At 48.1% G+C, this 72,089-nt stretch overlaps 2 protein-coding genes across 3 annotated transcripts; one reads left to right on the top strand and one right to left on the bottom strand.

Annotated features, from left to right (window-relative positions):
* Positions 1-18,231: 18,231 nt before the first annotated feature.
* LOC141153131 (lysozyme C-1-like) lies at positions 18,232-31,189 on the bottom strand. Its single transcript, XM_073637821.1, has 4 exons — positions 31,057-31,189; positions 19,133-19,291; positions 18,781-18,859; positions 18,232-18,400 (listed from the first exon to the last, which is right to left on the bottom strand). Exons 1-4 carry the CDS (start codon positions 31,187-31,189, stop codon positions 18,334-18,336), a joined length of 438 nt encoding a protein of 145 aa, XP_073493922.1. The 3' UTR covers positions 18,232-18,333.
* On the top strand, positions 30,750-60,652 carry LOC141153130 (immunoglobulin lambda-1 light chain-like). 2 transcript variants are annotated; one of them, XM_073637820.1, is made up of 5 exons: positions 30,750-30,877; positions 36,632-36,788; positions 57,363-57,491; positions 58,522-58,875; positions 59,576-60,652. In XM_073637820.1, exons 3-5 carry the CDS (start codon positions 57,443-57,445, stop codon positions 59,902-59,904), a joined length of 732 nt encoding a protein of 243 aa, XP_073493921.1. In that variant the 5' UTR covers positions 30,750-30,877; positions 36,632-36,788; positions 57,363-57,442; the 3' UTR covers positions 59,905-60,652. The 2 variants fall into 2 exon arrangements, with proteins under 2 accessions (XP_073493921.1, XP_073493920.1); XM_073637819.1 differs by having other exon boundaries at positions 57,394-57,491; positions 59,576-60,650.
* Positions 60,653-72,089: the final 11,437 nt, after the last annotated feature.

Here is a 72,089-nt window from a genome sequence, read left to right on the forward strand (position 1 = left end):
GAAAAATCTTTAAATCATAGAATCATAGAATCATAGAATGGTAGAGTTGGAAGGGACCTCCTGGGTCATCTGGTCCAACCCCCTGCTCAAAGCAGGATTCACTAGATCATCTCAGACAGATGTCTGTCCAGCCTCTGTTTGAAGGCGTCCATTGAAGGGGAACTCACCACCTCTCGTGGCAGCCTGTTGCACTCATTAATCACCCTAACTGTCAAAAAGTTTTTTCTAATATCTAATCTGTGTCTCCTCCCATTTAGTTTCATCCCATTGCTTCTAGTCTTTCCTTGTGCAAATGAGAATAAAGATGATCCTTCTACAATGTGACAGCCCTTGACATATTTGTAGACAGCTATTAAGTCTCCTCTCAGTCTTCTTTTTTGCAAGCTAAACATTCCCAAATCCTGCAACCGTTCCTCATAGGACATGGTTTGCAGACCAGTCACCATTCTGGTCGCTCTTCTCTGAACTTGCTCCAGTTTGTCTATGTATTTTTTAAAATGTGGTGCCCAAAACTGTACACAGTATTCCAGGTGAGGTCTGACCAAAGAGGAGTAAAGACCGATAATGACTTCACGTGATCTAGACTGTATGCTTCTGCTAATACATCCCAGAATTGTATTTGCCTTTTTTGCTGCTGCATCACACTGTTGACTCATGTTCAGTCTATGATCTATTAGTATACCTAAGTCTTTTTCACATGTACTGTTGCTTAGCTCTATTCCTCCCATTTTGTATATGCTTTTTTCATTTTTATTGCCCAGATGTAGTACTTTGCATTTTTCCCTGTTAAAAACCATTCTGTTGGTTGCTGCCCACTGCTCCAGTTTATTTAGGTCTTTTTGAATCCTCTCTCTCTCTTCTCTAGTATTAGCTATCCCTCCTAGCTTTGTGTCATCAGCAAATTTAATCAGCTTACCCTCAATTCCTTCATCTAAATCATTGATAAAGATGTTGAACAACACAGGTCCCAGGACGGAGCCCTGTGGTACCCCACTTGAGACATTCATCCAGCTGGATGTGAAGCCATTTACAACCACCCTTTGAGTCCGATCACTAAGCCAGTTATGAATCCACCTAACAGTTGCCTGGTCCATTGCATACTTGGTCATTTTTTCAATAAGGATGGTGTGAGATACTTTGTCAAATGCTTTGCTGAAGTCAAGATATACTATATCTACAGCATTTCCCTGATCCACCCAGTCAGTGATTCTGTCATAGAAGGAAATTAAGTTAGTCTGACATGACTTGTTAGTTACAAACCCATGCTGACTCTGGTTAATCACTTCATTCTTATCCATGTTCTTACATACATGTTGTTTAATAATTTGTTCAAAGATCTTTCCTGGTATAGAAGTCAGACTCACCGGCCTATAGTTCCCTGGGTCCACCTTCTTCCCCTTTTTGAAGATAGGAACAACATTTGCTCTTCTCCAGTCTTCTGGGACTTCTCCTGTTCTCCAAGAATTTTCAAAGATTATGGAGAGTGGTTCTAAAATTTCTTCTACGATCTCCTTCAGTACTCTGGGGTGTAATTCATCTGGACCTGGAGACTTGAACTCATTTATGTTAGCTAAATATTCCCTCACAATCTTTCTGTTTACAGATAACTTGGATTCCTCTATTCCTTTAAAAGGACAGTGAAGATCAGTTGATGTTACATTTTCTTTCTGAGAGAAAACAGATGCAAAATAGGAATTAAAAAGTTTGGCCTTCTCAACATCCTCTCTTACCATTTCTCCATTTTCATCCTGTAAAAATCCTATAGCATCTTTGACTTTTCTTTTACTTTTGACATACCCCCAAAATCCTTTTTTATTGCTTTTGACATCTCTTGCAAGCCTTAATTCATTGTCAGCTTTAGCTAACCTGATACGTGCCCTGCAGGATCTGCAGACTGCATTATAATCTTCTTTAGATATGCCTCCCTCTTTCCATTTAATAAACATTTCTTTCTTTCTTTTTAGCATGTGTTTAAGTTCTGTGTTCATCCATCCTGGTTTCCTTAAAAGCTTCCCATTCTTCCTACTTTTCGGGATTGTTAACGATTGTGCTTTGAGAATCTCATTTTTAAAATTTTGCCATCCTTCCTGGACATTTTTGTCCTTAAGGACATCCAGCCATTGGATCCCTCCTATTCTCTTTCTGAGTCTCTTAAAATCTGCCTTTCTGAAATCTAACCTTGAAGTTTGAGTCTTCACATGTCTTCCTCCTCTAGTTATCCAAAATTCTATAATAGCATGATCGCTGCCTCCTAGGGTCCCAGCCACCTTTACCTCCTCAACCATTTCCTCCCTGTTTATAAGGATTAGATCCAAAGTAGCAGATCCCCTTGTTTTCTCCCCTACCTTTTGGAAGATAAAGTTGTCAGCAAGAGAGGATAAGAATTTGCTTGACCTGTTAGTTTTACTTGAGAGAGATTCCCAACAAATGTCTGGATAGTTGAAATCTCCCATGACCACTACGTCATATTTTTTGGAGAACTTGGTCATTTGATACATAAAGAGTTCATCCATATCTTCAGCTTGCCCAGGTGGCCTGTAGTAAATGCCTACAATGGTGTCCTTTCCGTTGTTCTCTCTTTGTATTCTTACCCAAACAGTTTCCACAGAACTCCCAGTCTCTGAAGCTTCAATCTCTGTGCAGATATACGCTTTTCTAACATACAATGCAACACCTCCTCCTCGTTTATCAAGTCTGTTTCTTGCAAATAAGTTGTATCCTTTTAGCCTTTTATTCCAATCATTTGTATCGTCCCACCAAGTTTCAGTGATTCCAATGACATCATATTCCTTTTCCTGCATTAGTAGTTCCAATTCTCCTTGTTTGTTGCCCATGCTTTGTGCATTTGTATAAAAACATTTTAGTTTGTGATTGGTTTCTCTTCCTCCCATATTTTTATTATTTAAATTGTTTTGTCTTTGTTCTTCTTTTCCACTTCCAGTAGCAGAGATCTCAATAGTATTTGTCAGCTGTATGGCTTTTTCTGGCCTTTTGCTTCCCTTCCCACATTGTTCTAGTTTAAAGCTCTTCTTATGAGTGTAGCAAGGCGACTTCCAAATACATGTTTTCCAGTCTTCGTAAGGTGCACCCCTTGAGAATGAGAAGGTGTGTCCAAACTATTGGTCTGTACTGTATGTAATCTCTTTATCAGGAACAGGCAGGAGCCTCTCTGCTCCCTCAGACACACACGAGGTCCCTCCGCTTCCTGGTTCATTTCCCTCTCCCAGCACAGACCAAGAAGCAGGGGGGGCGACTAGTCCACAAGCAGAAAACCCAGAGGGGAGCATGGTTTCTTAAAGCCACAGTGTATTCAATGTCCGGAAAGGGCTGATCCTTTACATGCCTCCCCACTTAAAGATGGCCGTCCTTGGCCTTGCTGTATAGCTCTGAAAGGAATAAAGGCTTTATGCAGCGGTGTACATCACAAGACCACTGTCATTACAATTCATATGAGTGGACCAAATAAACTGATTAGCATTGTACTTGTCTGGTAGAACCCCCGCATTAGGCCTACTGGATCTCTGGAGCTCCTGACTGTCCTCCATTGGCATAGCGGCCGTAGGACTGTGCTCTTCAGCTGAAGGTTCGCCTGGAGCCTTGGATTCCTCCCCTCTGTGAGCTGGCAACAGATCCATGTCGGGAATGTCAACTCCCTCGGACTGGGGACCTTCCGCAGACTCAGGAACGGTCCATCAGTCTTCAACACAGTCACTGTCCGGGAAAACTGGTCCTGATGAAGGAACAGGAGGAGCAACTCTTGGGACAGAAGTAGGATCTTCAGAATGGCATGGTCTTAACATATTCCTATGTAGAGTTCTCCGACCAGACTCCTCATTTTCAGCTTGCACTTCGTACACTGGACTGTTGGGATACACTCTCTTGATCACTTTGTATGGTTGTACCTCCCAACCTCCGCTCAGCTTCCCTTTGAGGCATTTTCCCCGTACCAGAACTTGGTCTCCAGCCTGGAGCAGAGCTTCCTGAATTAGTTGTTGTGCGTCTTCTCTTGCAATCGCTGGCCTGGTAGCCGGCGGATAGTCTGAAGTTGTCGCCAATGCTCTTTCACCTAGGAAGTGGTAGGTTGTTTGAATAGATCCTCTGGTTGTTACAGATTTAGCTCAATGATTTCTCGGCCGTCTCTACCAAACAGTAACGTGAATGGGGTATACCCCGTGGTGGTGTGGAGCCGATTGTTATAGGTCCAGACTAGTTTGGGTACATAGTCAGGCCAATGCATCTTCTTATCTTCTTCTAATGTCCTCAACATTTGAAGCAGAGTCCAGTTGAAGCTCTCACAGGTCCCATTCCCTTGGGGGTGACATGGTGTTGTTCGGGACCTTTCGATGCCGTACAGTCGGTACAATTCCTCCATCACTTTGCCCTGAAAACACGTTCTTTGGACTGAATGAATCTGCTTCGGACAACCATAAACCCGGATGAAATCCTGACAGACATCTTGCGCAGCCGACTCAGCCGTCTGGTCCCGAGTCGGGGTGACCACCGCAAACTTGGAGAAGTGGTCGGTCATGACCAAGCAGTACTGTGGGCCTCTAGCCGACTGTCCCACGAGAAGGTAATCTATCATCAACTCTTCAAGTGGTTCTTTGGTCCGTATGGTCAGTATGGGTGCCCTCTGTTCTGTGCTTTTGGTTAGGTCACACATTCGGCACTGTCTGCATGCTTCTTCAACCGTCTCCTCCAGTCGAGGGCAATATACGTAACGTGCAGACACTTGTAAGTCTTCCCTGGGCCGAAGGGAGCCCCAAACTCATGAGCTTCCCTGGCAATTTCTCTTGCCACTCTTACAGGGACTACTACTTGCCATCTCGCCTCTAAGTCAGCAAGCTGTTGCCACTTGCGATATAGAACGGCTTCTCGAACTTTCAATCTATCCTATTGGGGTATCATGGACTTCGTTTCGAAATCTAGGGAAACTCTTTATTCACTGTCAGGCCATTTTTCTTGGGCTACCCAGCATTTCATTTGCTGCAACCCTGCATCCTCATCTTGGACCTGACTCCATTCTTCGTTAGTCCTTCCCAGTGACTTGGGTAGAGGCCGAGCCAGCCCACTTGACTGTGCCGCTACTGCGATGGGTGTGAATTTGTGGAAATCTGGGATCGCCTCTTCTTCTAGGAGCTCATCACGGTCTTCACCCAGAGTCTCGAAGGTCACTCTTGATAATCCATCAGCGTTGGTATTCTCCGTGGCAGAACGGTAGCAAAGCAAGGAGTCAACCCAGCGCTGCTCCAGGGACCCCAGCTTGGCAGTGTCCAGATGGGCCAACAGGTTGTTATCCGTTCACACTTGGATCTTGGCTCACGTCAGGTACTCTGCGAATGTCTCCATCATAGCCCATACTAGGGCGAGGAGCTCCAGCTGGAAGGAGCTACAGTTGTGGGGGTTCCACTCCTTATCCCTCAAGGCCCTCCTGGCATAGGCGATGACTCTTTCATGCCCGCCTTGAATTTGGAGAGGACTGCTCCTAGTCCATGAAGACTGCCATCCGTGTATAAGAGGAACGGCTGGTTGAAATCTGTGTAGGCTAAGATGGGGGCTGACGCTAGGACGTCTTTCAGTGTCTGGAAGGCCTCCTCCTGTCTCTGCTCCCAGTGTATGCCCTTGTTCCTTGGTCCCCCAACAGTCCCCCTCAGCAGTTCGTGCAGAGGGCCCGCTATTTTTGCATAGTCTTTGATGAACCGCCGGTAGTACCCGGTCAATCTGAGGAAGGCCTTTAACTCCCGTAGGGTTCTAGGTGCTGGCCATTGTTGTATCGCAGCTACTTTAGCTTGGGACAACAAGACTCCATCCTGAGACATGTTGTGGCCAAGGTACTCGATCTCTTTCTTGAAAAGATGACACTTTGGCTTTATCTTCAGGCGATAGGCCTGTAATAGTCCGAGCACCTGCCCAGGTCTGTCCAGATGTTCCTGAAAAGTTGATGAAAAGTGGATAATGTCATCCAGGTAGATCAGAGTAGCTTCAAAGTTTAGGTCACCCAAACACTTCTCAATCAACCGCTGGAACATCCCCGGTGCATTGGATAATCCGAACAGTATCCTATTAAATTCAGATAGACCCATTGGGAATATGAACGCTGTCTTCGCCTTGTCCTTTTCTGCCACTGGCACTTGCCAGTACCCGCTAGCTAAATCAAGAGTAGAGAAGTATTTCACTTTTCCCAGGGCCGTTAAGGACTCTTCAATACGAGGAAAGGGGTATGAGCCTCGCACGGTGCACACAGAAACTAAGGGTTTCGTCCTTCTTCTTGACAAGCACCACTGGGGCTGCCCATGGGCTCAGACTACTATGCACCACTCCCGAATCCAACATCTATTTCAGGAGGGACTTCACCTTTTGGTACAGCTTAGGGGGTATCTGTCAATATATTTCTCGAATCGGAGGAGTGTTCCCCGTCGGTATCTCATGGGTGATAGCGTCCGTGCAGCCAAAGTCATCGGCGTGACGGGCAGTCCCCCGGCCTGAGCTATTCACAGTGTATTCTATGTCCGGTAAGGGCTAATCCCCTACACAGACACTGTATGTTACACACAGTATATTACAAACACACTCCATGCTACACTCCCCATATGTTACATGCACATATACTCCATGCTACATAAACACACACATTATTTTACACACACATACACACAAACACAATGTTACACATACTATACATACTATATGTTACACACTCACAATATGTTATACATACACACCATGCTATGCATACAGATATATGTTACACATACACACAATGTATTTTACACACACCATATGTTACACACACTCTGTATACTGCAATCCTCACAAATACATAGACACTGTATGTTAGAGTACACACATCATAGGTTACACAAACAGAATATGCTTCTAACACACAAACCATGTTAGACAAATAATAAGGAAACAAGGAAATTGTACTATTGCATCAATCCTTACCGACTTACCATTGGAGCTGCTGGGGTTTCAGGGATCAGTCCATCAATTCCATAAAATACACAAGTGAAATAGCAAATAACCACAGGGTTACTGTAACATACCTGGCGGCGTCCTTGCATGGTGGTCCATCTCCCACTGTGCAAGAGGGCGCACTTGATCTCTTGTCCAGAATGTCTCTCTGGCTTCCCTCCATGCTGTCTGTTTGTGTCTGTTTCTGCTGCTTAAGGGCGGCGCCCGATCACTTCCTGCCTTTTGTACCTGCTGTGGGTCACACCCCTTGTGCGTCCTCAGCCTATTGCTGTCTGACACTTGGTATATAGCTCAGCAGCTCCCTTCTATCCCTGCCTGAGCATAAGTGTTTCTTTCAGTGTGTGCTTGCACTCTGAAGGTGCCAGGTCCCGTTCTGTGTTCTCTTGTCTGCCTATCCTGGAGGCTGTATTTCCAGGCCTGTCTGAACACGCTCCTAGCCTGTTCCTCCTGCCTTCTAGGGGCCGATTACCTAGACCTGTTCCTGTATCTTGTCTGACCTGTCTGAACACGCTCCTAGCCTGTTCCTCCTGCCTTCTAGGGGCCGATTACCTAGACCTGTTCCTGTATCTTGTCTTACCTGTCTGAACACGCTCCTAGCCTGTTCCTCCTGCCTTCTAGGGGCCGGTTCCCTTGACCCGCTCCTGTATCTTGTCTGTCCTGTCTGAACACGCTCCTTGCCTGTTCTTCCTGCCTCTCTGGGGGCCGTATTCCCAGACCCGCTCCTGTATCCCGCTGCAGTGTCGGTCTCCTCCGTACACTCAGTTCCAGTCTGAACTCTCTCCTATCCTTTACCTGTTTTTCCTCTATGTCCGTTCCCTTCCTTTTTCTGCAGAGTCTGTACTCGTACCTAACTCCTGCTTGTTGTCTCTGTTCTCCCGTTTGTGAGTTTGTGGTCCACTCGCTACTTCACTGCAAGTACCCTGTGGGTGTCTGGCTCTGCCTTTCCCTTCCTGTCTGTTCCGTGTGAACAGAGCCCTGTCCCCCCTACTCAGCCTAGCCTGCTCTGACTCCTCTGCCCGCTGCTCCGGCAGTCCTGTCCTGCCCTACTCCTCTGCCCGCTGCTCCGGCAGTCCTGTCCTGCCCTGCTTCTGCCCGCTGCTCCGGCAGTCCTGTCCTGCCCTGCTTCTGCCCGCTGCTCCGGCAGTCCTGTCCTGCCCTGCTTCTGCCCGCTGCTCCGGCAGTCCTGTCCTGCCCTGCTTCTGCCCGCTGCTCCGGCAGTCCTGTCCTGCCCTGCTTGTGCTCGCTGCTCCTGCAGCCCCGTCCTGCTCTGTTCTTGCCCACCGCTTCGGGCGTTCCCTCTCTGCTGTGGTTGTCTACCGCATCTGCGGTTCTGTGACCCAGTCTGTACTGGGTCTTAACCTTTCTGTGCTCCAGCCCGTCCTTTCGGCCAGTACCTCCCTGCCTGCATACTCGCCTGTATCCACCCATCTGCATACCAGCCGTGTTTGCTTATATCCACCAGTCTGTGCCAGCCTAACCTGCCTGTTCCTGAGTCCCAGTGTGTACTGGGTCCTATCCCGCCTGTGTTCCTACCTGCTAGTGCCTCCCTGTCTGCACTCTAGCTGCGCTTGCCTTTACCCGCCTGCCTGCATACCAGTCGTGCCTGCCTATACCCTCCAGTCTGTGTGCCAGCCTACCAGCCTGTTCCTGTATTCCCCTGTGTGGGTCAACAGCCGTGTCCGGGGTCTGTCCTGGAGTAGCACCTGGTCCCTCTGCTCGGTTCCTCCTTGGTGCACTGGCGTCGTATGCCGTCGTGCGACCCTGGTCGGATCGGGTGAATACTTAGTCACGCCCCTCCAGGCATTCACTCTCCGGCACGGTCCAGTGGAATCACTACTATCACACGCACACGCCGCTCAGCCCGGGCGTGTGCATAACAGCATGCTCAGGCCATGGTTCCCGTTGAGCCCCACGGCCTTCGCCCTCTGAGAAGTTTTCCAGCGAATATACGCATTAAAATAAATAAATAAATTTTTTTTTCTCTTAGCTGAGTTCCAGGCGAAATTACGCACCGTCCAGATGGATCTATCAGCTCTCGTTCCTGCGGATCTGCCACGTTACTATGGGGATCCAAGACAGTGTCGTGCATTTGTGGAGCAATGCATGCTACACTTTAAGGCCTACCCTCTCTACTTTCCTTCCGATTGGGCTAAAGTGGCCTTTATGATGTCTTACCTGGCGGGTGATGCCTTGGAATGGATCAACCCCCTATATGAAACACAGGATCCGATCCTCCGGGACCTAATGGCCTTCCTGGTGGCCTTTCTAATGGTCTTCGATGATCCTAACCCGGAGGCTCCTGCTGAAGCTTCACCTCCCAATATCCCGGAGCAGCCCCGATGGGTAATGTGTGTGGGTAGCGCAATAGTCCTCCAGCCCAATGAGACTACTGCCCACCCAGAATCCTCACAGGGTGACTACGCTTTCCGGAATACTTCTCTCAACCTCAAGAGGCAGTCCAGACGTGCTAGACGTAGAGGCAAGCCGTCACGCCAGGGTCTGTCCTCCCTGAGACCTCCTGACCCCAACCTAGAAGTCCCTACTGAAGCTTCATCTCCCTGTATCCCGGAGAAACCCCAATGGGTAATGTGCGTGGGTAGTGCACCAGTTCTCCTGCCCGAAGAGACTTCTGCCCATCCAGACTCCACACAGGAGAACTTCCTGCACCCGGCATCAGATGCTTCTCTCTCTTTAACCGGTGTGCATGTCCAAGGATGCTCCAAAGCTGTGGTTACCTCTGAGTCTGTGCACCTCTACTACCTGGCGGAGGATCCCCTGTTGCCTCCTGAATCCTCCGGGATACCACTCGATGACAAATGGAGAGAGACTTCTCTACACCCGGTACTCAATACTTTGTCCGCTTCGTCCTGTGAGCCTGACAATGGGTACCCCAAAGTGGTAGTTACCTCCGAGTCTCTACACCCCTCCGACCAGGCGGAGGATCTCCAGTTGTCTCCTGAACCCTTCGGGGTGCTACCTGGTAACGAAAGGACAGAGACTCTCCTATACTCTGTACCTGATACCTCGCTCGCTTCGTCCAGTGAGTCCAACCTAGTGTACTCCGAAGCAGAAGTTACTCCCGAGTCTCTACACCCCTCCGACCAGGCGGAGGACCTCCAGTTGTGTTCAGAACCCTTCGGGGTGCCACCTGGTGGTGAATGGACAGAGACTTTCCTATACTCGGTACCCGATACCTCGCCTGCTTCCTCCAGTGAGTCCAACCTAGTGTACTCCGAAGCAGAGGTTACTCCCGAGTCTCTACACCCCTCCGACCAGGCGGAGGACCTCCAGTTGTGTTTAGAACCCTTTGGGGTGCCACCTGGTGGTGAAAGGACAGAGACTCTCCTATACTCTGTACCTGATACCTCGCTCGCTTCGTCCAGTGAGTCCAACCTAGTGTACTCCGAAGCAGAGGTTACTCCCGAGTCTCTACACCCCTCCGACCAGGCGGAGGACCTCCAGTTGTGTTCAGAACCCTTCGGGGTGCCACCTGGTGGTGAATGGACAGAGACTTTCCTATACTCGGTACCCGATACCTCGCCTGCTTCCTCCAGTGAGTCCGACCTAGTGTACTCTGAAGCAGTTGTTTTCTCTGAGCCTCTGCACTCTTCTGACCCGGCGGAGGACCTCCAGTTGTTTCCTGAATCCTCCGGGGTACCACCAGATAACAAAGAGACAGTGACTTTTCCTCATTATGTACCTGATAACCCGTCTATTTTTTCCTGTGAGCTTGACAAGATGTACCTCGAAGCAGAGATTACCCTTAAGTCTCTGTCCCCCTCCAACCCAGTGAACGACTGGCCCTCGAATTCCCTGCGGAAGATTCTGGCAGGCCTGAAGAAGAGGGGGCGTAAGGGGGGAGGTACTGTAACATACCTGGCGGCGTCCTTGCATGGTGGTCCATCTCCCACTGTGCAAGAGGGCGCACTTGATCTCTTGTCCAGAATGTCTCTCTGGCTTCCCTCCATGCTGTCTGTTTGTGTCTGTTTCTGCTGCTTAAGGGCGGCGCCCGATCACTTCCTGCCTTTTGTACCTGCTGTGGGTCACACCCCTTGTGCGTCCTCAGCCTATTGCTGTCTGACACTTGGTATATAGCTCAGCAGCTCCCTTCTATCCCTGCCTGAGCATAAGTGTTTCTTTCAGTGTGTGCTTGCACTCTGAAGGTGCCAGGTCCCGTTCTGTGTTCTCTTGTCTGCCTATCCTGGAGGCTGTATTTCCAGGCCTGTCTGAACACGCTCCTAGCCTGTTCCTCCTGCCTTCTAGGGGCCGATTACCTAGACCTGTTCCTGTATCTTGTCTGACCTGTCTGAACACGCTCCTAGCCTGTTCCTCCTGCCTTCTAGGGGCCGATTACCTAGACCTGTTCCTGTATCTTGTCTTACCTGTCTGAACACGCTCCTAGCCTGTTCCTCCTGCCTTCTAGGGGCCGGTTCCCTTGACCCGCTCCTGTATCTTGTCTGTCCTGTCTGAACACGCTCCTTGCCTGTTCTTCCTGCCTCTCTGGGGGCCGTATTCCCAGACCCGCTCCTGTATCCCGCTGCAGTGTCGGTCTCCTCCGTACACTCAGTTCCAGTCTGAACTCTCTCCTATCCTTTACCTGTTTTTCCTCTATGTCCGTTCCCTTCCTTTTTCTGCAGAGTCTGTACTCGTACCTAACTCCTGCTTGTTGTCTCTGTTCTCCCGTTTGTGAGTTTGTGGTCCACTCGCTACTTCACTGCAAGTACCCTGTGGGTGTCTGGCTCTGCCTTTCCCTTCCTGTCTGTTCCGTGTGAACAGAGCCCTGTCCCCCCTACTCAGCCTAGCCTGCTCTGACTCCTCTGGCCGCTGCTCCGGCAGTCCTGTCCTGCCCTGCTTCTGCCCGCTGCTCCGGCAGTCCTGTCCTGCCCTGCTTCTGCCCGCTGCTCCGGCAGTCCTGTCCTGCCCTGCTTCTGCCCGCTGCTCCGGCAGTCCTGTCCTGCCCTGCTTCTGCCCGCTGCTCTGGCAGTCCTGTCCTGCCCTGCTTCTGCCCGCTGCTCCGGCAGTCCTGTCCTGCCCTGCTTCTGCCCGCTGCTCCGGCAGTCCTGTCCTGCCCTGCTTGTGCTCGCTGCTCCTGCAGCCCCGTCCTGCTCTGTTCTTGCCCACCGCTTCGGGCGTTCCCTCTCTGCTGTGGTTGTCTACCGCATCTGCGGTTCTGTGACCCAGTCTGTACTGGGTCTTAACCTTTCTGTGCTCCAGCCCGTCCTTTCGGCCAGTACCTCCCTGCCTGCATACTCGCCTGTATCCACCCATCTGCATACCAGCCGTGTTTGCTTATATCCACCAGTCTGTGCCAGCCTAACCTGCCTGTTCCTGAGTCCCAGTGTGTACTGGGTCCTATCCCGCCTGTGTTCCTACCTGCTAGTGCCTCCCTGTCTGCACTCTAGCTGCGCTTGCCTTTACCCGCCTGCCTGCATACCAGTCGTGCCTGCCTATACCCTCCAGTCTGTGTGCCAGCCTACCAGCCTGTTCCTGTATTCCCCTGTGTGGGTCAACAGCCGTGTCCGGGGTCTGTCCTGGAGTAGCACCTGGTCCCTCTGCTCGGTTCCTCCTTGGTGCACTGGCGTCGTATGCCGTCGTGCGACCCTGGTCGGATCGGGTGAATACTTAGTCACGCCCCTCCAGGCATTCACTCTCCGGCACGGTCCAGTGGAATCACTACTATCACACGCACACGCCGCTCAGCCCGGGCGTGTGCATAACAGTTACTATATTGGGTAGAGATGAAATGAAGGCTCACCACCTAATTCAAATAATAGGTAATGTGACCAGGGTCCTTAGCATTTTAATCATCATTCCAATAGACAATCTGTAACAGAGCAGCCAGTATCCGGTAACATAAAGTACCTGAATGGTAGCAGAAATACCAAAAAGACGCGCCCACCTCGACGCGCGTTTCGGCATAGCCTTTGTCAAGGGGTGGCGTCATCTATGAGAGGGGGTTGTACATATCATATACATATATACCATAAATTTAGGTATTTTGGGTCTTTTCCTTTTCATCGTGTGGCAGTTTCCCCTTGTCTTTCATCACTGTTTTACATTGTAATTATACATTACCTTTTTCTTGTATACATTATATGTGTCCTCTTTCTTGCTCTATATTCACCTCATTCCTTAAATCCTTGATTAATAAAGGTTACTTGTTTAACAATATTTGTCTACCTCGACCTTTTTTTTGTTCTTTTTCATTATTGGGTCTTTGATTATTTGCCGATAGGTCTTTCTGCGTCACAATCTGGTGAATACATGTACACTCAATACTTACGTACCTATTTATCCATCTATTCATGTATTTTACATTAGCGTGTGTTATTTTACCTTGTACGTTGACCCCCCTTTTCTTCATATCTGTAGTATGTTACATACACACACTTCATTCTACACACCCTGTATGTTACAGTACACACATACACAACACGCACACATGCACTGTATGTTACAGTACAACCACTGTGTATTACTGTACACACACCCAATAGTTCACACAAGCATGTGTGACACCCATGTCTTTAGCGCCACAAAATGCCTGCATGTGTGATATAATTTCATATGTATTGCCATCTATGTTGAAGGCTGAAATCTCTGCAGTTATAATTACATCCACACATTGTACCCGATCCCTTACTGAAGGACTGTGCACTTTTGCATAAACCAGGAAGTTGTACACGATACCTCAGAAGGGAGGAGGTGCTTCTGAATTGTAATGTGCTTCAGTGGAGCAGTGAAGATGTGAGGAGATGTAGCATCATGTAGGTCCATGTGTAGAGAAGAGCAGCATGCTGTCTGCAGAGGACAAGCTGCATGAGGCAGGGTATCAGTCCCTAGGGCTACAGAGACTTCCAGGGTCTGTGGTGAAACTGAGAGACTGCTCAGTTTTCCTATAACGAGCAGTGAACTGTTTTGCCCAGTAGCTCAGCAGCGCATAGAATCAGGGACATGCTGCAAGGGAAAGTAAGTGTTTTCCACAGGATTCGAGCTGCCTGCTCACTGGAAGGGATCACGGATCCAGTACATGTCTATCCTGGATCCCTTGGGTCTCAGGAGTCTTTTACCAGAGATATGATTAGCAGCAGGAAGACTACACTACATCACAGCAGAGAAACTGAGCTCTCTCCGTGCAGGTCTGACCAAAACCCTGCATGTGAATTGTATGGAATCTTGTGTAACTGTTTGCAGAACTTCAGTAAAAGGTACAAACTGGTTATTACTCTGTCTAATGCTGATTATTCTCTACTGCACTATTCCTACTCCAACTCCCCTGGGAGCCAGCCCTGGTTGGGTAGGGTTAATCATCTGGAACTGCTCATCACCTAACTACCAGGGGCCCTCATCAGTGCCTGGCCATACCAGGCCAAACATCCCAACTGGCGTCACAAACCTTTTTATTAACCCCACAATTGACAAAGACTGTCGGGTGCCCCCGGTCGGACCCGACCAGCACTTGGTCCGCCGCGCACCAGTACTGTGACCACAGCGGCCGACCAGGGCAGCACACAGGCACACACTATATGTTACTTATAGGACATACCAGGCTCACTCCTACTGTTTAGTTCCTTTAGACTTTATAGTGTCTAGAATGGATTGGCTCCTGTTCTGCAGGATGGCTCGGTGTATAGAGGGGCTGAGAGGAGTGATGTACATCTAGATGGGGCTGTATATTGAGTGGTTGAGATGAGTGACACATTGCAGAATGGTCAATAGCGAATGAATAGCTAGATCCTTTAACAAAAAATAATACAGACTCTTTTGTGTTTCAAACCTTCTATTCATATAGTGTGTATGTAACAAACACTTTTTTTCTACACTGCTCAGTGACATATAAATACTCCAAAAATATGTTCATAGCAAATAAAGTGCTTAAAATCTTTGTAAATCCACATGCAAAATATAACACAAACAATTATTAGCATCACGGTGGCTCAGTGGTTAGCACTGTTATCCTGCAGCGCTGGGGTCCTGGGTCCAGATCCCACCAAGGACAACATCTGTTTGTATGTTCTCCTTGTGTTTGTGTAATGCAGGTGCCGGAATGCAACGCACAGAGACACAAGGCGAGAACAGTAAGAGTTGAATATAAACAGTTTATATATATATATATATATATATATATATATATATATATATATATAACAGGTATGCTGAACAAGGGATTGCAACAAGGGTAATAAACAGTAATTTGAAGCATTATCAAAATGCGAAGTCTCTCAAGGTAATGTGGTGCCCTCGATAATGGGAGACACCACGTGAGTTCCTTAACTGTGAATATGGCCCTAGCGGGGGTCACCGGTTATTCCCGCTAGGCCGAAAGTCTTTTCCGGACAAATTCAATTAGATCACGTTGAAGTTCTTTAACCCCAACCGTTCCCCTCCCAACCTGAGTACCTAAACCCAATTGGCCCCGGTACCGTGAGTGAACAGTAGAAGTGACGGCCCTGTTCATGTATGCAGCTCCTCTGCTTTCGCTGGCGTGACTTTCCTGGGGCAGCCGTCTCTCAAGTCCTCTCTGCTTGGCCGTTGGAGGCAATCTCTCGAGCCTTGGGTAGGGGGGTCCAGACCTCGTCTGTCGGTGGGCTACGTCGGGTTCCGCGAACTCACTCAGCACCGCAAGCAGGCTCCGAGTCTCCTCAGCAGGCACAGCACTCGGGTCACATCTGTGAGGGATCCGGAGCTCTTCTACCGGTGCCCGGCTGTGGCACCTTACAGACCTCTGGCTTAGGCCTGTCACGCGGGGCTTCTCAGCACGCAGGGAACATGTCTGCTCCTTTCTGCTGCTTGGCGCCAAAGACTCCTCAGGTTTGGTGCGCTGGCCTCTTATCTCCCAGAACTCCTTCCTGGAAGTCACCTGATCGGGTCCAGCGTCTAAATCTGCTCTCCCTTCAACTTCCCTTGCATATCTTTGTTCCGCTTGACTGTGTTTGCCCAGCAGATGGCAGTCTCTCTCCATCTTTGAGACATCATGTAAGAGTTCCCTTACAAGCTCTCTCGTCTCTGCTACATTTGTGTGGGTTCCCTCTGGATTACACTCACACTCCAAAGAATGAAATGTAGATTGTGAGCCCCAACGGGGACAGTGATGCTGCTGTCTGTAAAGTGCTGCGGGATAACAGTGCTAACCACTAGTGCTAATAAAGTAAGTAAAATACATTTGTATTCGCCAATTTTGCTGAATTTTCTCCAACAATTAAATGAATCATGAGTTAGAAGCACTGCAAAAGATCTAATTGCTGTGAAAAGAATATGTATAATAATATACAATTATTATACAATAATTTTTAAAAAGTTAAAAAAAAAACTCACTTGGAGATGACAATTTCCCTTTATGAGTTTTATCTTTTTCTAATTATTTTTTATTTAAAAAAATTGCCAGATTTTAGGAAAATTAATAGTTGTGTGGATCGATTTGCAGGACACTGGTCCATTTCCCCAATAATTAATATTCAAATCCTAATAAATCCTTGTTAGTTTTTATTTTTTCTACTGGACTTTTCCTAATTTTTAGAGTTGAATGACTCGATTTGTTGCACTCCGATCTATCGGCCAGGCCAATATTCTATTAGTCTCTGAACGCTCGCGAATCTCATACCTTCCGGGATTCCCACGGTGTCTTTTGATTAGCGAGGACTGGTGCGACGTCATCATTTAGGCATGAAGGTAAGACATTCACAAGCCTCCTGTCCAGCAGCCAGAGACTACTGACCTGGCCAATGGATCAGAGTCCAGAGAATTGATCTAGCCAAGTGTAAAAATTAGGAAAAGTCCAGTGGAAAAAGCTAATGAGCTAATGAGGAATTCATAGGATCCAAATATAAATTTTTGGGAAAAATTTATCTAGAATGATTTAAAAAAAAGTAAGTAAAGAATTGCATAAATGAGCTTGCTTTCCTGAAAAATTAAAGAAGTAGCCCTGAGAGGGGACGTTCCCTGACTAGAGTGGTACATGGGACTTTAGCAGTAGGGAGACTCAGTAGGGAGTGCAATTCCGGATTTCCAAATAACAGCCATCGTTCTCTTCCACTATGTAACTAATTGTAACCATTATCATTTCTGACCAGTAATTATTTCTTCCTGATAATATAACCACATATAACTCCACCGTATAATTATATTTCTCAGGGGCCATTTACCCAGCAGACCTCAACTTCATCCCAAAGGCCGGCACCAGGTGCACTGAAAATGTTCAGCGACGAAACATTTATAAGAAATGTGCAACTCCAATATCAATATTTAGGTCACAGCTGCGCGTTATACTCTGGATATTACCCCAGGGACCCCCCCTTGCTAGTGACCTCATGTCATGGACATGGTTTACCCAAGTAAAATAAATGCGTAAAATCAATACGTAGTCTGTGTAGGCCACCAAAAACCTAAAATTGGTCATATGTTGGAGGTTGCACATGAGACTGATATGGATCCCTGTAATGGTTGATCCCCTCCACTCTACTAATAAGTGGCCACACTTTCTGCAGGACTCACCGCTACAGATAAACCACAGTGCTAGCTCACTACTAGGTAAGGAACTGGTCCAAGGGTCATAGTAGTGGCTTAGAAGGGAAAATATATACCAGTCCGATCTGTTTTTGGTCAGTATAATGGAGCATCCATTTTAATATTTTCTTTTACATGATATTGAACATGAAAGTTCCGTCATGAGAAGCTTATTACTGGTTGTCCTGGTGCGTGAATCTCTAGTTATAATCGTTGGGACGAACCCAGAAGCAAGTGTTCAATTTTCCTGCAGCGCCAACACAGGGAAAGTGAGGCATTACAAGGTTCTTACTACAATCAACATGTATAATTTACTGATTTGGGACCTTCAGCAGAAAGAAGAAAAACTCTGTGTAGCTGCTCTCTATCCTGACTAGCAGATAAGGGACAATAGCCCCTGAGATCCTCCTCATACCTGCCAGCATTCCCGGTGGTCTTTCTGATTAGTAGGCCCATCGTCATGTCATAGATATAAAAATATGTGTTGAGTTATGTGTTACACTGTATTGTCTTATCTTGTTTGTACAAGTACTGTCTGAATTGTAAAGTGCTGTGAAATATGTTGACGCTATAGAAATAAAAATTATCCTTAATTATTAGTATACAAAAGGTTGGTCAGACTGTAGCCATAGTTTCCATCAAGACCAGCATTTGCAGTACTTTGGCCATCCTATATATGGTAAGGACCTTGGTATTGTTGGCCAAGAAGATAGTGATAAAAATAAGAGAGAAGAAAAAGCATATACTCCCTTCAAAATCTTTATTCCCACAATTACTTTTAAATGCAATTTCACCATCATTTGAAAGAACCTGTGGATTTTTTTAAAGCACCGCCATGGGGTCTTCATCTTCCCCTTACAAAACACATCCACTGACAAAGCTGCTCACATCCTTGTTTTTGCAGTAGCTGTTCCAGGCCACCCTGTAAAGAATTAAGAACAAATATTATGCTGCCTTTGGCCATGTGGAGGTCTTATATTAACCCTTTATTGACTTCAATATTCTTCTATGGGCCATTCAATTATTTTTTCAAATAACATGAAAATTTGACTGAACGTGAAAGAGATATTCATAGAATAATTGTTTCCTATTAAGTAGCAAAAAACTCTGAAACATTTTTCTAGAAATAGTATCTAAGGGTTGTGTCTAGTTTTTCTGCTTACCCTCATTTGAGTGAATGAGCTAAGCTGCAAAACCATATGCATTCCCTAGATAAAAGTAGAGCGGTTTCTTTAAAAGAGGCAGACCCTTTTTAATTCTGGACAACTCCTTTAAGGTTAATTTCATGAAAAAGTTACTTACCAGGCTCCCATGCCGTTGGGATCTCTGACAACTCTCTTGGCACATGTAATGTCATCACTAATGTCATCATTCATCAAACCTTTAAGAAAATCACATTTTAAGTTATTATTTTAAACGGTGAAGTATACCCTGCATGTCATTTAGCTCTTGTTTCACGTATTATTGTAAGAAAAATCCTCTTTAAGGGTGACTCTATTGTTAGTTGTTTATTGATATTTTTTTTGTAATTCTTTTCTTTAATCAGAAAATGAAAGAAATTGTATATATATTTTTAGGAATGTTGCCCTTTAAGATATTCAGCATCCTAGAAACAACCATGGAAATCTTTTTAGTAGTTTCAGTTTTTACTCACTGCTACAGCTGATGCTACATGCAGACACAGCTCCGGATGTCTTTCCATCATTACACCACCAGTAGCTATTGATCTGGAAGACGCCATAGTCCCGGCTCCAGCCATTGTCATACATTGCGTTGGTGGTATAGCGGCTTTCATAGTAAGCCATGCACATCCCTTTAAAAAGAAAATTAATTCATAATACCACATAAAAAGAGCCAACAATAATTAATACAGGTACATAAAAGTTCTGCCAAAATTTGGTTATCATCAACAGGTGTAGGCTTCCTTTTGTGGACCTGTTGTGGTCAAATACATGATAGTCAAGTTGAAGACCACAGGGTCTTTCCCATCAAAAGGAGCCATCCTTTTTATACTGGTTCATGTCACAATATGGCCTCCCTACCATCTTTTGAAGGAGATAAGGGTGGTGAGACCCATAACCTGGTTCCTCATCCAGAATTATATTTGCAGTTATCTATCCGTAGGTTTATATCAAGGTATGTGTTATGTTCTGCTACCAGAGCTAAGGAAAGAGAGGAGATCTGTCCCTACGATAGAACTCAGCTGAATCCCTACGATGTAACAGGGAACCTGATCCTGCGATCAGACCTGCTAAAGTCCTAAGCTAGTCTGTACGGAGACCTATAGATGTGGGGAAGGAATCCCTACAAGTACTAAGGACAGGGAGGAATATGGGACACCTCCTAACAGAAATAGTAGCAGACAGACGAACAAACAAAATATATAGAACATAGAGGTCCGTAGACCAAGCAAACTAACAGAGTTAGATACAGAGCACAGGCTAGCTAGAAAGTAGTTATACAATGAAGTCCAGCAAAGCCAGAAGGGCGGAGCAGGATTAAATAGGCCAACAAGGTCATGTGACCAGCAAAGGAAAAAAAAACCTAAGAGCAAGGTTCTAACAGTACCCCCCCTTCTAAGAGGATCCTCCGGATCCCCTAGGACCAGGCTTATCAGGAAATCTCCTGTGAAACGCTCTGATAAGTCTGGACGCGGAAACATCATCCGACCTCACCCAAGAGTTATCCTCGGGTCCGAAACCTTTCCAGGCCACAAGATACTGCAAACTACCTCTATACCGTCTAGAGTTAAGGATGCGAGAAATTTCATATTCCCCGTCCTCCACCACCGGAGGAACAGAGGCAGAGGCGTCACAATCCGATACAACAGCTTTTTTCAACAGAGAGACATGAAATACCGGATTAATTCTCCAGGAGGTAGGAACCTCCAACCTAACAGCAGATTGGTTGACAACCTGAAGCACCTTAAAGGGCCCTACAAACTTGGGACCCAATTTCTTAGAAGGAATCTTCAACCGCAGATTCCTAGAGGACAACCAAACCATGTCACCAACAGCGAACAAAACCTCCTGTCGTTTCCTATCAAAGTAGTCTTTAGATTTTCTGTTGGCCTCCTGAAGATTACCACGCACATCCGTCCAAACTCTCTCCAAATCACCGGAAAAATTCTCCTCCTCAGGCACGGCAGATCCCAACTTGGAGAACGACCCAAACGACGGATGTCTCCCAGAACAACAAAAAAAAGGCGAACAACCAGCAGAAGAAGATGTATGATTGTTCAGAGCAAATTCATCAAGTGGCAGAAACTCAGACCACCCCTCTTGATTGTCTGCCACAAAACAACGCAAGAACTGCTCAACATCCTGGTTTTTCCTTTCTGTCTGGCCATTAGATTCAGGATGATATCCGGACGAGAACGACAAATGAACTCCCAACCTGTCACAAAAGCACGCCAAAAACTAGCCACGAACTGAGGACCCCTATCAGAAACAATGTCAGTAGGAACGCCATGAAGTCTGACAATTTCCTTGACAAAGGCCTTAGCGAGAGTTTTAGCGCAGGGCAGTTTGATGAAGGGAACCAAGTGACACATCTTGCTAATACGGTCCACGACCACCCAGATGACAGTAAAACCCTCAGAGGGGGGAAGGTCAGTTATAAAGTCCATAGCCAAATGTGTCCAAGGAGCACTGGGAACCTCCAAAGGACAAAGCAACCCCGCAGCAGGAGTATGTGAGGACTTAGATCTAGCACATATAGTACATTGACGCACCCACTTAATGACTTCCTTCTGCCATCCAGGCCACCAAAAACTGCGACCCACCAGTCTCTTGGTCTCAGAGATTCCGGGATGACCTGCCAACCGAGATTCGTGACACTCAACAAACAAATCTCTCCTAAAGGTCCCAGGCACAAACAACCTCCCATGAGGAGTGTTAGATGGGGCATTCTCCTGTGCTTTAAGAATCTCCTCTTCCAAAACGGAGTCCAAAGCAGCTATCACAACACCTTCTTGTAAAATGTTCTCCTCTTTCTCAGCACCGACTATGGGAGAAAAACTGCGAGACAAGGCATCCGCCTTAACATTCTTAGTACCAGGGATGTAAGTAACGGAGAAATTAAACCGCGAGAAAAACAGTGCCCACCTAGCCTGACGGGCATTCAGGCGCTTGGCAGCATCAAGATATATCAGATTTTTATGATCCGTAAGAACCTGAACGGGAAATTCCGCACCTTCCAAGAAGTGGCGCCAGTGTTCAAATGGGAGTTTAATAGCCAATAATTCCCGATTACCAATATCGTAATTCAGTTCAGTCTCCGAAAAATTTTTTGAAAAAAAGGCACAGGGATGTAATCCATCCCCGTTATCCTGAGACAATACTGCGCCAACCCCCACAGAGGAAGCATCAACCTCAACCAAAAACGGCTTAGTCACATCAGGCTGCATAAGGATGGGAGCAGAGGTGAACCTCTCCTTGAGATACACAAAAGCTTCAATGGCCTCAGAAGACCACTGAACCGCATCAGCACCTTTCCTGGTGAGATCGGTCAGAGGTTTGACAATACTAGAAAAAATTTTTATGAATTTTCTGTAATAATTGGCGAAACCTAAAAACCTCTGTATCGATTTCAAACCAATAGGCCTAGGCCATTCCTGTACAGCTTGAACTTTAACCGGGTCCATCTCAAAACCTTCGCTGGAGATAATGTAACCCAAAAAACTAATTCTCTGTACAGCGAACTCACATTTCTCCAGCTTAGCAAAAAGCGAAATGTCCATTAATAACTGTAATACCTCACGTACGCTCCGCCAATGAGACTCCAGATCCGGCGAATAAATCAAAATGTCATCCAAATACACAACCACATTTTTGCCGATCAAAGGTCTAAGGATGTCATTAATAAGATTCTGAAAAAATGCAGGAGCATTAGTAAGACCAAAAGGCATAACCAGATTCTCAAAATGACCCACAGGAGTGTTAAAAGCAGTCTTCCATTCGTCACCCTCCTTCATGCGCAACAGATTGTATGCCCCCTTAAGGTCAATTTTAGAGAACCACTTGGCCCCCATTAACTGGCTAAACAGATCAGGAATCAATGGCAGTGGGTAAGGATTGCATACAGTAATTTTGTTAATCTCACGAAAATCCAGACAAGGACGTAAACCGCCGTCCTTTTTTTTTACAAAAAAAAAATCCAACCGCCACAGGAGACTTAGAGGGCCTAATGTGACCGGCGGCCAAACTTGTCTGTATGTATTCCTCCAAAGCCTTTCTCTCAGGAATAGTAAGGTTAAATAAACGACTTTTAGGAAGAGTCGCTCCAGGGACAAATTCAATAGAACAATCATAGTCTCTATGGGGAGGCAAAACCTGCGATTCCTTCTCAGAAAAAACTCTCCAAAAATCCTGAATAGGAACAGGCAATTCTCCCCTATCCAAAGCTGCAATACGCCCGTTACAACACTTGTCATAACATTTATGGCTCCAGGATTTAATTTCACTGGTAGACCAATCCAGTACAGGATTGTGAAATTTTAACCAGGGCAATCCCAATATTACTGGAGAAGGCAAGTTATTCAAAACTACCAAATCCAATTTCTCATGGTGAACACCATTAATAGTGAGAGGAAATTCACAGACCTTGAGAGTAATATTCTTCAAAGGGGAACCATCCACAGAAACCACAGCAATGGGGGATGATAAAGGTTCGGGTTTTAAATTGAGTCTTTCCGAGAATCCCCCATCAATAACATTCAGAGTAGACCCACAATCAACAAACACCCGAAATTCCATTAATTTTTCCTGAGCAATCGTGGAAGCAGCTAAAAATACACCCTTGGAATTTAAACAGGCAATACGGACATGACTGACCATTTTTTTTTCTTTCTTCATACGAAGCTCACAGCCTTTAATCAAATGACCAGATTTTCCGCAATAGAAACACAAGCCTTCAGAAAATCTACGGTCTTTTTCTTGAGAGCGAGGTGCCACCGATCCAATCTCCATCGGTTCACCACTGTTAGTACACACATTCTCATAACCAGAAACTGACATAGCAGAGGATTTGCTCTCATTAACCCTTGCACGCAGTCTCCTATCCACCCGTATAGCTAATTGCATAGCCTGTTGCAAATCTTCAGGTGTAGGATAAGCAATTAGCAGGTCTTTAACCCTTTCATTGAGCCCAGCAAGAAATAGACTTTTCAGAGCAGAATCGTTCCACCCTGTTTGAGTAGACCAACGACGGAAATGAGTACAATATTTTTCCACATTACCTGATCCCTGTTTCAAACGTCTCAACTCAGTCTCAGCTGATGCGACACGGTCAGGATCATCATATAATAGCCCCAAAGCAGAAAAAAAACTATCCACTGATCTGAAGCATGTATCACTAGGTTGCAAAGAAAAGGCCCACTCCTGAGGCTCTTTGCGCAAAAGTGACATTATGAACCCTATGCGCTGGGATTCATCCCCAGAGGACTTGGGTCTCAAACGAAAATACAATAAGCAAGCATTTTTAAATGAAAAAAATTCTCGGTGTTCACCAAAAAATAAATCCGGCAAACATACCTTAGGCTCCAAGAAATGTGCTCCAGGACAGTTACTCACGTGCTGACGGAGCTCGGCCACTTCCAGAGAGAGTCCCTGCAGGTGTTTAGCCAAATCCTGAACCGACACCATGATGGAACAGAAAAAATCTTTCCTTAGAGAATTTGCGGGCTGGACTTACTGTTATGTTCTGCTACCAGAGCTAAGGAAAGAGAGGAGATCTGTCCCTACGATAGAACTCAGCTGAATCCCTACGATGTAACAGGGAACCTGATCCTGCGATCAGACCTGCTAAAGTCCTAAGCTAGTCTGTACGGAGACCTATAGATGTGGGGAAGGAATCCCTACAAGTACTAAGGACTGGGAGGAATATGGGACACCTCCTAACAGAAATAGTAGCAGACAGACGAACAAACAAAATATATAGAACATAGAGGTCCGTAGACCAAGCAAACTAACAGAGTTAGATACAGAGCACAGGCTAGCTAGAAAGTAGTTAAACAATGAAGTCCAGCAAAGCCAGAAGGGCGGAGCAGGATTAAATAGGCCAACAAGGTCATGTGACCAGCAAAGGAAAAAAAAACCTAAGAGCAAGGTTCTAACAGTATGTGTCATGGGAAAAATCTAAATGTGGGTCCTCTCCTATTACTGCTGGAGCCTCTATCTGGTCCCACTCCCAGTGCCACTGGGTACTCAAGGACTTTATGCTGGTTTGCCCCTTCTCCTATTTATTGATAGCTACCAAAATAGGACATAGACAGATTCTGACCACCTATTAAAAAAGGCATTAACCCAACATGGTTGGGCCATTTCTTCCAAGAGCCACATAACAGGGCCTGGCAATTTTTAGCCCTCTCCTTCCAACCCCTTGTAGGAAAGAAGAGCGACATGACCCTTAGGTTGGTTCCCCTTCTTTGATAGTATTGCGATCTGAAAAGCCACAATATCTACAGTGGCAAAAATAAATGTTTCAATCTGAGCTTCAGCTGTCTAAATAGTGTCAACCTGAGCTTCAGCTGTCTAAATAGTGTCAACCTGAGTTTCAGCATTCTCTGTAGTGCTACCCTTAGCTTTTAGATGTCTCTTTAATGTTAAGTATAGCTTTGACCGACATTAGGCATTACATTTGGGCTGTCTCTGTTGCGCCAACCTGATCTATAGGCTGGCTTGATAGTGCTAACCTAAATTTCACCTATCTCCATGGAGCCAACTTGATGTTTGGATGCTGTCCATGGTGCCATGCTGACCTTAGGTGGGCTCAATATTGCCAACGTGAGATTACGCTGCTTCTATAGTGTCCACTGACACTTCAGCTGTTTCTATAGTGCAACCATGTTTTTTTGAGAGGTAGCTATGATGCCAACCTAAGCTTCAGCTGTCTCTATAGTGCCAACTTCAGCTTTGAGCAGTCTCTTTGATGCCAATGAAAGCTTTGGCTGATAACATAATATTTGGGTTGTCTCTATACTGTTAAGTTTAAATACATCAGTCTCTAAGTTTTAGCTGTCTCCATGTGCCAATCATATTTTCAGCTGTTTCTGTGGTTCCAGCCTGAACTTTAGACTGCCTCTGTGGTGCCAACCTAAGCTATGGGCTACCTCTATTGTGCCAACCTGATCTTTAGCTGTCTTAATGACGCCAACCTGATCTTTGGCTGTCTTAATTGTTATGCACACGCCCGGGCTGAGCGGCGTGTGCGTGTGATTGTAGTGATTCCACTGGACCATGAACCGGAGAGTGCCTGGAGGGGCGTGACTAAGTATCTGGCCGATCCGACCAAGATGGCACGACGGCATACGACGCCAGTGCACCAGGGAGAAACCGGGCAGAGGGACCAGGTGCTACTCCAGGTCAAACTCCGGACACGGGGGTTGACCCACACAGGGATTACTGGATCAGGCTGGTTAGGCTGGCGCACAGACTGGAGGGTATAGGCAGGCACGACTGGTATGCAGGCAGGCGGGTAAAGGCAAGCGCAGCTAGAGTGCAGACAGGGAGGCACTAGCAGGTAGGAACACAGGCGGGATAGGACCCAGTACACACTGGGACTCAGGAACAATACAGGTAGAGGGGTACAGGCAAGCACAGCTAGAGTGCAGACAGGGAGGCACTAGCAGGTAGGAACACAGGCGGGATAGGACCCAGTACACACTGGGACTCAGGAACAGGCAGGTTAGGCTGGCACAGACTGGTGGATATAAGCAAACACGGCAGGTATGCAGATGGGTGGATACAGGCGAGTATGCAGGCAGGGAGGTACTGGCCGAAAGGACGGGCTGGAGCACAGAAAGGTTAAGACCCAGTACAGACTGGGTCACAGAACCGCAGATGCGGTAGACAACCACAGCAGAGAGGGAACGCCCGAAGCGGTGGGCAAGAACAGAGCAGGACGGGGCTGCAGGAGCAGCGAGCACAAGCAGGGCAGGACAGGACTGCCGGAGCAGCGGGCAGAAGCAGGGCAGGACAGGACTGCCGGAGCAGCGGGCAGAAGCAGGGCAGGACAGGACTGCCGGAGCAGCGGGCAGAAGCAGGGCAGGACAGGACTGCCGGAGCAGCGGGCAGAAGCAGGGCAGGACAGGACTGCCGGAGCAGCGGGCAGAAGCAGGGCAGGACAGGACTGCCGGAGCAGCGGGCAGAAGCAGGGCAGGACAGGACTGCCGGAGCAGCGGGCAGAAGCAGGGCAGGACAGAACTGCCGGAGCAGCGGGCAGAAGCAGGGCAGGACAGGACTGCCGGAGCAGCGGGCAGAAGCAGGGCAGGACAGGACTGCCGGAGCAGCGGGCAGAAGCAGGGCAGGACAGGACTGCCGGAGCAGCGGGCAGAAGCAGGGCAGGACAGACAAGATACAGGAGCGGGTCTAGGTAATCGGCCCCTAGAAGGCGGGAGGAACAGGCTAGGAGCGTGTTCAGACAGGTCAGACAAGATACAGGAACGGGTCTAGGAAATCGGCCCCTAGAAGGCAGGAGGAACAGGCTAGGAGCGTGTTCAGACAGGCCTGGAAATACAGCCTCCAGGATAGGCAGACAAGAGAACACAGAACGGGACCTGGCACCTTCAGAGTGCAAGCACACACTGAATGAAACACTATGCTCAGGCAGGAATAGATGGGAGCAGCTGAGCTATATACCAGGTGACAGACAGCAATAGGCTGAGGACGCACAAGGGGTGTGACCCACAGCAGGTACAAAAAGCAGGAAGTGATCGGGCGCCGCCCTTAAGCAGCAGAAACAGACACAAACAGACAGCATGGAGGGAAGCCAGAGAGACATTCTGGACAGGAGATCAAGTGCGCGCTCTTGCACAGTGGGAGATGGACCACTATGCAAGGACGCCGCCAGGTATGTTACAGTACCCCCCCCCTTACGCCCCCTCTTCTTCAGGCCTGCCAGAATCTTCCGCAGGGAATTCGAGGGCCAATTCTTCACTTCGAAGAGATCACTTCCCCTGTCCACCGGAAAAACTGGTCTCCTCTGGGTAGCTAGGATGCTACCTCCCATCCAGCCACCCTTAGCAACAGACGAAACGGGTGGAGTACCAGGAACAGCACACAAGGAAGTCTCTCTCCACATATTTTCAGGTGGCACCCCAGAGGGTACAGGAGACAACTGGAAGTCCTCCACCGGGTTGGAGGGGGACAGAGACTTGGGGGTAATCTCTGCTTCGAGGTACATCTTGTCAAGCTCACAGGAAGAAATAGACGGGTTATCAGGTACATAATGAGGAAAAGTCACTGTCTCTTTGTTTTCTGGTGGTACCCCGGAGGATTCAGGAAACAACTGGAGGTCCTCTGCCGGGTCAGAAGAGTGCAGAGGCTCAGAGAAAACATCTGCTTCAGAGTACACTAGGTCGGACTCACTGGACGAAGCAGGCGAGGTATCGGGTACCGAGTATAGGAAAGTCTCTGTCCATTCTCCACCAGGTGGCACCCCGAAGGGTTCTGGAGACAACTGGCGGTCCTCCGCCTGGTCGGAGGGGTGTAGAGACTCGGGGGTAACTACCACTTTGGGGTACCCATTGTCAGGCTCACAGGACGAAGCGGACAAAGTATCGAGTACCGGGTGTAGAGAATTCTCTCTCCATTTGTCATCGAGTGGTATCCCGGAGGATTCAGGAGGCAACAGGGGGTCCTCCGCCAGGTAGTAGAGGTGCACAGACTCTGAGGTAACCACAGCTTTGGAGCATCCTTGGACATGCACACCGGTTAAAGTGGGTGAAGCATCTGATGCCGGGTGCAGGAAGTTCTCCTGTGTGGAGTCTGGATGGGCAGAAGTCTCTTCGGGCAGGAGAACTGGTGCACTACCCACGCACATTACCCGTTGGGGCTTCTCCGGGATACAGGGAGATGAAGCTTCAGTAGGGACTTCAAGGTTGGGGTCAGGAGGTCTCAGGGAGGACAGACCCTGGCGTGACGGCTTGCCTCTACGTCTAGCACGTCTGGACTGCCTCTTGAGGTTGGGAGAAGTATTCCGGAAAGCGTAGTCACCCTGTGAGGATTCTGGGTGGGCAGTAGTCTCATTGGGCTGGAGGACTATTGCGCTACCCACACACATTACCCATTGGGGCTGCTCCGGGATATTGGGAAGTGAAGCTTCAGCAGGAGCCTCCGGGTTAGGATCATCGAAGACCATTAGAAAGGCCACCAGGAAGGCCATTAGGTCCAGGAGGATCGGATCCTGTGTTTCATATAGGGGGTTGATCCATTCCAAGGCATCACCCGCCAGGTAAGACATAATGAATGCCACCTTAACCCGATCGGTGGGAAAACATAGAGGGTAGAACTTGAAGTGTAGCATGCATTGCTCCACAAATGCACGACTTTGTCTAGGATCCCCATAATAACGTAGCGGATCCGCGGGAACGAGAGCAGATAGATCCATCTGGACGGGTGCGTAATTCGCCTGGAACTCAGCTAAAGGAAAAAAAAAAATATTTATTTATTTATTTTAATGCATGTATTCGCTGGAAAACTTCTCAGAGAGCGAAGGCCGTGGGGCTCAACGGGAACCATGGCCTGAGCATGCTGTTATGCACACGCCCGGGCTGAGCGGCGTGTGCGTGTGATTGTAGTGATTCCACTGGACCATGAACCGGAGAGTGCCTGGAGGGGCGTGACTAAGTATCTGGCCGATCCGACCAAGATGGCACGACGGCATACGACGCCAGTGCACCAGGGAGAAACCGGGCAGAGGGACCAGGTGCTACTCCAGGTCAAACTCCGGACACGGGGGTTGACCCACACAGGGATTACTGGATCAGGCTGGTTAGGCTGGCGCACAGACTGGAGGGTATAGGCAGGCACGACTGGTATGCAGGCAGGCGGGTAAAGGCAAGCGCAGCTAGAGTGCAGACAGGGAGGCACTAGCAGGTAGGAACACAGGCGGGATAGGACCCAGTACACACTGGGACTCAGGAACAATACAGGTAGAGGGGTACAGGCAAGCACAGCTAGAGTGCAGACAGGGAGGCACTAGCAGGTAGGAACACAGGCGGGATAGGACCCAGTACACACTGGGACTCAGGAACAGGCAGGTTAGGCTGGCACAGACTGGTGGATATAAGCAAACACGGCAGGTATGCAGATGGGTGGATACAGGCGAGTATGCAGGCAGGGAGGTACTGGCCGAAAGGACGGGCTGGAGCACAGAAAGGTTAAGACCCAGTACAGACTGGGTCACAGAACCGCAGATGCGGTAGACAACCACAGCAGAGAGGGAACGCCCGAAGCGGTGGGCAAGAACAGAGCAGGACGGGGCTGCAGGAGCAGCGAGCACAAGCAGGGCAGGACAGGACTGCCGGAGCAGCGGGCAGAAGCAGGGCAGGACAGGACTGCCGGAGCAGTGAGCAAAGGAGTCAGAGCAGGCTAGAACCGCCGGAGCGGTGAGCAAAGGAGTCAGAGCAGGCTAGAACCGCCGGAGCGGTGAGCAAAGGAGTCAGAGCAGGACGGGGCTGCAGGAGCAGCGAGCACAAGCAGGGCAGGACAGGACTGCCGGAGCAGCGGGCAGAAGCAGGGCAGGACAGGACTGCCGGAGCAGCGGGCAGAAGCAGGGCAGGACAGGACTGCCGGAGCAGCGGGCAGAAGCAGGGCAGGACAGGACTGCCGGAGCAGCGGGCAGAAGCAGGGCAGGACAGGACTGCCGGAGCAGCGGGCAGAAGCAGGGCAGGACAGGACTGCCGGAGCAGCGGGCAGAAGCAGGGCAGGACAGGACTGCTGGAGCAGCGGGCAGAAGCAGGGCAGGACAGGACTGCCGGAGCAGCGGGCAGAAGCAGGGCAGGACAGGACTGCCGGAGCAGCGGGCAGAAGCAGGGCAGGACAGGACTGCCGGAGCAGCGGGCAGAAGCAGGGCAGGACAGGACTGCCGGAGCAGCGGGCAGAAGCAGGGCAGGACAGACAAGATACAGGAGCGGGTCTAGGTAATCGGCCCCTAGAAGGCGGGAGGAACAGGCTAGGAGCGTGTTCAGACAGGTCAGACAAGATACAGGAACGGGTCTAGGAAATCGGCCCCTAGAAGGCAGGAGGAACAGGCTAGGAGCGTGTTCAGACAGGCCTGGAAATACAGCCTCCAGGATAGGCAGACAAGAGAACACAGAACGGGACCTGGCACCTTCAGAGTGCAAGCACACACTGAATGAAACACTATGCTCAGGCAGGAATAGATGGGAGCAGCTGAGCTATATACCAGGTGACAGACAGCAATAGGCTGAGGACGCACAAGGGGTGTGACCCACAGCAGGTACAAAAAGCAGGAAGTGATCGGGCGCCGCCCTTAAGCAGCAGAAACAGACACAAACAGACAGCATGGAGGGAAGCCAGAGAGACATTCTGGACAGGAGATCAAGTGCGCGCTCTTGCACAGTGGGAGATGGACCACTATGCAAGGACGCCGCCAGGTATGTTACATTAATGATGCCAACCTGATCTTTGGCTGTCTCTATAGTGCCAACCTGTTCTTTGGCTGTCTCTGTGGCATATACTACCTTGATGCTTTCTAAAAAGGTTATCATAGAGACCTACGATTGACATCACTACATTGACAGAGGTAGGAAAGATGAATTGGGTATATACATACAGTTGGCCAGACTGTAGCCATAGTATCCATCGAGACCGCCATTCTTCAAAACCTTGGCCAGATCACATTTGGTGAAGACCTTGGCATCACTGGCCACAAAGACAGTGAGGAAGATGAGACAGAAGACCTTCATTGTGTTGAGTATTGGTTTAGTTAAAGGCTTGATGAGGAGCAGCGGTGACCGAGCCGGGTAGGATTTATATATGAAGGGCTTGCTTGCACTTTTAAGAAACCATTAACCAGAATTTCGTAAATGTATAGATAATAGATGTTATTTACTATGGAAATACATCATGGGAAATCTGCCAGCTGCTTTATGAGTAGTGACACCTTTTATCGGATCGGTAGCGGCCTCAGCTGGAAATAATGGCAAATCTACACCTCTATATACTATGACTAATATCTCAACCACCATGGCCACCGATGCAGCCGAATATCACCCAAATATCTCTAGGCTTCCAAATTCTAAGTCTTATTTGTATTGTTATCTTTTTCTTATATATTGTATATTATTATTATTATATTATTAGTTTTTAGAGCACCATTGATTCCTTGATGTTGTACATGAGAAGGGGTTACATACAAGATATCAATATAAAATACAGTGAACAAACTAACAATGACAGACAGCTACAGAAAGGAGAGGGCCCTGCCCTTGCGGGCTTACAGTCTACATACTGTATATATGTGTCTACATGTCATTATGTTACAGAATCATATATATTTGACTCCTATATTCCATATTTATTATGTATTATATTATGTTACATTCTAATTAATATTACATTTATTATACAATGCCCCATTTAGCATATGACAGAGGACACCACATATTTTACATTACGTTATATATTACATTTTATAATACATATATTCTGCTACATTGAATATTACACAATATATTTTATGGTTACAGGATATATTTTATAACATTACATTTTGTGATATTAAATTACATTTTACATTATATTATTCTACACCTCCAATTTCTAGAAAAGTTTGCCCGCTGTGCAAAATATAAAGAAACAAGAATGTAATGATGTGGGAATCTCATATCTCCATATTTTATTCCCACAGAACATAGAAAACAGATCAGAAGTTCGTTGGACATTTTTCCATTTCATTTGAAAAAAATTAACTCATGTAGAAATTGATGGCAGCAACATCTCAGAATAGATGTGCCTGGGACGTGGCCACCATTGTCCACAATCTCTAATCCATGGGGAAGTGCGGAGACCAATAGCTGGAGTTTGGGGAAAGGAACGTTGTCTCGTTCTTATCTGATGTTCGATTTTCGCTTCTCCTCAATTCAGGGTCTTTGTTCGATTTTTCATTTCATAATGCACCAAATGTTTTCTGTTGGTGAGGGGTCTGGACTGCAGGTGGTTGATTCATCCCCCAAACTCTTCTTCACGCTGCTGTGATGGATGTGACGCGCCCCCTGGGCCATGTTGTTAGGGATACCCGGAGCCGGATCAGATGGGGGTTGTAGTCTCCGAGTGGCGGTGACCCGGTCCGTGCCCAGGGTGTCAAACTCAGTGTGTGGCAGTCCTTATAGATGTTACTAGATGTTCTTTTGTGTCGACTACGCCATCCGTTGAATTGCGGTCAATACGGCCGCCGCTGCAGCAGGGTCCGCTGAGGCTGGTGGTGTGTGTGCAGCTTCTGGTAGTATAACCCCCAACGGGAGGGGTATAGCCTCAGGGGGTCAGCCGTGGAGGATGGTGGTTGTGAAGGTGCAGCAAAGAGACTCAGAGGCATAAAATGCAGTTCCAGGGTTTTACTTACTGGTGTTGCTCGGGTCACTGTGTACAGCAGTGACCACCCAAGCCGTGCTGCGTCCACCAGGTCCTGGACTCGGTCAACTCCCAGGCAACTCCGGAGTGTGGTCCTGAGCTCCCTTTCTGACTTGTCCTCCTCTCCGGCCTTCCCCACCAGGGATCCACCTAAGTCCGGCTCCCTCGGGCCTCCTGTTGGTAAACCCTTGTCTCTGGGTTCCCTGACCCTATTCTTGGTTTGCCTTCCGGGTGGATTTAGTGGGTGGTCGTGGCAGATCCTGCCCACGACCTCCGGTTCCTGGCTAAGGTGTGCTGTAGCCTCTGCCAGCTTGGGATCCGGTACCCCTTTTGCCGACCCTTCACCCTATTAGCTCTCTTATGGGCTCTTGGGGTCCCCTCTTCCTGCGCCTCTGGGTCCCTCTTCCTTCTCCTCTGCTCTGCTTCTCAGGCTCTCAGACAGACTGTCTGACTGGCTGACTGACAACTGACTGACTGACCCTGATCTAAGATGGTGCCCACCTTATATACTCCCTCTATGTGTGAGCTCAGGTGACCAGCACCCAATGAGCTCCTAGCTTTACCCAGGCTGCTCCCCCTATCTGCCCCTACACTACTGGGATGTTCCACCCCCCTCCCACTCCAGCCAGGAACAGACACTGTTGTACCTGCACATTTCTCTAGTGGGAGTACCATCGGTCTGTTCCTCGGAAATGGGATGTGTGTAGTGCATGCAGCCTACTAGCTCAGTTCCACACTCCATCCTTACCCGGGAGTGGAATATCACACCTCTGGCTGAGGTGCAATACCCCTGTAGCAGCCGAATCCTCAGGGTGCTACAGATGCAGTCTGTGGTTTACCATTGTCTTGCTGAAATATACAACAGCTTCCCTGAAACAGACGCCGCCTGGATGGAGCATATGTTGACCTATCTCTTCTATATAACACTCAGCACTGATAGCGCCTTTCATGTGACAGCGGCCCCAGCCATAGCCACTAATGCAGCCCCGACCATCACAGAAGCAGAACTGTGTGCTGATAACAAGCTGGATGGTCCTTCTCCACCTGAGTCCGCAGGACACGGCATCTGTGGTTTCCTTCAAGAATTTCACATTTCATTTCCTCCAACCAAAGAACAGTTTTCCACTTTCCTCAGTCCGTCATTAAAGAGCTTTGGTGTAGAGAAGACGGCAATGTTTCTGGATTGTGCTGATATCCCGCTTCTTCTTTGCATGATGGAGCTTTAAAGGGAACCTGACAGCATGTATGAGACACCGGCTGTATGATTTCCGCCAAGTAGTGACTCTGTAATGCTGCAACGTTTCAGAGAAAAAGATACTAAAAAGCTTCCGGGGACTGAGCCGCACAGGAGACTAGTCAAAAAGGTGGGTCCCCAACAACTCCTCCCCATCCGCTCCTCTTGAGTGACAGGTCTCTCCTAGTGTGTGTATAGGAAGAGACCTGCCAGTCACTGGCAGCAGGCAGGGAGGAGCCGCGGGGACTTTCCATTTCAACTATCCACCAGTGTGGTTTGGTCCCCAGCTGCATTTAAAGTATGTTTTTTTTTCCTGAAACGCACTGGTGTTTCATAGTGAAGCATACTGGGCCGATATCATGCAGTCAACGTCTGATACATGTTACCCGTGGATCGGGCAGTATGTATCAGCTGTCAGGTTCCCTTTAACTTGCATTTGAGGATTGCACGGCCAACTGTGTGCACAGACAATGATTTCTGCAAATATTCCTGAGCCCGTGCAGTGATTTTTATGACCAAATCCTGTCTGTTATCAATGCAGCGCAGCCTGATGGCCCGGAGATCACGAGCATCCAATATTGACCGTCGGCTGTGTGCACAAGGATTTCCCAGAATCTCTGAATCTTGTGATGATATCATGTCCTGTAGATCGAGGATATTCAAAGTCTTTGCAGTTTTACATTGAGGAATATTTTTCTGAAATAAATGTGACGCACCCCCTGGGCCGTGGGGTACCCGGAGCCGGGCCTTGTAGATGCTGGGGGTTGTAGTCACCGTGGCGGCGACCCGGTCCGTGATCCAAGGCGGTCAAACCAGGGTAGTCTATGTGTATAGGTTATATATATAGTCCGACTACGCCACCTGTGGAATGCGGTTATTGGTAACCGCCGCTGCGGAGCAGTCCGCTGAAGCTGGTGGTATATGCAGCAAGGTGATGTAACTCCCCACAGGAAGAGTGTAGCTTCAGGGCAGTGTGTATGGATGATGGTGGTGATGGTGCAAGGTGTCGCGGTGCAAGAATAATCACAGTGTCCAAACGATGCAGTCCCAGATCCTTTACTCATGGTTAAAGCAGTTCCAGTTACAGGGCCAGTGTAAGAGCCCACGGCGTCCTGAGCTCACGCAGTGAGGGGCTTGGACGACCCTCAGATATCTCCAGAGTATTTATCAGGACCCCCTTCTGTGTGTCCTCTCTGGCCTCTTTCCTTGTACCTCACACCTAGCGGCACCTCTGTCCTGTGTCCTCGGGCCTTAGCGGGCGACGTATGTTCCGTCCCCTGAATCCTATGTGGCTACTTTCCTAGTGGCTGGTGTGGATGGCTTGCTGTACTTTAAGTCCTGCAGCCTCTGGTTCCCAGTTGAGCCCTGTAGTCTCTGCTGGTTGGGGGACCCGGTTCCCCTTTTCTGGCCTGACCCCTCTACCTCCCGGTAGTGGCGGGCGTACGGGTGGCTTGCTACATGGCCCGTACCCCTGGGGACCCTTCTCCTCTCGTCCTGGAGCCTTCCTGCTCCCTATTTCCTCTCTTCTCTCCTTTCAGGCTCAGGCCTCCTAACTAGGCCTGCCTGTGGAGCAGAGCTCGTACGGAGCCTCTGCCCCTGTCTCCTCCTCACTACTCCTCCGACTGAACTCAAATCCCCTGAACTAAGATGGTGTACTGTTTTATACTCCTACTCCAGTGCTCCCAGGATCTACGTCCTCCACCCATCCACTACTTGATTCCCCCTCTCTAAGTGGTTTCTCCCCACTCCAGCCAGGGATCAGGGACTGTGCTCTCCCGTAGGAGCAATCTCGCCCTGTTCCCCGGAAATGTGGTGTAGTGGATGTAGTGTTAGGGTCCAGAGCCATACTCCTTCCTTACCTGAGAGTGAGATACCACACCTCTGGATGAGATGCAATACCTCTGTGGCGACTGAACCCTCAGGGGCGCCACAAATGCACAATTTATACACGCAGTTGTTCACAGATTGGCGACCTCTGACCATCTTTGCTTCGGAGAGACTCTGCCTCTCTAATGTGCTCTGTCATGTGATTTAGTTGATCATTAACCCTCCAGCTGTTTTTCATTAGTACCAGTGAGTTTTCCAGACTTTTGTTAACCCCGTCCCAACTGTTCTGACCTGTGCCGGTGCCGTCACATTCTAAATAAGTTTTTTTTTTTCATAAGAAATGGAAAAATGTCCAACATTCAACTTCTGATCTGTCCTGTGTTCTGCAGTGAATAAAATATGGCGATAAGAGATTTCCACATCATTGGATTCTTGTTTCTTTTACATTTTACACAGCGGCCAAACATTTTAATAATAGGTACGTTATATATGATGTTACATTGTACATTACATTATATGAGATCCTAATTAGCGTACGTCAGCCTTCCCCTCTGATATTATGGCACATTTTATGTTCTATATTACATGACATTATACATCGTTTTGTTACATTTGGAGGATGCCAGGGAAATATTATAATGAAGCAGTTAACCCTTAGATGACAGGAACAGTTGTAAATAACTTATTTTGATCTTATTCTCTGTGTTTTCATCCTCAGGGTATAAATGTCCCATCATAACAAGAAAACAAGTAACTGTCGTGTGATCGCAGCTGCAGACACAGCCCTCCTCCTGCCAGACTGTATGGGAAAGAGGCATCTGTCTACAAGGACACAATCCTGACACATCAAGGTGAAGGTGAGCAGACACCAGCAGGTGAGTAACCCCTACACTGCCACACCAGTATCACACATCACAGGAGGAGATACACTGCCGGCACCAGTATCACACATCACAGGAGGAGATACACTGCCACACCAGTATCACACATCACAGGAGGAGATACACTGCCACACCAGTATCACACATCACAGGAGGAGATACACTGCCGGCACCAGTATCACACATCACAGGAGGACATACACTGCCGGCACCAGTATCACACATCACAGGAGGAGATACACTGCCACACCAGTATCACACATCACAGGAGGAGATAAACTGCCACACCAGTATCACACGTCACAGGAGGAGATACACTGCCGACACCAGTATCACACATCACAGGAGGAGATACACTGCCGGCACCAGTATCACACATCACAGGAGGAGATACACTACCGGCACCAGTATCACACATCACAGGAGGAGATACACTGCCACACCAGTATCACACATCACAGGAGGAGATACACTGCCACACCAGTATCACACATCACAGGAGGAGATACACTGCCGGCACCAGTATCACACATCACAGGAGGAGATACACTGCCGGCACCAGTATCACACATCACAGGAGGAGATACACTGCCGGCTCCAGTATCACACATCACAGGAGGAGATACACTGCCGGCACCAGTATCACACATCACAGGAGGAGATACACTGCCACACCAGTATCACACATCACAGCAGGAGATACACTGCCAGTACCAATATCACACATCACAGGAGGAGATACACTGCCACACCAGTATCACACATCACAGGAGGAGATACACTGCCGGCACCAGTATCACACATCACAAGAGGAGATACACTGCCGGCTCCAGTATCACACATCACAGGAGGAGATACACTGCCGGCACCAGTATCACACATCACAGGAGGAGATACACTGCCACACCAGTATCACACATCACAGCAGGAGATACACTGCCAGTACCAATATCACACATCACAGGAGGAGATACACTGCCACACCAGTATCACACATCACAGGAGGAGATACACTGCCGGCACCAGTATCACAGATCACAGGAGGAGATACACTGCCGGCTCCAGTATCACACATCACAGGAGGAGATACACTGCCGGCACCAGTATCACACATCACAGGAGGAGATACACTGCCGGCTCCAGTATCACACATCACAGGAGGAGATGCACTGCCACACCAGTATCACACATCACAGGAGGAAATACACTGCCAGCACCAGTATCACACATCACAGGAGGAGATACACTGCCGGCTCCAGTATCACACATCACAGGAGGAGATACACTGCCGGCACCAGTATCACACATCACAGGAGGAGATACACTGCCGGCTCCAGTATCACACATCACAGGAGGAGATGCACTGCCACACCAGTATCACACATCACAGGAGGAGATACACTGCCAGCACCAGTATCACACATCACAGGAGGAGATACACTGCCGGCTCCAGTATCACACATCACAGGAGGAGATATACTGCCGGCACCAGTATCACACATCACAGGAGGAGATACACTGCCGGCACCAGTATCACACATCACAGGAGGAGATACACTGCCGGCTCCAGTATCACACATCACAGGAGGAGATACACTGCCGGCACCAGTATCACACATCACAGGAGGAGATACACTGCCACACCAGTATCACACATCACAGCAGGAGATACACTGCCAGTACCAATATCACACATCACAGGAGGAGATACACTGCCACAACAGTATCACACATCACAGGAGGAGATACACTGCCGGCACCAGTATCACACATCACAGGAGGAGATACACTGCCGGCTCCAGTATCACACATCACAGGAGGAGATACACTGCCGGCTCCAGTATCACACATCACAGGAGGAGATACACTGCCGGCACCAGTATCACACATCACAGGAGGAGAAACACTGCCAGCACTAGTATCACACATCACAGGAGGAGATACACTGCCACACCAGTATCACACATCACAGGAGGAGATACACTGCCAGCACCAGTATCACACATCACAGGAGGAGATACACTGCCGGCACCAGTATCACACATCACAGGAGGAGATACACCGCCGGCACCAGTATCACACATTACAGGAGGAGATACACTGCCGGCACCAGTATCACACATCACAGGAGGAGATACACTGCCAGCACTAGTATCACACATCACAGGAGGAGATGCACTGCCACACCAGTATCACACATCACAGGAGGAGATACACTGCCGGCACCAGTATCACACATCACAGGAGGAGATACACTGCCGACACCAGTATCACACATCACAGGAGGAGATACACTGCCACACCAGTATCACACATCACAGGAGGAGATACACTGCCGGCACCAGTATCACACATCACAGGAGGAGATACACTGCCACACCAGTATCACACATCACAGCAGGAGATATACTGCCAGTACCAATATCACACATCACAGGAGGAGATACACTGCTGGCACCAGTATCACACATCACAGGAGGAGATACACTGCCGACACCAGTATCACACATCACAGGAAGAGATACACTGCCACACCAGTATCACACATCACAGCAGGAGATACACTGCCAGTACCAATATCACACATCACAGGAGGAGATACACTGCCACACCAGTATCACACATCACAGGAGGAGATACACTGCCGGCACCAGTATCACACATCACAGGAGGAGATACACTGCCGGCTCCAGTATCACACATCACAGGAGGAGATACACTGCCGGCACCAGTATCACACATCACAGGAGGAGATACACTGCCACACCAGTATCACACATCACAGCAGGAGATACACTGCCAGTACCAATATCACACATCACAGGAGGAGATACACTGCCACACCAGTATCACACATCACAGGAGGAGATACACTGCCGGCACCAGTATCACAGATCACAGGAGGAGATACACTGCCGGCTCCAGTATCACACATCACAGGAGGAGATACACTGCCGGCACCAGTATCACACATCACAGGAGGAGATACACTGCCGGCTCCAGTATCACACATCACAGGAGGAGATGCACTGCCACACCAGTATCACACATCACAGGAGGAGATACACTGCCAGCACCAGTATCACACATCACAGGAGGAGATACACTGCCGGCTCCAGTATCACACATCACAGGAGGAGATACACTGCCGGCACCAGTATCACACATCACAGGAGGAGATACACTGCCGGCTCCAGTATCACACATCACAGGAGGAGATGCACTGCCACACCAGTATCACACATCACAGGAGGAGATACACTGCCAGCACCAGTATCACACATCACAGGAGGAGATACACTGCCGGCTCCAGTATCACACATCACAGGAGGAGATACACTGCCGGCACCAGTATCACACATCACAGGAGGAGATACACTGCCGGCACCAGTATCACACATCACAGGAGGAGATACACTGCCACACCAGTATCACACATCACAGCAGGAGATACACTGCCAGTACCAATATCACACATCACAGGAGGAGATACACTGCCACAACAGTATCACACATCACAGGAGGAGATACACTGCCGGCACCAGTATCACACATCACAGGAGGAGATACACTGCCGGCTCCAGTATCACACATCACAGGAGGAGATACACTGCCGGCTCCAGTATCACACATCACAGGAGGAGATACACTGCCGGCACCAGTATCACACATCACAGGAGGAGAAACACTGCCAGCACTAGTATCACACATCACAGGAGGAGATACACTGCCACACCAGTATCACACATCACAGGAGGAGATACACTGCCGGCACCAGTATCACACATCACAGGAGGAGATACACTGCCGGCACCAGTATCACACATCACAGGAGGAGATACACCGCCGGCACCAGTATCACACATCACAGGAGGAGATACACTGCCGGCACCAGTATCACACATCACAGGAGGAGATACACTGCCAGCACTAGTATCACACATCACAGGAGGAGATGCACTGCCACACCAGTATCACACATCACAGGAGGAGATACACTGCCGGCACCAGTATCACACATCACAGGAGGAGATACACTGCCGACACCAGTATCACACATCACAGGAGGAGATACACTGCCACACCAGTATCACACATCACAGGAGGAGATACACTGCCGGCACCAGTATCACACATCACAGGAGGAGATACACTGCCACACCAGTATCACACATCACAGCAGGAGATACACTGCCAGTACCAATATCACACATCACAGGAGGAGATACACTGCTGGCACCAGTATCACACATCACAGGAGGAGATACACTGCCGACACCAGTATCACACATCACAGGAAGAGATACACTGCCGACACCAGTATCACACATCACAGGAGGATATACACTGCCACACCAGTATCACACATCACAGGAGGAGATACACTGCCGGCACCAGTATCACACATCACAGGAGGAGATACACTGCCGGCACCAGTATCACACATCACAGGAGGACATACACTGCCACACCAGTATCACACATCACAGGAGGAGATACACTGCCGACACCAGTATCACACATCACAGGAGGAGATACACTGCCGACACCAGTATCACACATCACAGGAGGACATACACTGCCACACCAGTATCACACATCACAGGAGGAGATACACTACCGGCACGAGTATCACACATCACAGGAGGAGATACACTGCCGGCACCAGTATCACACATCACAGGAGGACATACACTGCCACACCAGTATCACACATCACAGGAGGAGATACACTGCCGGCACCAGTATCACACATCACAGGAGGAGATACACTGCCGACACCAGTATCACACATCACAGGAGGAGATACACTGCCGACACCAGTATCACACATCACAGCAGGAGATACACTGCCGGCACCAGTATCACACATCACAGGAGGAGAAACACTGCCGACACCAGTATCACACATCACAGGAAGAGATACACTGCCACACCAGTATCACACATCACAGGAGGAGATACACTGCCGGCACCAGTATCACACATCACAGGAGGAGATACACTGCCGGCACCAGTATCACACATCACAGGAGGAGATACACTGCCGGCACCAGTATCACACATCACAGGAGGACATACACTGCCACACCAGTATCACACATCACAGGAGGAGATACACTGCCGACACCAGTATCACACATCACAGGAGGAGATACACTGCCGACACCAGTATCACACATCACAGGAGGACATACACTGCCACACCAGTATCACACATCACAGGAGGAGATACACTGCCGGCACCAGTATCACACATCACAGGAGGAGATACACTGCCGGCACCAGTATCACACATCACAGGAGGAGATACACTGCCGGCTCCAGTATCACACATCACAGGAGGAGATACACTGCCGGCACCAGTATCACACATCACAGGAGGAGATACACTGCCACACCAGTATCACACATCACAGCAGGAGATACACTGCCAGTACCAATATCACACATCACAGGAGGAGATACACTGCCACACCAGTATCACACATCACAGGAGGAGATACACTGCCGGCACCAGTATCACACATCACAGGAGGAGATACACTGCCGGCTCCAGTATCACACATCACAGGAGGAGATACACTGCCGGCACCAGTATCACACATCACAGGAGGAGATACACTGCCGGCTCCAGTATCACACATCACAGGAGGAGATGCACTGCCACACCAGTATCACACATCACAGGAGGAGATACACTGCCAGCACCAGTATCACACATCACAGGAGGAGATACACTGCCGGCACCAGTATCACACATCACAGGAGGAGATACACTGCCGGCACCAGTATCACACATCACAGGAGGAGATACACTGCCGGCTCCAGTATCACACATCACAGGAGGAGATACACTGCCGGCACCAGTATCACACATCACAGGAGGAGATACACTGCCGGCTCCAGTATCACACATCACAGGAGGAGATGCACTGCCACACCAGTATCACACATCACAGGAGGAGATACACTGCCAGCACCAGTATCACACATCACAGGAGGAGATACACTGCCGGCTCCAGTATCACACATCACAGGAGGAGATACACTGCCGGCACCAGTATCACACATCACAGGAGGAGATACACTGCCGGCACCAGTATCACACATCACAGGAGGAGATACACTGCCGGCTCCAGTATCACACATCACAGGAGGAGATACACTGCCGGCACCAGTATCACACATCACAGGAGGAGATACACTGCCACACCAGTATCACACATCACAGCAGGAGATACACTGCCAGTACCAATATCACACATCACTGGAGGAGATACACTGCCACTACAGTATCACACATCACAGGAGGAGATACACTGCCGGCACCAGTATCACACATCACAGGAGGAGATACACTGCCGGCTCCAATATCACACATCACAGGAGGAGATACACTGCCGGCTCAAGTATCACACATCACAGGAGGAGATACACTGCCGGCACCAGTATCACACATCACAGGAGGAGAAACACTGCCAGCACTAGTATCACACATCACAGGAGGAGATACACTGCCACACCAGTATCACACATCACAGGAGGAGATACACTGCCGGCACCAGTATCACACATCACAGGAGGAGATACACTGCCGGCACCAGTATCACACATCACAGGAGGAGATACACTGCCGGCACCAGTATCACACATCACAGGAGGAGATACACTGCCGGCACCAGTATCACACATCACAGGAGGAGATACACTGCCAGCACTAGTATCACACATCACAGGAGGAGATACACTGCCACACCAGTATCACACATCACAGGAGGAGATACACTGCCGGCACCAGTATCACACATCACAGGAGGAGATACACTGCCGACACCAGTATCACACATCACAGGAGGAGATACACTGCCACACCAGTATCACACATCACAGGAGGAGATACACTGCCGGCACCAGTATCACACATCACAGGAGGAGATACACTGCCGGCACCAGTATCACACATCACAGGAGGAGATACACTGCCGGCTCCAGTATCACACATCACAGGAGGAGATACACTGCCGGCACCAGTATCACACATCACAGGAGGAGATACACTGCCGGCTCCAGTATCACACATCACAGGAGGAGATGCACTGCCACACCAGTATCACACATCACAGAAGGAGAAACACTGCCAGCACCAGTATCACACATCACAGGAGGAGATACACTGCCGGCTCCAGTATCACACATCACAGGAGGAGATACACTGCCGGCACCAGTATCACACATCACAGGAGGAGATACACTGCCGGCACCGGTATCACACATCACAGGAGGAGATACACTGCCACACCAGTATCACACATCACAGCAGGAGATACACTGCCAGTACCAATATCACACATCACAGGAGGAGATACACTGCCACAACAGTATCACACATCACAGGAGGAGATACACTGCCGGCACCAGTATCACACATCACAGGAGGAGATACACTGCCGGCTCCAGTATCACACATCACAGGAGGAGATACACTGCCGGCTCAAGTGTCACACATCACAGGAGGAGATACACTGCCGGCACCAGTATCACACATCACAGGAGGAGATGCACTGCCACACCAGTATCACACATCACAGAAGGAGATACACTGCCACACCAGTATCACACATCACAGGAGGAGATACACTGCCGGCACCAGTATCACACATCACAGGAGGAGATACACTGCCGGCACCAGTATCACACATCACAGGAGGAGATACATTGCCGGCTCCAGTATCACACATCACAGGAGGAGATACACTGCCGGCACCAGTATCACACATCACAGGAGGAGATACACTGCCGGCTCCAGTATCACACATCACAGGAGGAGATGCACTGCCACACCAGTATCACACATCACAGAAGGAGATACACTGCCAGCACCAGTATCACACATCACAGGAGGAGATACACTGCCGGCTCCAGTATCACACATCACAGGAGGAGATACACTGCCGGCACCAGTATCACACATCACAGGAGGAGATACACTGCCGGCACCGGTATCACACATCACAGGTGGAGATACACTGCCGGCACCAGTATCACACATCACAGGAGGAGATACACTGCCACACCAGTATCACACATCACAGCAGGAGATACACTGCCAGTACCAATATCACACATCACAGGAGGAGATACACTGCCACAACAGTATCACACATCACAGGAGGAGATACACTGCCGGCACCAGTATCACACATCACAGGAGGAGAAACACTGCCAGCACTAGTATCACACATCACAGGAGGAGATACACTGCCACACCAGTATCACACATCACAGGAGGAGATACACTGCCGGCACCAGTATCACACATCACAGGAGGAGATACACTGCCGGCACCAGTATCACACATCACAGGAGGAGATACACTGCCGGCACCAGTATCACACATCACAGGAGGAGATACACTGCCGGCACCAGTATCACACATCACAGGAGGAGATACACTGCCAGCACTAGTATCACACATCACAGGAGGAGATACACTGCCACACCAGTATCACACATCACAGGAGGAGATACACTGCCGGCACCAGTATCACACATCACAGGAGGAGATACACTGCCGACACCAGTATCACACATCACAGGAGGAGATACACTGCCACACCAGTATCACACATCACAGGAGGAGATACACTGCCGGCACCAGTATCACACATCACAGGAGGAGATACACTGCCGGCACCAGTATCACACATCACAGGAGGACATACACTGCCACACCAGTATCACACATCACAGGAGGAGATACACTGCCGGCACCAGTATCACACATCACAGGAGGAGATACACTGCCACACCAGTATCACACATCACAGCAGGAGATACACTGCCAGTACCAATATCACACATCACAGGAGGAGATACACTGCTGGCACCAGTATCACACATCACAGGAGGAGATACACTGCCGACACCAGTATCACACATCACAGGAAGAGATACACTGCCGACACCAGTATCACACATCACAGGAGGACATACACTGCCACACCAGTATCACACATCACAGGAAGAGATACACTGCCGGCACCAGTATCACACATCACAGGAGGAGATACACTGCCGGCACCAGTATCACACATCACAGGAGGACATACACTGCCACACCAGTATCACACATCACAGGAGGAGATACACTGCCGACACCAGTATCACACATCACAGGAGGAGATACACTACCGACACCAGTATCACACATCACAGGAGGAGATACACTGCCGACACCAGTATCACACATCACAGGAGGACATACACTGCCACACCAGTATCACACATCACAGGAGGAGATACACTGCCGGCACCAGTATCACACATCACAGGAGGAGATACACTGCCGGCACCAGTATCACACATCACAGGAGGAGATACACTGCCGGCTCCAGTATCACACATCACAGGAGGAGATACACTGCCGGCACCAGTATCACACATCACAGGAGGAGATACACTGCCACACCAGTATCACACATCACAGCAGGAGATACACTGCCAGTACCAATATCACACATCACAGGAGGAGATACACTGCCACACCAGTATCACACATCACAGGAGGAGATACACTGCCGGCACCAGTATCACACATCACAGGAGGAGATACACTGCCGGCTCCAGTATCACACATCACAGGAGGAGATACACTGCCGGCACCAGTATCACACATCACAGGAGGAGATACACTGCCGGCTCCAGTATCACACATCACAGGAGGAGATGCACTGCCACACCAGTATCACACATCACAGGAGGAGATACACTGCCAGCACCAGTATCACACATCACAGGAGGAGATACACTGCCGGCACCAGTATCACACATCACAGGAGGAGATACACTGCCGGCACCAGTATCACACATCACAGGAGGAGATACACTGCCGGCTCCAGTATCACACATCACAGGAGGAGATACACTGCCGGCACCAGTATCACACATCACAGGAGGAGATACACTGCCGGCTCCAGTATCACACATCACAGGAGGAGATGCACTGCCACACCAGTATCACACATCACAGGAGGAGATACACTGCCAGCACCAGTATCACACATCACAGGAGGAGATACACTGCCGGCTCCAGTATCACACATCACAGGAGGAGATACACTGCCGGCACCAGTATCACACATCACAGGAGGAGATACACTGCCGGCACCAGTATCACACATCACAGGAGGAGATACACTGCCGGCTCCAGTATCACACATCACAGGAGGAGATACACTGCCGGCACCAGTATCACACATCACAGGAGGAGATACACTGCCACACCAGTATCACACATCACAGCAGGAGATACACTGCCAGTACCAATATCACACATCACAGGAGGAGATACACTGCCACTACAGTATCACACATCACAGGAGGAGATACACTGCCGGCACCAGTATCACACATCACAGGAGGAGATACACTGCCGGCTCCAATATCACACATCACAGGAGGAGATACACTGCCGGCTCAAGTATCACACATCACAGGAGGAGATACACTGCCGGCACCAGTATCACACATCACAGGAGGAGAAACACTGCCAGCACTAGTATCACACATCACAGGAGGAGATACACTGCCACACCAGTATCACACATCACAGGAGGAGATACACTGCCGGCACCAGTATCACACATCACAGGAGGAGATACACTGCCGGCACCAGTATCACACATCACAGGAGGAGATACACTGCCGGCACCAGTATCACACATCACAGGAGGAGATACAATGCCGGCACCAGTATCACACATCACAGGAGGAGATACACTGCCAGCACTAGTATCACACATCACAGGAGGAGATACACTGCCACACCAGTATCACACATCACAGGAGGAGATACACTGCCGGCACCAGTATCACACATCACAGGAGGAGATACACTGCCGACACCAGTATCACACATCACAGGAGGAGATACACTGCCACACCAGTATCACACATCACAGGAGGAGATACACTGCCGGCACCAGTATCACACATCACAGGAGGAGATACACTGCCGGCACCAGTATCACACATCACAGGAGGAGATACACTGCCGGCTCCAGTATCACACATCACAGGAGGAGATACACTGCCGGCACCAGTATCACACATCACAGGAGGAGATACACTGCCGGCTCCAGTATCACACATCACAGGAGGAGATGCACTGCCACACCAGTATCACACATCACAGAAGGAGAAACACTGCCAGCACCAGTATCACACATCACAGGAGGAGATACACTGCCGGCTCCAGTATCACACATCACAGGAGGAGATACACTGCCGGCACCAGTATCACACATCACAGGAGGAGATACACTGCCGGCACCGGTATCACACATCACAGGAGGAGATACACTGCCACACCAGTATCACACATCACAGCAGGAGATACACTGCCAGTACCAATATCACACATCACAGGAGGAGATACACTGCCACAACAGTATCACACATCACAGGAGGAGATACACTGCCGGCACCAGTATCACACATCACAGGAGGAGATACACTGCCGGCTCCAGTATCACACATCACAGGAGGAGATACACTGCCGGCTCAAGTGTCACACATCACAGGAGGAGATACACTGCCGGCACCAGTATCACACATCACAGGAGGAGATGCACTGCCACACCAGTATCACACATCACAGGAAGAGATACACTGCCGGCACCAGTATCACACATCACAGGAGGAGATACACTGCCGGCACCAGTATCACACATCACAGGAGGACATACACTGCCACACCAGTATCACACATCACAGGAGGAGATACACTGCCGACACCAGTATCACACATCACAGGAGGAGATACACTACCGACACCAGTATCACACATCACAGGAGGACATACACTGCCACACCAGTATCACACATCACAGGAGGAGATACACTGCCGGCACGAGTATCACACATCACAGGAGGAGATACACTGCCGGCACCAGTATCACACATCACAGGAGGACATACACTGCCACACCAGTATCACACATCACAGCAGGAGATACACTGCCGGCACCAGTATCACACATCACAGGAGGAGATACACTGCCGACACCAGTATCACACATCACAGGAGGAGATACACTGCCGACACCAGTATCGCACATCACAGCAGGAGATACACTGCCGGCACCAGTATCACACATCACAGGAGGAGAAACACTGCCGACACCAGTATCACATATCACAGCAGGAGATACACTGCAGACACCAGTATCACACATCACAGGAGGAGATACACTGCCGGCACCAGTATCACACATCACAGGAAGAGATACACTGCCACACCAGTATCACACATCACAGGAGGAGATACACTGCCGGCACCAGTATCACACATCACAGGAGGACATACACTGCCACACCAGTATCACACATCACAGGAGGAGATACACTGCCGACACCAGTATCACACATCACAGGAGGAGATACACTGCCGGCACCAGTATCACACATCACAGGAGGACATACACTGCCACACCAGTATCACACATCACAGGAGGAGATACACTGCCGACACCAGTATCACACATCACAGGAGGAGATACACTGCCGACACCAGTATCACACATCACAGGAGGAGATACACTGCCGGCTCCAGTATCACACATCACAGGAGGAGATGCACTGCCACACCAGTATCACACATCACAGGAGGAGATACACTGCCAGCACCAGTATCACACATCACAGGAGGAGATACACTGCCGGCACCAGTATCACACATCACAGGAGGAGATACACTGCCGGCTCCAGTATCACACATCACAGGAGGAGATGCACTGCCACACCAGTATCACACATCACAGGAGGAGATACACTGCCGGCTCCAGTATCACACATCACAGGAGGAGATACACTGCCGGCACCAGTATCACACATCACAGGAGGAGATACACTGCCGGCACCAGTATCACACATCACAGGAGGAGATACACTGCCAGCACTAGTATCACACATCACAGGAGGAGATACACTGCCACACCAGTATCACACATCACAGGAGGAGATACACTGCCGGCACCAGTATCACACATCACAGGAGGAGATACACTGCCGACACCAGTATCACACATCACAGGAGGAGATACACTGCCACACCAGTATCACACATCACAGGAGGAGATACACTGCCGGCACCAGTATCACACATCACAGGAGGAGATACACTGCCGGCACCAGTATCACACATCACAGGAGGAGATACACTGCCGGCTCCAGTATCACACATCACAGGAGGAGATACACTGCCGGCACCAGTATCACACATCACAGGAGGAGATACACTGCCGGCTCCAGTATCACACATCACAGGAGGAGATGCACTGCCACACCAGTATCACACATCACAGAAGGAGAAACACTGCCAGCACCAGTATCACACATCACAGGAGGAGATACACTGCCGGCTCCAGTATCACACATCACAGGAGGAGATACACTGCCGGCACCGGTATCACACATCACAGGAGGAGATACACTGCCGGCACCAGTATCACACATCACAGGAGGAGATACACTGCCACACCAGTATCACACATCACAGCAGGAGATACACTGCCAGTACCAATATCACACATCACAGGAGGAGATACACTGCCACAACAGTATCACACATCACAGGAGGAGATACACTGCCGGCACCAGTATCACACATCACAGGAGGAGATACACTGCCGGCTCCAGTATCACACATCACAGGAGGAGATACACTGCCGGCTCAAGTGTCACACATCACAGGAGGAGATACACTGCCGGCACCAGTATCACACATCACAGGAGGAGATGCACTGCCACACCAGTATCACACATCACAGAAGGAGATACACTGCCACACCAGTATCACACATCACAGGAGGAGATACACGGCCGGCACCAGTATCACACATCACAGGAGGAGATACACTGCCGGCACCAGTATCACACATCACAGGAGGAGATACATTGCCGGCTCCAGTATCACACATCACAGGAGGAGATACACTGCCGGCACCAGTATCACACATCACAGGAGGAGATACACTGCCGGCTCCAGTATCACACATCACAGGAGGAGATGCACTGCCACACCAGTATCACACATCACAGAAGGAGATACACTGCCAGCACCAGTATCACACATCACAGGAGGAGATACACTGCCGGCTCCAGTATCACACATCACAGGAGGAGATACACTGCCGGCACCAGTATCACACATCACAGGAGGAGATACACTGCCGGCACCGGTATCACACATCACAGGTGGAGATACACTGCCGGCACCAGTATCACACATCACAGGAGGAGATACACTGCCACACCAGTATCACACATCACAGCAGGAGATACACTGCCAGTACCAATATCACACATCACAGGAGGAGATACACTGCCACAACAGTATCACACATCACAGGAGGAGATACACTGCCGGCACCAGTATCACACATCACAGGAGGAGAAACACTGCCAGCACTAGTATCACACATCACAGGAGGAGATACACTGCCACACCAGTATCACACATCACAGGAGGAGATACACTGCCGGCACCAGTATCACACATCACAGGAGGAGATACACTGCCGGCACCAGTATCACACATCACAGGAGGAGATACACTGCCGGCACCAGTATCACACATCACAGGAGGAGATACACTGCCGGCACCAGTATCACACATCACAGGAGGAGATACACTGCCAGCACTAGTATCACACATCACAGGAGGAGATACACTGCCACACCAGTATCACACATCACAGGAGGAGATACACTGCCGGCACCAGTATCACACATCACAGGAGGAGATACACTGCCGACACCAGTATCACACATCACAGGAGGAGATACACTGCCACACCAGTATCACACATCACAGGAGGAGATACACTGCCGGCACCAGTATCACACATCACAGGAGGAGATACACTGCCGGCACCAGTATCACACATCACAGGAGGACATACACTGCCACACCAGTATCACACATCACAGGAGGAGATACACTGCCGGCACCAGTATCACACATCACAGGAGGAGATACACTGCCACACCAGTATCACACATCACAGCAGGAGATACACTGCCAGTACCAATATCACACATCACAGGAGGAGATACACTGCTGGCACCAGTATCACACATCACAGGAGGAGATACACTGCCGACACCAGTATCACACATCACAGGAAGAGATACACTGCCGACACCAGTATCACACATCACAGGAGGACATACACTGCCACACCAGTATCACACATCACAGGAAGAGATACACTGCCGGCACCAGTATCACACATCACAGGAGGAGATACACTGCCGGCACCAGTATCACACATCACAGGAGGACATACACTGCCACACCAGTATCACACATCACAGGAGGAGATACACTGCCGACACCAGTATCACACATCACAGGAGGAGATACACTACCGACACCAGTATCACACATCACAGGAGGACATACACTGCCACACCAGTATCACACATCACAGGAGGAGATACACTGCCGGCACGAGTATCACACATCACAGGAGGAGATACACTGCCGGCACCAGTATCACACATCACAGGAGGACATACACTGCCACACCAGTATCACACATCACAGCAAGAGATACACTGCCGGCACCAGTATCACACATCACAGGAGGAGATACACTGCCGACACCAGTATCACACATCACAGGAGGAGATACACTGCCGGCACCAGTATCACACATCACAGGAGGAGATACACTGCCGGCACCAGTATCACACATCACAGGAGGAGAAACACTGCCGGCACCAGTATCACACATCACAGGAGGAGAAACACTGCCGGCACCAGTATCACACATCACAGGAGGAGATACACTGCCGCCACCAGTATCTCACATCATAGGAGGAGATACACTGCCGACACCAGTATCACACATCACAGGAGGAGATACACTGCCGGCACCAGTATCACACATCACAGGAGGAGATACACTGCCGGTACCAGTATCACACATCACAGGAGGAGATACACTGCCGACACCAGTATCACACATCACAGGAGGAGATACACTGCCAGCACCAGTATCACACATCACAGGAGGAGATACACTGCCGCCACCAGTATCACACATCATAGGAGGAGATACACTGCCAGCACTAGTATCACACATCACAGGAGGACATACACTGCCGGCACCAGTATCACACATCACAGGAGGAGATACACTGCCGACACCAGTATCACACATCACAGGAGGAGATCACACAGGATAGGATTAGATACACGGCTCAACAGACAGTATCACACAGGATAGGATTAGATATACACAGCTCAGCAGACAGTATCACAGAGGATTAGATACACTGCTCAGCAGACAGTAACACACAGGATAAGATTAGATACACAGCTCAGTAGACAGTATCACACATGATAGGATTAGATACACAGCTCAGCAGACAATATCACACAGGATAGGATTAGATACACGGCTCAGCAGACAGTATCACACAGGATAGGATTAGATACACAGCTCAGCACACAGTATCACACAGGATAGGATTAGAAACACGGCTCAGCAGACAGTATCACACAGGATAGGATTAGATACACGGCTCTGCAGACAGTATCACACAGGATAGGACTAGATACACAGCTCAGCAGACAGTATCACACAGGATAGGATTAGATACACGGCTCAGCAGACAGTATCACACAGGATAGGATTAGATACACGGCTCAACAGACAGTATCACACAGGATAGGATTAGAGACACAGCTCAGCAGATAGTATCACAGAGGATAGGATTAGATACACGGCTCAGCAGACAGTATCACACAGGATAGGATTAGATACACAGCTCAGCAGACAGTATCACACAGGATAGGATTAGATACATGGCTCAGCAGACAGTATCACACAGGATAGGATTAGATACATGGCTCAACAGACAGTATCACACAGGATAGGATTAGATACACAGCTCAGCAGACAGTATCACTCAGAATAGGATTAGATACACGGCTCAGCAGACAGTATCACACAGGATAGGATTAGATACACGGCTCAGCAGACAGTATCACACAGGATAGGATTAGATACACGGCTCAACAGACAGTATCACACAGGATAGGATTAGATACACGGCTCAACAGAGAGTATCACAGAGGATAGGATTAGATACACAGCTCAGCAGACAGTATCACACAGGACAGGATTAGATACACAGGTCAGCAGACAGTATCACATAGGATAGGATTAGATACCCAGCTCAGCATACAGTATCACTCAGGACAGGATTAGATACACAGGTCAGCAGACAGAATCACACAGGATAGGATTAGATACACAGCTCAGCAGACAGTATCACACAGGATAGGATTAGATACACGGCTCAGCAGACAGTATCACTCAGAATAGGTTTATATACACGGCTCAGCAGACAGTATCACAAAGGAGAGGATTAGATACACGGCTCAGCAGACAGTATCACACAGGATAGGATTAGATACACAGCTCAGCAGACAGGATCACACAGGATAGGATTAGATACACGGCTCAGCAGACAGTATCACTCAGAATAGGAATATATACACGGCTCAGCAGACAGTATCACACAGAATAGGATTAGATACACGGCTCAGCAGACAGTATCACACAGGATAGAATTAGATACACGGCTCAGCAGACAGTATCACACAGGCTAGGATTAGATACACGGCTCAGCAGACAGTATCACACAGGATAGGATTAGATACACAGCTCAGCAGACAGGATCACACAGGATAGGATTAGATACACTGCTCAGCACACAGTATCACACAGGATAGGATTAGATACACGGCTCAGCAGACAGTATCACTCAGAATAGGAATATATACACGGCTCAGCAGACAGTATCACAAAGGAGAGGATTAGATACACGGCTCAGCAGACAGTATCACACAGGATAGGATTAGATACACGGCTCAGCAGACAGTATCACACATGATTGGATTAGATACACGGCTCAGCAGACAGTATCACACAGGATAGGATTAGATACATGGCTCTGCAGACAGTATCACACAGGATAGGATTAGATACACAGCTCAGCAGACAGTATCACACAGGATAGGATTAGATACACAGCTCAGCAGACAGGATCACACAGGATAGGATTAGATACACGGCTCAGCAGACAGTATCACTCAGAATAGGAATATATACACGGCTCAGCAGACAGTATCACACAGGATAGGATTAGATACACGGCTCAGCAGACAGTATCACACAGGATAGAATTAGATACACGGCTCAGCAGACAGTATCACACAGGCTAGGATTAGATACACGGCTCAGCAGACAGTATCACACAGGATAGGATTAGATACACAGCTCAGCAGACAGGATCACACAGGATAGGATTAGATACACAGCTCAGCAGACAGTATCACATAGGATAAGATTAGATACACAGCTCAGCAGACAGTATCACATAGGATAAGATTAGATACACAGCTCAGCAGACAGTATCACACAGGATAGGATTAGATACACGGCTCAGCAGACAGTATCACACAGGATAGGATTAGATACACAGCTCAGCAGACAGTATCACACAGGATAGGATTAGATACACGGCTCAGCAGACAGTATCACTCAGAATAGGAATATATACACGGCTCAGCAGACAGTATCACAAAGGAGAGGATTAGATACATAAATAAACTTTTGTTTTTTAAATGATGCTGGCGAGCACACAAACTTCAGTGATGCTTGGCTTTGATATCTGACTTTTCTCCCACATCAGAATAAGAATCACAATTACTTTTAGACCCCCTGAGTATTATCAGGGTTAATCTTATAAGCCAAGAAAAACCTGTAGGGACACTGAACTTTTTATTATTAATTATTATTATTATTATTATTACTATTATTATTATCCTTTCAAACCAAAACTATGTGACACAGATGCCTTACCATTAAACTATAGGTTCATTATTTGATTATTTAGGTAGTGATATATAATAATAATAATTACATAGCAAAAGTAAATTGGGAGTTTGCAGCCAGTTCTTGGATGGATGGAAAGAAAAAATTACAATAAAGAAATGTTATCATCATTAGACCCCTTTAAGAAATTATGTAAATGTACAGTCACTTGGAAATAGATATGCAGTAAATTATTTCCTCCCAATTTACTTTGGCTATGAAATTTACCATTCAAATAGATAGAGTGTCTTAAACGCTTAACACGTCAGGATGACAATCAGAATGTCAGATATTAAAAGTAAAACACCGCTGCAGTTTGTGTGCTAAATTGTTAGAATTAAAAAATATAAAAATCCTATTGGGATTTGAACCTAGACACTGTAGTTTCAGAGGCAGATGCTTCACCATTGAGCTATCCAGTCAAGTTATAATGCTTGGCAGCTTTTCTTGTCTTATGAAATCAACCATGAAAATACTCAGGGTGACTAAATGTCATTGTGATTCTGATGTTTGAAGAAAGTCACGTATCAGACTTACACATCATTTGAATTTGGCTTGGAGGAGGTATTGAAAGTCCCAATCACTTTCAGACAGGTTTGCACTGAAAATCATATAACCAAATAGAACTCCTAGGTATCTTCAACTGAGTTTATACCTCAGTGGTTAGTGCACTGGCTTCTGGACATAGAATTTTGGGTTCAAGTCCCATCAGCCAACAGTGACTTTTTTTTTATTATTATTATTATAGTTGTCAAAGTCCCTCGTCAGAATCACTTGTCAGAATCACTTGTCAGAATCACTTGTCAAAGTCACTTGTCAGACAGGGTATTTAGCCTCAAACTGACATCATTCTGATGTTTGATTTTCATATCTGATCATGTCCTAAATGGACACTGTACGAGTGCTGGTCTCCTCGGAGGCTGAGGACGGGCACAGTAGAGTCTATGAGGGCTTCTACCCATTTATATTTAAGAAACCTGAAAGGATAGCATTCCTTGTATGTAAATATATGGAACCTGGCACTCTTGTGCGTTGAATATTCAATATATATTTTATTTAGTAAAACAATCCAAAATAATAACGTTTCGGTCTCAAACATCGACCTTCATCAGATGGATTGCTGTGGAATAGAGATGATGAAACAACACCGCCATAAGGCCACGGCCCCACTATCAGTATTCGGTCAGTATTCGGTCAGTATTTTTCCTCAGGAGTAGGAGACAAAACCAGGAGTGGGTGATAAATGCAGAATTGGTGACTTGTTTCTATTATACCTTTTCTCTGATTGTTCCTCACCTGGTTTTGGCTCCCAGTCCTGAGAAAAAATACTGACCGAATACTGACCAAATACTGATAGTGGGGCCGTGGCCTAAGAATGAGGGTAGTAGTAACCCAGAGTGGCACACTATCTCTCTGGGTTACTACTACCCTCATTCTTATGGCACTGCTCTTTCATCATCTCAATACCTCATTAAATATGGCGAACTGAATTTGAATTCATGCTGTTATTCTCTGGTATCAGCTTTTCAGATTGATTGTAGTGTTGTTTATTAGAATAACTGACGTGGTGTCCAGATCTCCTACATGATCACTACTTATATTGCTTTTATAGGTTTTCTTAAATCTTCACTCCATATTTACAGATCTGCCCTAGAAAGCTATCCAAGAAGCGACTCTATCCAGCACCTGGCCATGAAGTCGGCTGTTGTCACCTGTCTCCTTTTGTGTCAATTATTATCTGGTAAGTATTAAGTAGTAGTATCGGTAGTAAGACGTACTCCATAATATTAATGCGATTACTCTGCTGGCCCTGCTCTCTAATATTAATGAGAAAACTCTGCTGACCCTGTCCTCTAATATTAATGAAATGACTGTGCTGATCCTGCTCTCTAATATTAATTAGATGACTCTGCTAACCCTACTCTCTAATATTAGTGAAATGATTCTGCTGACCCTGTTCTCTAATATTAATGAGATGACTCTGCTGGCCCTGCTGTCTAATATTAATGAGATGACTCTGCTGACCCTGCTATCTAATATTAATGAGATAACTCTGCTTACCCTGTTCTACAATATTAATGGGATGACTCTCCTTATCCTGCTCTACAATATTAATGAGATGTCTCTGCTGACCCTGTGCTCTAATATTAATGAGATGACTCTGTTGACCCTGCTCTTTAAAATTAATGAGATGACTCTGCTTACCCTGCTCTCTAATATTAACGAGATAACTCTGCTGACCCTGCTCTCTGATATAAATGAGATGACTGCTGACCCTGATCTCTAATATTAATGAAATGACTCTGCTGACCCTGTTCTCTAATATTAGTGAGATGACTCTGCTGACCTTGCTCTCTAATATTATTGAGATGACTCTGCTGACTCTGAGCCTGCTCTCTAATATTAATGAGATGACTCTGCTGACACTGCTCTCTAATATTAATGAGATGACTCTGCTGACCCTGTTCTCTAATATTAATGAGATGACTCTGCTGACCCTGTTCTCTAATATTAATGAGATGACTCTGTTGACCCTGTTCTCTAATATTAATGAGATGACTCTGGTGACCCTGCCCTCCATTGATATTGAGACAATGCTGTTGACCTTGCCCTCTAATAAATATGAGATGATTCCGTTGACTGTCACTTTAATGATAATGAGATGACTCTGTTGACTTCACTGTAATTTTTCGGATGATACATTCCTTCCAATGCTGAAATAATGTTGCAATTGCGTTATTTCTATTACTGTTCTTATGTCTATGTTGCAGACTCCACCCAGATCGGGGTTCACCAGTACAAGCGAGTCTCTGCGTCTGAAGGCAGCACGGCAGTTTTGGGATGTCTGGTGGATGGTGGAGATATTCAGGATTTCAATGTTCAATGGTTCAAGCAATTGCCAAATTCTGCACCAATATTTTTGCTTTTCCATAATAATGACTCGAGCATCCATTGGTCTGATGCATCTCCGGGACACTATCAGCCAATCAGAAACAACAGTCACACCCATTTCTTGCATGTCGCAAATGTCACGGTGCAGGACAGTGCCTTGTACTGGTGCCTACTTACAAGGAATGGTTCCTATCCAGTGTGGGGGGATGGAACGCAGCTCAGTGTATACGGTGGTATGTCTTAATCATTTCTAAAAGTATCATAAATGATAGACTTAGATGCACCAACTCAGTAAATATAAGCACCCATTACAGGCTTAGATACCCCATATGTAATTATTCTCCAGGTGGTATGCGCTCCCGGAATACAGTAGGTAGGATGCGGTGATATATTAAATAACCAAATTTTATTAACATAGCATCCAACGCGTTTCAACGCTTATGAGCCTTCTTCAGGTATTACATATAGGCTACTACTGCTTTGTGCATTTTATATATAAAGAAAGTCAGTGCATATCAATTTTAGGCGTGTGTTTTACCAAGGTTTTAACTCTTTCACTCCCATTTTATCAAGAGCTTTGCAAGCATCGAAGTATAAACATTAAAAACTAATCTGAATGAATCCAATTAAAAAAAAAAAAATTGCAATGTCATGTATAAAATTCATCTCTCATTAAAAAACTTTTCTTTCTTTTTTTCTTTTTTCCTTTTTACTCAACAGTTACTGCTTATATATTTATTTTATTCTTAGGCTTAGGCTTAGATACCCATGACAGGCTTAAATGACTCATTAAAAAAACTAACATATGGTAGGCTCAATTACACCAGCTCAGCAATGCAGCATCACACAGGATGGGGTTAGATACACCATCTACCAGACGTGCTGTTCTATATGGATATTCAGTTACAAAATACATCTTCTGATATATTGCAGGTAAAGATGTTAAGGTCCCAACTGTCTCTCTCTTGAGTAGTCGCAACTCTATGGATGACCCTGGAAATCTCTATGCTGTCTGTGTGGCCACTGGTTTTTATCCTTCAGTAATACAGATTACATGGAAGTCTGAAGGTGACCTATCCCCAGAAAACATTATTACAGGACCCTCTTTAGAAGAAGAGGACAATGTCTACACTATACTAAGCATTCTGGAGCTCTCCAAACAAAACATAGGAAACCTCTCATCAGTTTCTTGTGAAGTACGTCACGATTCCTCAAGGACTCTCATCAACAAGGATCTCCATCACTGCTACAAAGGCTTATAGAATAATACAATAGGTATAAGGTCATGAAGAATGACCTATGGTACACATCTGACTTTGATTTACAACCTTGATCATTCACCAATGTGACTACAATCAGCCTATTCATTCATTACTGAGGTTAAAGAAGTTGTCCACTACTTTATAAGAAACCCCCAATGTATCCCCCCGGGGCCCAGAAGTGTTTTTGCAAATACCTTGCGGTGCCATTTTCTGCCTCTGAGCGGCGCTATCGCTGGCCGCTCAGAGGCATCACGTGACCCGTCACTGATGTCACGTCAAGTGAGGCGTGACATCAGTGACGCGCTCCCCGCGGTGGATGCTGGGCTGTGGGCGGGGTTACCCTGTGCGTCACACCCAGCATCCACCGCGCACTTTAGCAGTGAATGGGGAGAGGGAGAGCGCGCGGTGGATGCCGGGTGTGACGCAAGGGAATAACCCCGCCCACAACCCAGCAGCCACTGGTGGTACGCGGAAGAGGGACCCTCGGATGCAGCCTGGACTTGTCGTGATGTCAGAGCCAGCTGCAGCCGGGGGTCACGTGATGCCTGTGAGCGGCCAGTGATAGCGAAGCTCACAGGCAGAAAAGGTACCACAAAGTATTTAGAGAAACACTTATGGACCCTGGGGGAATACATTTGGGGAATCATATAAAGTAGTGGACAACCCCTTTAATAACTTGTAACAGAGGACTGATTACGTACATTGACTTGTAAAATACAACATACATTTAAGGTACATCAATGGGATCCACCCTGACCCTTGACAATAAAATTACATTAAAACTAAAGTTTTCTTATCTTTATAGTGTGAATTGTTTTTTTCTTTCTATAAAGTAATTTTATGCTTGGGAAAAATAAAATATAGTGTCATGGGTGTGTCAGAAGTGACAGACAGTCACCCTGCAGTTGGTTGCAGGAGATCTCTTGGTTTGGCACTACAGACAACTTCTTAGATGCTGTCTCTCTAGGACCCAGCGGCTACCTTCCTCTAGCTAATTAACACCCTGGCCTGGGTGTATAAATACCTGCTGTGTGCCAGAGGGAAGTGCCAGCGATATTCATTATTTCTTGAGAAGGCTTGAGCAAGAGCAGTACTTCTTCCTCTCTGGTGCTAGAGGATGTGTGCGCATTTGTCTGGAGTCATCTAAAGCTAAGCGATTTTCCCTTGTTTGTTCCTCCTTGTTGCCTTTAGTGTTCAGTGGGGATCGACAAGCGCTCATCCCCTCCCTTCCCTAGCCAGGGCCAAACGCTGCTACAGGTCGCCAATGTGGGGGTCTCTGCAGGTAGGCCTGTCTGAACCCAAGGTTGCCCTTCCGGACAAGTTTTCAAGCGGTAGGGACAAGTTTTTTGTATTCAATGAGGCCTGCAAACTGTATTTTAAACTTTGTCCCTACTCCTCCGGAAATGAGGAACAATGGGTTGGAATTGTTATCTCTCTACTGCAGGGAGATCCACAATCAATGGCGTTTTCTTTACCGCAGGATTCGGTTTGTCTCCAATCTGTAGAGGGTTTTCTTGGGGCTCTTGCCCTCATCTATGATGACCCTGACCGAGTCGCCTTGGCTGAGTCTAGCCTACGTCGCCTTCAGCAGGGGAATGGGTCAGTGGAAACGTACAGTTCTGAATTCCGTAGATGGCCAACGGATTCTAAATGGAATGACTTAGCCCTTAGAAGCCAATTTTCTGAGAGTCTTTCTGAAAGGTTGAAAGATGCGTTGGCAGTATATGAAACCCCTCAGTCCTTGGAGGCAGCCATGTCATTGGCCATACGTCTTGATAGATGCCTTCGGGATAGACGGGTGAGACCACCTTCTCCGGAGCCTTCTTGTCGGAGTTATGTACATCTGCCGGGAAACGATCTGGTGGTGAGCCACTACTGGGGGAAGGTGGAGGAACCCATGCAGTTAGGGGGTGCCTTTACATCATACATTTCCCTGGAGATGAGCAAGAAAAAATTTGTATATTTTTTTTGTGGGAAAAAGGGACATTTTATTGGGACCTGTCCTTCAATTCCTAAACAAAAGGAGACTCGATTAACTCTTGGTAGTCTGGAGTTGGATAAGCAAGGGGTGCATTTGTTGCCAACTTGCAGTTTCTGGTTTGTCCTGACAGCAGAGGTGGTGCTATAGAGCAAAACCGAGAAAATTTCTGTGTTGGTTGACAGTGGTGCGGGAGTCAGCATGATTGATGTTGAGTTTGCAAAAGTTCATGGCCTTGCTTACTGTTCTTTAGCTAAGCCTATTTCCATCTTCGCCATCAACTCAGCGCCACTTGCTCAGAAAGCATTTACTCAGATTGTACATAATGTAAAACTGAGAGTGGTGTCAGTTCATTGTGAAGTTATCCCTTGCTATGTTCTGGACAGTCTTCCCAAACCAATTGTACTGGGTCTTCCGTGGCTGGTGAAACATAATCCGTTAGTGGATTGGCAAGCTATGGAGATCATTGAATGGGGAGATTACTGCCATGAGAACTGTTTAGATATTTCCCTTGCTATTGTCTCTACGGAAATATTACCTGCTTTTCTGTCTGGTTTTGAGGACGTTTTTTTTCTGAGAGGGGGTGTCAGGAATTGCCTCCTCATCGTGCATATGACTGCCCTATTAACCAGACCCCCGGAGCTAAACTACCGAAGTCCAGACTGTATAATCTTTCTGGCCCTAGGAGACAAGCCATGAAGGATTTCATTGCGGAAAGTCTGGAGAATGGACATATCAGACCCTCATCCTCGCCCGTGGTGGCAGGGTTCTTCTTTGTAAAGAAAAAAGATGGTGGTCTATGTCCCTGTTTAGATTTCCAGGAATTAAATCAAATTACCATCCGTGATCTATACCCTCTTCCTCTGATTCCTCATTTGTTCAGCCAGGTTGTAGGAGCTAAAGTATTCTCCAAGTGGGATTTAAGGGGAACCAACAATCTGGTTAGAATCAGAGAAGGGGATGAATGGAAAACAGTGTTCAATACCCCTCAAGGGCATTTCGAGAGTCTGGTTATGCCTTTCGGGATAACCAATGCACCTGCGGTATTCCAGCATTTCATAAATTATATTTTCCATCGTTTGGTGGGGAGGTTTGTGGTGGTCTATCTGGACGATATTTTGGTTTACTCACCTGATATTGAGACACATCGGGGGCATGTTAAACAGGTGCTCCAGATATTGAGGGATAACAAACTTTATGCCAAACTGGAAAAATGTGTTTTCGCTGTTCAGGAGGTGCAGTTTTTGGGGTTCTTGTTGTCATCTTCGGGTTTTCGGATGGATCTGGAGAAGATCCGTGCAGTCCTTGATTGGGACCGTCCCGAGAACCTGAAGGCTCTACAGCGTTTTCTGGGTTTACTAATTTTTACCGGAAATTCATCCAAAATTACTCAGTAATTGTGAAACCCCTCACTGACATGACTAAGAAGGGGTCTGATTTTTCTAAATGGTCGGATGCTTCCCTCCAGGCTTTTTCTTCCTTAAAGAATCATTTTGCCACTGCACCTATACTCAGTCAACCCGATGTTTCCCAACCCTTTATTGTGGAAGTTGATGCGTCGGATGTGGGGGTTGGGGCTGTGTTGTCTCAGGGTCCGTCCCCTGGTAAATGGCGTCCATGCGCCTTCTTTTCTAAAAAATTGTCTTTGGCTGAGAGAAATTATGACATGGGTAATAGGGAACTTTAGGCGATCAAATTGGCGTTCGAAGAATGGCGACATTGGTTGGAGGGGGCTGTCCATCCTATTACTGTTATTACCGACCATAAGAACCAGTCATATCTCCAGTCAGCTAAACGTATCAACCCTAGGCAAGCCAGATGGTCCCTGTTTTTTACTAGGTTTAATTTTGTTGTCAATTTTCGTCCAAGGGTCAAAAATGTCAAGGCTGATGCTTTGTCCCGGAGCTTCCCTGGTGGTGGTGACCATGAGACCCCTGCCCCTATATTACAGAAGGGGGTAGTCATTTCGGCATTATATCCTAAACTGGAGGGTGAGGTGTTGGAGCCTCAGGGGAACGCCCCTGCCTCCTGCCCTCCAGGAAGGTTATTTGTACCATGCAATCTGCGCCGTAAGGTTATTAAAGAACATCATAACTCTGTGCTTGCTGGTCATCCAGTGGACCTCTTCACTCATTGTTTTTGGTGGCCAGGGTTGCATCTGGATGTGATTGAACACGTAACTGCTTGTAGTATTTGCGCTTTCTAAGGTTTCGCATACCCGTCGGTCTGGTATTCTCCTTCCGCTACCTATCCCTAGTAGGCCATGGACATACTTGTCCATGGATTTTATTACTGACCTATCGGTTTCTGCAGGCATAACGGTGGTTTTGGTGGTTGTAGATAGGTTCAGTAAAATGGTTCACTTCGTCTCATTACCGGCACTTCCTTATGCCAAGACACTGGCTCAGGTGTTCATAAATGAGATCGTGAAGCTTTACGGGGTTCCCTCCAATGTGGTGTCAGATCGGGGGACCCAGTTTGTTTCCAAGTTATGGAAGGCATTCTGTTCTTGACAGGGGGTGCAGCTGTCCTTTTTCTCTGCCTTCCACCCTCAGTCGAATGGACAGACCGAGCGTGTCAATCAGAATTTGGAGACCTACCTCAGGTGTTTCGTTTCCGAAAATCAGGAGGATTGGGCATCCTACTTACCGCTGGCAGAATTTGCCATTAATAATCATCGACAAGAATCCACTGGTAGGTCACAGTTCTTCGGTGCATACGGTTAACACCCGCAATTTGGTACCTTTAGTGGGGGAGGAGCTTCGGGAGTTCCTGAAGAGGAACGGTTTGCTTCGTCGCTCTCCTCTGTATGGTGGGATGTTCTGAGTAATTTAAAGATCATGGGAGATAGGTATAAACGTATGGCTGACAGAAAACGCTTGCCAGGTCCAGACCTGAATGTGAATGACTTTGTGTGGTTGTCTACCAGGAATATAAGACAGAAAGTTTCTTCTTGGAAGCTGGGACCTAGGTTTATTGGTCCCAATAAAATAACCGCCGTCATTAACCTGGCAGCGTTTCGTCTTGAACTTCCTCAGGCCCTTAAGGTCCACATAGGTCCATAGGTCCTTACTCAAGAAGTATGTGGAACCTTTTGAGCCCTCACCTCTACCACCGCTCTCAGTAATGGTTGATGGTAATCTGGAGTTCCAGATTTCGAGAATTATAGATTCTTGTCTCCAACGTCTTTCTCTACAATACTTGGTGCACTGGAAGGGCTATAGTCCAGAGGAGAGGATGTGGGTTTCAGCATCAGAGGTGAATGCTCCCAGGTTGGTTCATTCATTTCACACTTCTTATCCTGAGAAACCCAGTCCTGAGTGTCCGGAGGCCACTTATAGAGTGGGAGGTGGATACTGTCATGGGTGTGAAAACAGAAGTGACAGATAGTCACCCTGCAGTTGGTTGCTGGAGACAACGTTTGGCATTACAGACAACTTCTTAGAAGCTGTCTCTCTAGGACCTAGTGGCTACCTTCCTCTGGCTAATTAACACCCTGGCCTGGGTGTATAAATACCTGCTGTGTGCCAGAGGGAGGTGCTGGCGATATTCATTACTCCTTGTGAAGGCTTGAGCAAGAGCAGTACTTCTTCCTCTCTGGTGCTAGAGGACGTATGTGCATTTGTCTGGAGTTGTCTAAAGCTAAGCGATTTTCACTTGTTTGCTCCTCCTTGTTGTCTTTAGTGTTCAGTGGGGATCGACTAGCACTCATCCCCTCCCTTCCCTAGCCAGGGACAAACGCCAGGGAAAGACAGGACGAGGTACGCGTGCGGCAATTGATGAAGAACCAATATAGGGATGTTAGTGGAAACAGGGCGATAATAGATCAGCCTAGGAGGTGTCCACTCCCCCCTTTCCCTAGAGTCTGGGTTCCCTTTCCCTCTTCCCTTTGTGTTGCACTAAGTCTTTGCGTGATATTATCATTATGTTTTTTGGGCATGCTTTTTTTTTCCTTTCTCCTTGGTATGGGTTCAGTTGCAGAGCTGCAAGAGCAGCTGCGCAGTCTGTCTCTGGAGGTGAATGACCTCCGCTGTGAGGTTCAGCAGCAGCATCAGCCACTACAGGTCGCCAATGTGGGGGTCTCTGCAGGTAGGCCTGTCTGAACCCAAGATTGCCCTTCCGGACAGGTTTTCAGGAGGTAGGGACAAGTTTTTTGTATTCAAGGAGGCCTGCAAACTGTTTTTTAAACTTCGTCCCTACTCCTCCGGAAATGAGGAACAACGAGTTGGAATTATTATCTCTCTACTGCAGGGAGATCCTCAATCATGGGCATTTTCTTTACCGCAGGATTCGGTTTGTCTCCAATCTGTAGAGGCTTTTTTGGGGGCTCTTGCCCTCATCTATGATGAACCTGACCAAGTCGCCTTGGCTGAGTCTAGGCTACGTCACCTTCAGCAGGGGAATAGGTCAGTGGAGAGGTACAGACATATAGTGGCTTCTTCAGTTGAATATATTACAGGACATCCTGACAGAAAGTCTTCACCTGCAAATACTACTATGTCTTTAATATCTTCATTTGTCACAAGTTTTGACAAGTTAACACTAGCGTTGAGCGAGCACTAAAATGCTCGGGTGCTCGAAGCTCGGGCCGAGCTCGCCGTGATACTCGGGTGCTCAACCCGAGCAACGAGCCCAATGTTAGTCTATGGGAGACCCGAGCATTTTTGCGGCGGCACCCCCGGCAGTCTGTAGAAAGCCTAAAAAGTGCCCAAAACGATAGTGACAGTGCTCAAAAGACATGGGGACAGCATGGGCATCGCCCCAGGAAGCATTTCTGACCCCCAGGTCACTGCTGTCAACAACGTGGTCAGAGGTATTAAGCCACTTTTACGGGCTCACAATAAAACGTTCAAAAACGTAACTGAAACGGTTTTCCTGTGAAATATGTTAAGGAACTTCCTTTCCAGGGTAAAGACTTGTGTATAAGGTAAAATAAATAACCAAAAACAAAAATACTCCTCCACACCTTGGGCTATGTTCACAAGTAGCATTTTTTATGCGTTTTTGCACTTTTGTATTGCTTTCAACCGTGAGAAATGTGACGCGCCCCCTGGGCCGTGGGGTACTCGGCAGCCGGGCCCATGGCTGCTGGGGGATATCACGGTGGCTAGCCCGGTCCGTGACCCAGGGCGGTCAGTCAAAAGGGGAAATATATATAGGGGATTTGGGAAAGTTTGTGACGCCACATGTGGAATGCGGCTAAGGGGTGCCGCCGCTGCGGAGCAGTCCTCTGGAGCTGGTGTTACGGCAGCAGGGATGGTGTGGCTCTCCACAGGTAGAGCTAGCTCCAGGACAGCGTGGGGTTGTAATGGATGGTGGTGCAGGGGAGAGACGGCAGGACGGTCCCGGCGGAAAGACGGACACTCACACAGGGGTAAGCTTCAGTACCTTTACTGGTGATGCTGCAGGCACGGTCCAGGGTACTCCAGGTGAAGGGCACACTTTTGGACTCTTCCCAGTGAGCGGGTATAGGGCCTCCTCATCTGTGGCTTTACTCTCTAAGCTTCTGGCCTGCCTGGAACTAGGCCTAGCTTGGTTACTGTCTCTCCTTGCACCTGCTGACCTGGTGGTAGGGCATTCTCTTTGGAGATCACTCTCCCTGGATGCTGGGGCCTCCGTGACTCCTAGCCCTGGTACTACAATCAGCATTTGGTGAACCTGGGACCTGTAGTTCTCCAGGGGTTCCGATGGTTCCTACTGGGTATAAATAGTCCCTATAGGCGCAGACCCGGTGTCCGGTATATATATCGGGGTGAGCCTGGTATGCTCCTCTGCCCCCTTGTTACTTCTTCCTTCTCCTCTCACCTTCGGCCACACTCAGGCCCTCACTAGGCTTCCACACGTGCTGTAGGCCTTGGCTCGCCTAAGCACAGCAGCCAGCTTGCTGCTCTCTTAACTGCTCTCAGAGCGTCAGCACACTCTCAGCTCAACTCTGAGCTCTGTTCCTTTCTGTGTCTCAGCAGGAACTCGACTGCACTGCCTAGCTCCACCCTCCCTATATATGTCCCTAATGGGCTCCCTCTGCTGGTCTGAGGTGGTAGGGTGGAGGTGTGTGAATGTGTGAGGGCCTCTTGTGGAGAAGTCCATCCATGTGACTCGCCCCCTGGGCCGTGGGGCACACGGAACCGGGCAATAGTGAGACGCTGGGATTAGTAGTGGCGGCCCGGTCCCACGGCTCAGGGTGGTCAGACCAATGGTAGTCTGCTACGTGCTATTGATAATGTCCGACTACGCCACCCGTGGATTGAGGCTATTAGGAACCGCCGCTGCAAGGCAGTCCGCTGGGGCCGATGATGAATGCAGCTGGGATGGTGTGACTCCCCACGGGAGGAGTGCGGCCCCAGGGCAGTGTAGTGGATGTTGGGAGTGATGGTAGTGAGAGTCCCAGTACCGGTAGTGCTGGAGGCGCGAAGGAGCACACAGACAACAAGTTACAGTCCAGGGTCTTTACTCACAGTTCATTTGTTCCGGGTCACTTCTGTACAGGTAGTGACCGCCCGAGCCGTGCTGCGTCCACCAGGTGTGGGGCTCGGTCAACTCCCAAGCAGTCAAGAGCATGGCACAGGACCCCCTTTAATCCTTTCTCTGGCCTGCCTCACCAGTGACCCACTTTTGTCCAGCTGCCGCGGACTTGTGCGGTTAAACGTGGGCCCCGTCCTCCGCTGTCCTATATGGTGCCTTCCTAGCAGGTTTGATGAGGTGTCGCACCAATAGATGATCACGACGACCGGTCTTTGGCTGAGGGTTGTTTCTCCTCCACCAACTTGGGATCCGGTACCCTTAATCTGCCTGACCCTGCACCCTGGATTCTCATGGGTTCTTAGGGTCCCTTCCACCTTCTTGTTCCTGAGCCCTTCTGTTTCTCTGTCTCTCCTTCTCTTTCTCTGTTCCTTTCTGTTCCTTTCTGTTCCGTTCTCTTGGAGCTGAGATGAGCCAAAATCCCAGCTCCCCTTCTCCTCCTCCTCGGCCTCTCACTAGGCCCTCCTGGAGTAGAGCTCCTACAGAGCCTCTACTCCCTGTCTTCTCCTCTGGCTGAACTGACCCAGAACTAAGATGGTGCCCACCTTTTATACCTCCCTCTAGCCATGAGCCCAGGTGACCAGCAACCAATGGGCTCCTATCTACGCTCAGGAACCAACCCCTATCTGCCCCTACAGCACTGAGTGTTCCACCCCCCTCCCCACTCCAGACAGGGACATAGTCGGTCGTGCCTGCACTTCTGTCTAGTGGGAGCACCGTTGAGCTGTCCCTCGGAAATGGGGTGTGTGTGCTGTATGCAGCTAACTGAGCCCTGGTCCATACTCCATCCTTACCTGGGAGTGGAATATCACACCTCTGGCAGAGGTGCAATACCCCTGTAGCGGCCGAGCCCTCGGGGCGCTACACATGCACCCTTCTGGGTTCTGTGGCACCAAGGCGTATCAGGGCGCCACAAATGCATTCACCGGGAAATGTCATTTTAACATTTTACAATCTTATCTGGCCATGTGCTGTGTGACACATGCATAGAGTGCTGAAAAGACATGGGATCAGCATGGGGAAGACCCCTGGAAGCATCTCTGACACTCAGGTCACTGCCTAAAAGTGTGCCCGTCAGAAGTGATCCTTGCCGCATCAGAAGATGCAGACTTGCAACTATCCCCGTGCAAGTACTTGTCCCAGGGCAGTGTTCAATTGTACCTCTCCCATTCCTTGCAATGCAAGCGCAAGTATGCAACCTGCCACCCACCCACCCCCAGGCTGCAATACCATACTGCTAGCTTGCTTGCACTTGAAATTGGGCCTTTTAGGCATGTGGAGGCAGACCCTCCTGTTCTTCCTCCTCCTCTCCTTCATTGTCCCCCAATGCACGTTGGGATGAGATGAGGCTGGGCTGTGTGTAATCGCCCATTACGGGTTCTTGATCCATCTCATCATACTCTGGCTGCAATGCCTCCTCTTTAATTCTCTGCAGAGAGCGTTGCAAAAGACAGACAAGTGGGATGCTGACGCTAATGATGGCGTCATCGCCACTCACCATCTTGGTGGACTCCTCAAAGTTTGTCAGGATGGTACATATGAATCCAAAAATAACAAATACTAGTGACTAAGTGTCCCTCAATGTCTGTAAAACCTACAACTATGACACATGGTCAGACGTAAAAGCTCGTTTATTCAACAAAAAATCACAAAAAATATATATTTATACAAAAATGAATAGACACAGAGGAAAAAAGTCCAGAGAAATGGATATTCTGAGGGCAGGCAGAAAAATTGTAAAGTATCAGAATCTATGCAAGACATACTACTAAATACCATACTAGGGTCAAAAAGTTTCAATCATATAGGAATAACAGTTAGATTTAAAGTGCATAGTGCAATAAATATATTCCCAGATACATATACATATATATAGATAATAAGCTCATAAAGATGAGATAGTAATAGAGAGACACAGTAACTAGGCAAAGAGGTATGTCAAAAAGTGAGAAATGTAAATAGATAATGAACTACCTGTAAGTCCCTCAGAATCCACACAGATCCGACGCGCGTTTCGCCGTATAGCTTTAACCAGGATATGGTGAGATAAAGGAAGTAGGGTATATATAGAAAGAATTGGCCAATGAGGAAGATATGACAGTGTGCTGACATAGCGCTATGCCCTGATGAGCCAATCACCGTCACATCTGGGGATCGCGTCTCCGTGGAGCGCGGTCTGCCAGAAGCGGCGGCATTGGCGTGCGTGTCATGCTGGAACGCAGGCCAGGAAGTGACGTATGCGGAACATCCGGAAATAGAAACGGGCCGAGGGACTGAATAGAAGACATGTCGGTGTGACAGATGCGTGCCACCCTGGAACGCAAATACCGGAAGTGATGTATACAAAGATACATAGTGGAAGATGGCCAGGGATTGGCTAATAGGTATGTGAATGTGACTAGTGTGTGCCACACTGGGACATAAAAACAGCTACTGTGACTGATATGTGTAACAAATACATATAAAAAAAAAAATAAAATAAATATGTATATGCGAAATATATAAAACATGTGCAAAATGTATAATATGTATATACACATCCTAAACACAATAAAAAAAATGTATAAAATAATATATACAGTGAAAAAAGGGGGGGAAGTGCACATAAATGTGTTGACATGTCCGTTAGTACAGTCCATCACATGAAGAACTTGAGTAAGGCCTGCTACTTCATTCATCCGACACATAAGGGCGGCCATCTCCCTCCTCATGGATAGATATGCGGAATAGGCGAAAGAACTAAAAAGAGTAAGAAAAGTAAATAAAGTAAGTGAACGTAAAATTAGAATACAAGACTAAAACATATAGATAAAAAACATCATAAAATAGTGACCAATAAAGAACCGGAGATCAAAAGACCAATGGAGAGGAGAATAAGTACCAGAAAAAAGGGGGGGGGGGAGAAGGGTTCAAAAGACACGCACGCCAATGCCGCCGCTTCTGGCAGACCGCGCTCCACGGAGACGCGATCCCCAGATGTGACGGTGATTGGCTCATCAGGGCATAGCGCTATGTCAGCACACTGTCATATCTTCCTCATTGGCCAATTCTTTCTATATATACCCTACTTCCTTTATCTCACCATATCCTGGTTAAAGCTAAACGGCGAAACGCGCGTCGGATCTGTGTGGATTCTGAGGGACTTACAGGTAGTTCATTATCTATTTACATTTCTCACTTTTTGACATACCTCTTTGCCTAGTTACTGTGTCTCTCTATTACTATCTCATCTTTATGAGCTTATTATCTATATATATGTATATGTATCTGGGAATATATTTATTGCACTATGCACTTTAAATCTAACTGTTATTCCTATATGATTGAAACTTTTTGACCCTAGTATGGTATTTAGTAGTATGTCTTGCATAGATTCTGATACTTTACAATTTTTTCTGCCTGCCCTCAGAATATCCATTTCTCTGGACTTTTTTCCTCTGTGTCTATTCATTTTTGTATAAATATATATTTTTTGTGATTTTTTGTTGAATAAACGAGCTTTTACGTCTGACCATGTGTCATAGTTGTAGGTTTTAAGGATGGTACATATGTCAGACATCCAGGTCCACTCCTGAGGTCTTATGTGTGGAGTCTGACCTGAATATCGACGGCCTTGTTGCAGCTGGTACTCCACAACTGCTCTCTTCTGCTCACAAATCCTTTGCAACATGTGGAGGGTAGAGTTCCA

This window comes from Phyllobates terribilis, unplaced genomic scaffold (assembly GCF_046119375.1).
Source record: "Phyllobates terribilis strain yellow unplaced genomic scaffold, ASM4611937v1 Scaffold_7__3_contigs__length_470593459, whole genome shotgun sequence".
Taxonomy (NCBI): Eukaryota; Metazoa; Chordata; class Amphibia; order Anura; family Dendrobatidae; genus Phyllobates; species Phyllobates terribilis.

Bases quoted from the DNA above. Each gene is read 5' to 3' on its own strand.
- LOC141153131 (XM_073637821.1), bottom strand. From the start codon at position 31,189: ATGAAGGTCTTCTGTCTCATCTTCCTCACTGTCTTTGTGGCCAGTGAT. The intron at 19,292-31,056 runs GTATGTATATAC...TTCTTTTTAAAG, and splicing joins TGGCTACAGTCTGGCCAACT to GGATGTGCATGGCTTACTAT. The intron at 18,401-18,780 runs GTAAGTAACTTT...AATTCTTTACAG, and splicing joins CCCAACGGCATGGGAGCCTG to GGTGGCCTGGAACAGCTACT.
- LOC141153130 (XM_073637820.1), top strand. From the start codon at position 57,443: ATGAAGTCGGCTGTTGTCACCTGTCTCCTTTTGTGTCAATTATTATCT. The intron at 57,492-58,521 runs GTAAGTATTAAG...TCTATGTTGCAG, and splicing joins TTTGTGTCAATTATTATCTG to ACTCCACCCAGATCGGGGTT. The intron at 58,876-59,575 runs GTATGTCTTAAT...GATATATTGCAG, and splicing joins GCAGCTCAGTGTATACGGTG to GTAAAGATGTTAAGGTCCCA.